Source organism: Entelurus aequoreus, linkage group LG12 (genome assembly GCF_033978785.1).
Source record: "Entelurus aequoreus isolate RoL-2023_Sb linkage group LG12, RoL_Eaeq_v1.1, whole genome shotgun sequence".
Classification (NCBI taxonomy): Eukaryota; Metazoa; Chordata; class Actinopteri; order Syngnathiformes; family Syngnathidae; genus Entelurus; species Entelurus aequoreus.
The window spans coordinates 45,721,590-45,785,200 of NC_084742.1; the positions used below are offsets into that span (position 1 = coordinate 45,721,590).

The 63,611-nt window shown below is 40.0% G+C and overlaps 1 protein-coding gene across 1 annotated transcript; it reads right to left on the minus strand.

The window, feature by feature from the left end:
* Positions 1–32,949: 32,949 nt before the first annotated feature.
* Positions 32,950–48,135, minus strand: LOC133661286 (death domain-containing protein 1-like). The gene is made up of 9 exons (XM_062064422.1): positions 48,107–48,135; positions 47,207–47,519; positions 46,949–47,128; positions 46,577–46,833; positions 46,226–46,384; positions 38,134–38,423; positions 33,458–33,708; positions 33,313–33,370; positions 32,950–33,251 (listed from the first exon to the last, which is right to left on the minus strand). Exons 1-9 carry the CDS (start codon positions 48,133–48,135, stop codon positions 32,950–32,952), a joined length of 1,839 nt encoding a protein of 612 aa, XP_061920406.1.
* Positions 48,136–63,611: the final 15,476 nt, after the last annotated feature.

The window sequence follows — 63,611 nt, forward strand, 5'->3', positions numbered from 1 at the left end:
TTTCAACAAGGACGGAATAAACAACCTCTGGATTCATGGAACTTCTCTGTACACAAATATATTAATTGGAATATTCAATACATTTCTCATAAATATATTAAATATCCTTTTTTTTTTTCTCAAAAAAGGTTCCCTATGCCTTATTATTTATATACTTTTCAATGCTTCTTGTAGTCAGACAATAGATATTGTTTGTCTAAAATTATAGTTTAAGTTAATGTGTTAATATTTACACCTAGCCCCTAACCTAAATACAATAATCATAAGACAAACAAATTGTGTATCACAAGCGTTTGGGACAAGTTTGGGGAGATTTTGACAAAGTGTGTGTGGTGGTGGGGGCTGGATGACATTACTAGTCAGAACATAAAATAACTTAAAAACATCAACCGTAGAAACATAAATGTTCACAGCACAAACGTATTGCGGTGTTATTCTGATATTTGCAATAATAAAGTGGGCAACTTCATACAGGTCTGTATAACAGGTTCCTTATTTATTTATTTTTTACAAAACGTTTAAACAAAATGTTAATTTGCAGAATACACTGCACAAGTGAAGAAAACATTTTAACAAACCTTATTATTCCAATGTTGTCCACTGAATAAAGTGCAGAATTGAAGTGAAAATGTCTATTCCATAGTTGCCATCATTTTCAAGTGGGTTCACTTGTTGAAAAATGTTCATTGTTGTCTCATTAATGTTTACATCTATGTCTGGAATTACACACCGACAAGTATTGAAAGGATATGAATAATGAGACATAAGGAACCTTTCTGAGCCAAAAAAGGTTGTTTTCAACACACTGTTGAAAATAATATTCACAATGTTTCTATGTGAAATGTATTGAATATTCCAATTAATATATTTGTGTGCAAAGAAGTTCCATGAATCCAGAGGTTGTTTATTCCGTCCTTGTTGAAATGGTCATGCAGCTGTGTGGTGACTCTGGAATAAGAATGTAACAATCAGATCACATGAAAACAGCTAAGACAATATAAGTCATACAGGGAAATGCATTTGTAGACAATATGATTTGCCTGAGCGGCTAGGGAACACCAAAAAATTGATTAGATTAGAAAAGACAGATTGAAAATAATAATACAAAAAAATTGTTTTTCCCAGCGGGCCGGATGTTGGACTTTGGAGGGCCGTAACCGGCCCGCGGGCCGTAGTTTGGGGACCCCTTATATAGTCAATGATAACCGCTAAATAAATGCAATCCATTATCATTAGTATATGATTAGCTACTGACGTAACACGACGTGACTCACATTTCGACATGTTACCATTGTAGCTCACTACAATGCCATGTTGTCTTACATTTCGTGTGATTCAACAAATCATTTAGAAATAAATAATGTCTAATGACCTTTTCCTCCTTTTGCCCCGATGTCCATGAACTGAAACGTTGCATGTGTGCGGTGCAAACTCGCAATGGAACGAGTGCTCCAGGCTGCGGCTGTCGGGAGGAGAAAGGCACCGCTGTGTGGCCGCTCAGGTGCCGCGTCCTGCGGGGGAGACCCATGGCGGCAGTCCGACCCTTGTTGCATTGAAAGTGTTATTATATTCTCCGCTGAAGCCCTCAAATTATGAAGTGGAGCTCCCGCCTCGGTTAAGCTGCTTGTCGGCAGACATTTTGTCCACAACTCGGCTTTAAAAAAAATAAAAATAAACTTGTCTGAAAATTGCGGGGACTAACCGGAACCGGAATGCAACATCGCTCACACACACTAGTTACACATAGTGGTAAAATGCTCGTATACACAATGGTAAGATGCATACACATAACTGAAATCTTTGCACACATACTACTGAAATTGTTGTCTCTCACATGCACGTGTAAAAAGCACACACACACACAGGTGAAATCCGTTTATACATACTAGTGAAAAATAATTCCAGGTGTGTGTGTGTGCGTGCGTGAGACAAAAACATTTCAGTAGTGTTTATAAGAGTGTTCCAGTAGTGTATGTAAGAGTGTTCCAGCAGTGTTTATAAGAGTGTTCCAGCAGTGTATGTAAGAGTGTTCCAGCAGTGTTTATAAGAGTGTTTCAGTAGTGTTTATAAGAGTGTTTCAGTAGTGTTTATAAGAGTGTTTCAGTAGTGTATGTAAGAGTATTTCAGTAGTGTTTATAAGAGTGTTTCAGTAGTGTATGTAAGAGTGTTTCAGTAGTGTATGTAAGAGTGTTTCAGTAGTGTATGTAAGAGTATTACAGTAGTGTTTATAAGAGTGTTTCAGTAGTGTTTATAAGAGTGTTTCAGTAGTGTATGTAAGAGTATTTCAGTAGTGTTTATAAGAGTGTTTCAGTAGTGTTTATAAGAGTGTTTCAGTAGTGTATGTAAGAGTATTTCAGTAGTGTTTATAAGAGTGTTTCAGTAGTGTTTATAAGAGTGTTTCAGTAGTGTATGTAAGAGTATTACAGTAGTGTTTATAAGAGTGTTTCAGTAGTGTTTATAAGAGTGTTTCAGTAGTGTATGTAAGAGTATTTCAGTAGTGTTTATAAGAGTGTTTCAGTAGTGTTTATAAGAGTGTTTCAGTAGTGTATGTAAGAGTATTTCAGTAGTGTTTATAAGAGTGTTTCAGTAGTGTATGTAAGAGTATTTCAGTAGTGTTTATAAGAGTGTGTCAGTAGTGTTTATAAGAGTGTTTCAGTAGTGTATGTAAGATTATTTCAGTAGTGTATGTAAGAGTATTTCAGTAGTGTTTATAAGAGTGTTTCAGTAGTGTTTATAAGAGTGTTTCAGTAGTGTATGTAAGAGTATTTCAGTAGTGTTTATAAGAGTGTTTCAGTAGTGTTTATAAGAGTGTTTCAGTAGTGTATGTAAGATTATTTCAGTAGTGTTTATAAGAGTGTTTCAGTAGTGTTTATAAGAGTGTTTCAGTAGTGTATGTAAGAGCATTTCAGTAGTGTTTATAAGAGTGTTTCAGTAGTGTGTATAAAAGAAAAAGATTTCAGTTGTTTATGTGAGAGCATTTCAGTAGTGTATGTAAGAGGTAATTCTGAATAATGTCCCTAACGGCCCCTCATAAATTTAGTCCTGCTTTCAACAAGATTGTTTAGGAGCTCTGGTTTCTTCCGTAATTGTCTCTTGGGGCCTTTATTAGTTTTGACTTTACCATTAATGGCGTTGCGCTAGGCATCATTAAGTTGTCAATAGAGCCCACATAATTTGGGAATGGCGCCATTACCGACGGCAGTAGGCCAGAGAGAGTCATAGTTGTAGCAGCATTAGTGTTACAGCTGCTAAAGCATTGGTTATTAAAAATTTGTTGACAATGGGTCCCAAGCTTCAAATTTTGTGAGGGCGTGATCAAACAACACTTTGGCCTACAGAAGCACTATACCTTTAGAGGCGGTGATACTCCTGACCAGAACTAAATCTCGATGCGTAGGTTCATAAATTAATTTGTAAGACCACAACTGTCGATTATGGTTTGATGCGCCACGCTTGGAGGGTCTTTAACTGGATATTAAAATCACCAATTATAAGTATATTATCCGCATAAGTCACTAGGTCAGTTGATAAAGTCTGAATAAGGCCCAGGGGGGCGGTAAATAACAGCCAGGTGGAGCGGTAAAGGTGCAACCAACCTCATAGTAAGAACCTTAAATGATTTATATGTATTAGTAGGTTAAGGTTTACATCAGAGATTAGTGCGACCCCTACACCCCTTTTAAAGGCCTACTGAAATGATTTTTTTTAATGTAAACAGGTATAGCAGATCCAGTCTATGTGTCATACTTGATCATTTCGCGATATTGCCATATTTTTGCTGAAAGGATTTAGTAGAGAACATTGACGATAAAGTTCGCAACTTTTGGTCGCTGATAAAAAAAGCCTTGCCTGTACCGGAAGTAGCGTGACGTCACAAGTTGAAAGGCTCCTCACATTTCCCCATTGTTTACACCATCAGCGAGAGCGATTCGGACAGAGAAAGCGACGATTACCCCATTAATTTGAGCCAGGATGAAAGATTTGTGGATGAGGAACGTGAGAGTGAAGGACTACAGTGCAGTGCAGGACGCATCTTTTTTCGCTCCGACCGTAACTTAGGTACAAGCTGGCTCATTGGATTACACACTCTCTCCTTTTTCTATTGTGGATCACGGATTTGTATTTCAAACCACCTCGGATACTATATCCTCTTGAACATGAGAGTCGAGAACGCGAAATGGACATTCACAGTGACTTTTATCTCCACGACAATACATCGGCGAAGCACTTTAGCTACGGAGCTAATGTGATAGCATCGTGCTTAAATGCAGATAGAAACAAAAGAAATAAACCCCTGACTGGAAGGATAGACAGAAAATCAACAATACTATTAAACCATGGACCGTAAATACACGGTTAATGCTTTCCAGCTTGGCGAAGCTTAACAGTGCTGTTGCTAATGACGCCATTGAAGCTAACTTAGCAACGGGACCTCACAGAGCTATGATAAAAACATTAGCGCTCCACCTACGCCAGCCAGCCCTCATCTGCTCATCAACACCCGTGCTCACCTGCGTTCCAGCGATCGACGGAAGGACGAAGGACTTCACCCAATCATCCGTGCGGTCGGCGGCTAGCGTCGGATAGAGCGTCTGCTATCCAAGTCAAAGTCCTCCTGGTTGTGTTGCTGCAGCCAGCCACTAATACACCGATCCCACCTACAGCTTTCTTCTTTGCAGTCTTCATTGTTCATTAAACAAATTGCAAAAGATTCACCAACACAGATGTCCAGAATACTGTGGAATTTTGAGATGAAAACAGAGCTTTTTTGTATTGGATTCAATGGTGTCCGAATACTTCCGTTTAACTATTGACGTCACGCGCAAACGTCATCATACATAGACGTTTTCAACCGGAAGTTTAGCGGGAAATTTGAAATTGCACTTTATAAGTTAACCCGGCCGTATTGGCATGTGTTGCAATGTTAATATTTCATCATTGATATATAAACTATCAGACTGCGTGGTCGGTAGTAGTGGGTTTCAGTAGGCCTTTAAGAGGACAAGCTACATATGAACTCGTATATTTAGGATTAGATGCCTCGTTAAGCGGAAAAAAATAATCTGGTTTTAACAATGTAATGTTGAGACCCATGACGATAAGGTTGTTGTCTCTAATGACCTCATTAACTAATAATGCTTTGGAAGACAATGATCTGATATTTAAAAAGCCCATATTATAGGTACTGGGCTGTTTGGAGACATTTGTATTAATAGTATCCGTAGTAGTAATACTAATGAGATTATGTCTCAAATAACTTCGAGTACATCTAGGAATTGATACAGTTGGAATCTGAAAAACTACTTGCTAGGTGCTGTGGTTGATTTGTTACGACATAATTTGCCACTTTAGTAGATTGGATCTTCACCTCTTGCACAGGCTCTGGAGAAAAAAAAAACATTATGTTGGGTATGCATTATTCTATGACAAATGCTATGTTTGCAGTTATTTGTCAGCCTGGCGGTGGTTAGTTCTAACTTAACTGACTCTTCACCCGGGTGTCACACCGCGGTGAGGGATGTCTTGTCTTGGTTTTTTCTGTCTTGTGATTTGCATGTTTTAGTTTGAAAAGTAACTCTCCTCTCGTTTCAGGTCACTTGCTCTTCCTTTTGTGTCATCAGTCTGACGTCATCCCTGTTCCCTGATTGTTTCCACCTGTTCCCTATTACCCTCATGTGTCTTATAAGCCCACTCCTCCCTTTGTTCTGTGCCAGATTGTCTCGTTTATTCGTACTATGTAGCGTCCATGCCCATGTCCATGCCTTGCCTTGTCTCCTGCTTATGTTCCTTGATCTTGAATCCCTTCGTGGCTATTTTGAGTTTTCCTTTCTTCCTCCTCAGCAGAGTGATTTTTTGTTATTGAGTTTATTCAGCCGAAGTGGTAAGTTATCAGTTATTTTTCATTTTTGCCTCAAATTTTTGAGTGACTATTTTTGTTAAACTTTATTAGATTAGATAGTGTAGAATTTTTCATAGCTGTTGTTTCTTCCTCCTGTTGGAGCGTTTTTTGTTAATACATTTTATAGCATATACTGCGCCAATTATAGTTCGTCTTTGCTTTTGTGTTTTCCTCCGTTCGGAGTGATTTTCGGTTGGTCCTATTTTTTGGAACCTTTTTCGCCGATTAGTTTTTTGGTTAAATATAGATTTTGTATTCCTTGACTTTGGAGGTGAAAGGAAGCTGCCAAAATAAAAGCCTGTCAAAGTTCGCTACTCAGCATCTGAGTCCAATCCTTTTTACCAAGCCCTGACACCGGGCTAACAGGCTCTCTAGTTGCCTGTGTCCGAACCTGTTCTAGTGTGGGTAGTTAAGTTAGGCCCAAACACACACACACATTTATATATATACACACATACAGTATATATATATATATATATATATATATATATATATATATATATATATATATATATATATATATATATATATATATATATATATATATATATACACACATACATACATATATATGTATATGCACACACATACAGGCACACACACACACATTTACATATACATATGTATATATATTTATATACAAAACACAAAACCAGTGAAGTTGGCACGTTGTGTAAATCGTAAATAAAAACAGAATACAATAAGTTGCAAATCCTTTTCAACCTATATTTAATTGAATAGACTGCAAAGACAAGATACTTAACGCTCGAACTAGTAAACTTTGTTTTTTTTTGCAAATATTAGCTCATTTGGAGTTTGATGCCTGCAACATGTTTCAAAAAAGCTGGCACAAGTGGCAAAAAAGACTGAGAACATTGAAGAATGCTCATCAAACACTTATTTGGAACATCCCACAGGTGAACAAGCTAATTGGAACAGGTGGGTGCCATGATTGGGTATAAAAGCAGCTTCCATGAAATGCTCAGTCATTCACAAACAAGGATGGGGCGAGTGTCACCACTTTGTGAACAAATGCCTGAGCAAATTGTTGAACAGTTTAAGAACAACATTTCTCAACAAGCTATTTAAAGAAATTTAGGGATTTCACTATCTACGGTCCGTAATATCATCAAAAGGTCCAGAGAATCTGGAGAAAGGCCGAAAACCAACATTGAATGCGCGTGAGCTTCGATCCCTCAGGCGGTACTGCATCAAAAAGCGACATCAGTGTGTAAAGGATATCACCACATGGGCTCAGGAACACTTCAGAAAACCACTGTCAGTAACTACAGTTTGTCGCTACATCAGTAAGTGCAAGTTAAAACTCTACTGTGCAAAGCCAAAGTCATTTATCAACAACACTCTTCAATTTTCAAACAATTGATATGGTTTATTAAATGTTTGTTCTATTATTAATTAATTAATTCTACAGGTGTAGTGGAAAGTCCAGGTTGTCAATGAGAACCAAAGTAGATTTAACACAAGAGTTTTATTTTACTCATAATCAAATGGTACAATAGTTGGGTTGAGTTGTCTAGCACACAGAAAGTTTCCCCCCCGGGCGCGCCCGTCACCATGGAGAAGATGGTGCTCAAAACACTCTCTTCGTTTGGCTTTATCCCTTTCTTATCTCTCTTGTTAGTGCGTCAATGTCTTGTTTTGTTTTCCCTATCTGTTCCATAACAACTCGAATCTTTCAGACAGTCAACACATTCAGTTAGACAGGTTGGCACGACTTAAAGTTCACTTTTGTCCCACAGAAGAGGAAGAGAAATCAAAATGAGCATACATTTTTGACAGACATGAACTATAGGTCAAAGGTCAGAAATTCTACTACATACCCGCCTTCCAGGGTCTTAAGACCCTGGACCAAAACAATTTCTGATATAGACCACTAAATTAAATCTCTACCGCAGATAGAGGCAAAAACCTCAATGTTTTTATACGAGGCAAAAATTCCGTCTATGACCCTCCTTCAGAGCGATCGCTGTTACCAGCCTGCAGTAAAACCATCTCACAGAACACAATTAGTGGCCTACCCTTTGAGTTAGTAACGTAATACCAAAATACTTTGATCATGAACATAATTAGATGAATATATATATGCTTATTCAAGATGTATTTTCACATTAATAATGAATCAAACAAGATCTGGTTTAGAATTAATATAGACTTATGACTGTAAGCTGTTGCATTATTATTTTTCCCGGCATTTGCAATGAATGTAGTTACCAATTGATTTTGTACACACAACTGAATTTCGTATGAGTCCATGTTCGATTAGTGCTCGTATGGATGGCTCGGTGGTGCCTCAGGCTGGTGGCCTGCCGACACCTCGTTGGGCTTTTGGCTGCCTTGGTGAAGAAAGAGATCCACTCAAACAGTCTGTCTCTGTCTCTTTTTGGGGTGTGGTTCAGTCCATTGGGCAGACTGTTCAGTGGCATGTCCGTGCTGGCCAAAATTGGGGAAAAGTATGGGGCTTTGGGGAAGGCGGGGCAAAGTATGGGGCGTTGGGGCTTTGGTCCAGGCCCTCGGCTTGCTTCAGGCCTCCTCGCTGCTTCGGCACTCCCGACACTTCTTTCCACAGCTGCTGGAGTCCCGGTGGACACATTGGCTGGCAACGTTAGTTGTTCTCGTCATCGCTGGCAAGGTGTTGTCTCTCCTCTTGGTTCCTTCCAGTCAGGTATCGGGTGTTGGTCCTGGATCGGCTTTGACCGTGCCCCTCTTAGCGAGTGCAAGGGAATCTGGAGTGGCTGCTTTCATCCTCAAATCTGCACAGAGGAACTGGCACACAAATTCTACATTTTGCAAACTTACCATTTTGGTCTCATGGTCTTTCCACCTTCCTAGGAAGCTGCTGGTCCTGAGAAGTGCTGATCTTGTGACTGAAGATGATAACCTGTTTTCTTAAAATAGGTGCCGTTGTTTGACCTAATCTTTTTGGGGAAACCATGTCGGGATATTAGATCATTCACAAAACATTTAATTACTGAATTGGCACCCTCCTTTGAGGTTGGGGTTGCTTTCGCCAACCACTGCAATTGTCAATCTAAATCATTACGTTCCTTTATCCTTGTACCGGATTGATCATATCGATTAAATAAAACCTCAACACGCTCAAACTTGACCCAATCCAAACTCACCTCCCCCCTCTGTCCCTGAAACAGGGACAGTGTTAGTCGCAGTAATAGTAATAGTAGTAGTAGTAGTAGTATTAGTAGTTTCAGAAACATCCAAGAAAAAGAAAAGGCAGCTGATAGTCAAGCGCAGCAAGAACAGAGGCGGAGGACAGGTCATGTTTGAGGTCACTGTTCGCTTTTGCAATATTACTTTGATATTTCACAACACCTAGTGAATTATTGTGGCCTCAATAATTCACTAAATAGTTGTATTTAATTTAGTCTATCTATGATGGGACAATGCACAGAAACATTAAGTTCAGAAACAGATATGTTCTGTACTAGATTATATCTAAATATCTACTTTCCATCTGTAGTCCCTGGCTACCTAAATTAAGGGGATCCACAAATCAAGCAATAAAATTATGACACTAATTAATCATAATAAATATATACATTCATAATAATCAATAATTAATCAAAAATAATCATACTGTAGCATGTATTCAATTATAAGAAAAGTCACCAAATGCCCCTTCATGGACACATACTTACCATACAATACAACCACACCTTATTTACATCATCACACAAAGACAATACATGCTCTTGTTCACATCTGTCATCATTCGTAAAAACAACCAAGATTTTAACAGCCATACCTCACAATTTACAACAAAAATGCTCTCATAGATAAATATAATACTCATTAATTTGATGTGTCAACATAATGCCCCTCTTAGTGACCGTCTGAGCAGCCTTGATTGCTCCAAAGCCACTTTTTTTTTTTATTTCAAATGTTCTATTCCTTTTGTTATAACGTGGAGAAGGCTAATTGGTCTGTACATGTTCTGGTCTTCTTTATTTCCTGCTTTATGGATTTAATTATACTAGCAGTTTCTCCACGTGGTAGGGAAAGTGTAGTGGAAAGTGTTTTCCGTTATTGATTTATTTATCAATCGTTGTTATACGAGCAATAATACAATCCTTATATGTTTTAAGGAAGATAGTGTCCAACCCATATATATATCTCTAGATCGTGAGTCTGATAATGCAGCGAAGATTTTGTTTAACTTTGTTTCATTTGTTACTTCTAAAATGAGTCCATCCTGAATAAATGACAATTATTTGCACTGATTTTGAGGGATTTTTATTCAGGGTTTGTACAGACTGATGAAATGTTCATTAAAATTATTACTTATGTCCAGACTGTCTGCGATTGTAGCGCCATTAATATTTAATGTTATAGTGTTGTTTCTTGTTTGCTCTCTTTCCGTAAGTTTGTATCTGGTTTTCCATAACTTTCTAATGTTCTCTTTTGCAGCTTTAATTAATTCTAAGTGAAAGTCAGCCTTAGACTTCCGCATAAACATTGTAACTTTTGTTCCTCCAAACTTTTAAATCATACGATCTGTATTTAGACCTGTTTTTTAATTGCTCTTATGAGAGCTGAGTCCCGATGTCTTTATTAGAATCCAAATTGTTTTATTAATCCAAGGTATTTTTATTTTAGCACTCTTCTTTCTGGTTTTGTATTCGTGTATTTACAGATGTTCTCTTTAATTTTTGTCATCCAATTGTAATTCTAGTAGAGCTGCTTATCATTTGTATCATATAGAAGCCGTTTATAATATCCTTAAGTTTCTTTCTACGCGTCTTATTTAACCAGTCCAGATTAACGTCCTCCATGACGTTACTTCTTTCATACTATGCTGTTTGAGGATGTCTGAAAATGAATCAAGAAAAATGTCTTTAGCTTAGGTCGGTCTGTATACTACAATTACCTTGAAATACATTTCTGAGGAAAATGTGATTTTAATTTCAACATACTCAAATTGATCTACTTTTAATGTTTTCCCTTTCATAAATCATAATTCCTCCCCCCTTTGTCACTCTTTGTAGCCTACAGCAGAAATGTCCAAATTGCAACCAATAGCTATGTTTTTAACAGACAACCGAGATAATTGATTTGCGTATCGGTTCAATCAGCGGCAGCTACGCCCTGTTTTATCATTTGACCTAAAAAATTTTTGTTTCGTAGGCAGGACAGAGGGAACAATGTGGGTCATTAGTTGTCCATCTTATACCATTCTAATTGTTTTAAGGATAGTTCACATGAGCGGCCATACCTTGAGTCCCACCATATATAAGAGTCAAAAGGCTCCTATTATGAGTCGTCTAATTGGTGATCATACACTTTGGCGGTTTGGGTGGCAGGACACACGGACGCACCTCCGTCAGCCAGCGCTAGGACAGTTGGAGCAGTCCCCGTCTTCCACTCATTCCTGGGAGGCGTCCCCAGTAGTTGTCAGCTGATGTCGTGCTGTCAGGCAACATCAGGAAGTTCCTTCTGTGCGGTATTGAATTGTCAGGGCACAGTTCGTAAGCAGGTCATTTCAAGGTGTGTGCAGGTTGACCACAAAGGAATGCTTCAAAGATTGTGTTGAACATTGTCCGTTGACACTTATGTCCAGCAGAGGTCTGTTTGTATCCTGCTGTTCGTCCTGCTGTCACACCTGTATTTTTTGTGAGCATGTTCTGGCTACAACTTTGGAGCTTGTCTTGTTCAGAGAAGTTGGCAGTCCCCCGGCTGCACATCCTTTCCACCCTCGCTTGACCTAGCACAACCGTGGCTATCACCCAAGTCCGTCTGTATGGTTTTACGTTTTGTTGAGGTTTTTTCCTCCAGAATTTGGACTCAAAACATGTACACCCATCGTTTTCATATCCTCTCGGTTAGTTCAATTTTGCATATCACGTTTTAAAATTACAGTCTTAACTATCCCATTAATTGCTAATCAAAAACCTTAATTCAAAGATTATACGTACTACTTCATGTGTATTTAAGTACCCTTTTAATTCACTTAAAGATTATGTATAAGTTAATTTAACCTATCATTTGTCTATCAGTAGGCGCGAGCAAGCTGTCATGCTTGCACTCTGACCTCCTGCTGTGCGTGATACTCTCCAAAACAAAGGAATGTTTTTATTCACGTTTCTCCTTATCTTTCAGCTAAATCTTTTAATCTTTTAACTTTTAACGTCCGTACTGTGTTTATTTTTATTGTCTGCATTTTAAAATATTTAAAATCTCAGGTACCCCTTGGCATACCTTCAAGTACCTCCCTTTTTTGTCCGGGCGGAAACACCATACCCTCATTTGAGAACTACTGGTTTAGCCTATGAAAAATCCTTTGTCTCATACATCATTACACTGTACAACTCCTCTTTGGGGGGCTAGGATGACAGGGAATGCAAAACAATAACAGTGCAATACTTTTTTTTTATATCATGGTCGTTAATGCCTAGTTTCTCTTTTAATAGAATCTATTTTGTTTCCATTTATACCCTTATTAGTTACTGTTTACTTTTTAGTTCTTCTTCCAAAGGGAACTCTCCTGAAGGAATCAATAACGTGTTATCTGTCTATCTATCTATCTATTACTAACCCGAGCACAATTCATGACGTCATGCTCATCTTGCAGACAGTTGTTTCCATTTAGTTTTATTCTCTATTTGTAATTCTACATGCACCAATGTCACATAGAAATTTGCTTTCTTTGTTATTTATTTACATTATTATTTCTGGTTTACTTGCTGTCTGTTTACTTAAGTTCTCATATTTTGGTCTGTCTTCCTTCTGATTAGAATTTGTTTAACGCTTCTCTGTTTTGTTTTGACAATGGCGCTGAGTGGCTCTTATCTGTACTTCTTCAGACTCTATGTTTCACAGATGCCCTTAGATGTATTAGAATATAAATTTAACTTTTATTTTATTGTGTGTTTATTCCTGAAAAAATTAAAATGTCAATGTATGATCAATTTATCTTTATCAAATTTAAATTCAATATTATTTATTTATTTGTTGTATAACTATTAATTCAAAGTTACAATGTGTTCTAATCTATGATGTTTGTGCGTGTGTGTTTGTCTCAACTTCCACACAGAAACTGGATGGATCAGATAAGCAACAAGGCTGTACCAAAAAAAATATACTAGACATATAAATGAATGATGAATTAAGCAATGTTTCAATGTCCCACAATCCGTATTTATTTATTGATATTTAAACGTGTAATTTTCCATATATCTATTATTTTACTGGACTTAGCAAGCACCTACTACTAGCACACTCTACAGACTGAGAATAACTGTTCAACCACACTTAGTAATGCCAAGCTAGATGCTAACCTAGCCTTACTATGCCTCAGTAAGCAAACTTTTGCTAACTCAGCCCAATGCTATGCTAACATAATGCTAACCTAGCTCAATGCTATGCTAACACAATGCTAACCTAGCTCAATGCTATGCCAACACAATGCTAACCTAGCTCAATGCTATGTATCACTCCTCTTCGAACTAATGCCTCACGCAGCTGTCATTCACACAGCCTCGTCACACGCACACACTCTTATCTCAAAATGTCTCCCAGCTCTTTTTTTTTTTTTATATGCGTCACACAGTCACTCACACACAGAGAATTTACCAGCGAGCAAGAGCTGGTAAATTAAAACAACTGTAATATCGCACAGTCACAATCACCAGTATAGTTAAAAACAAATTCAAATGACTGGAATTAGCTCGCCGCGCCCACGAGGGGGAGCCTCCCTGCTTAGGCTGCTGCCTCCGCGATCCAACCTCTTGATAAGCGAAAGAAAATAATTATATGGATGGATCATTCACTCATGTGTTTTCTGTACATAACTTTGTCTATTTTCTCACACGCACACACATAACCAACAATTTCCCAGCTCTTGCAGATCAGCGTGGGTGCGAAAAAAGCGTTAGGGAACTCTCACAAAAGCATGAGGGAGAATTAAAACAGATAAGAAACCAGGTGCTACACAAAAGTTATTAAAATACGCAGATATATATATATATAAATTTAAAAACACACATTTTTATCCCACAAAACACTCCCCCCTGGTCCGGACCAATATAAACAACTAATGCACGCGTGCTTTTGTGGAATCGGCCGTCTCATAACACACACACGCAGGTCATTTTTACTCATATAATGGCGATTAACCCATTCAGCGGAGCAAATCCTGCTTTTCCTTCCTGACCAACACGGATAACAGCCTAAGGCGCTGTAGAACTTCCAGGAATCACCTTTCAATTTCTACAGTACATCGTGTCTGGTCAGTCCATATAGTTTCACCAAGGCTCTACCATATGGAGCCCTTACTCTATCCATCTATACTGCAGCAAATTTCCAAATTCGTGACAACTTGGCTCAGTTGATCTCCTCTACCGGAGTCACTGAACGATCACCTTATATCAGGCTTTTTACCCGGCTGCAGCTTCCACATAGACAGATACGTAGGACCTTCATAGACGTCATAAATTTGTGTGGGCCAAATGTCACATCAGTTTAGCCAACCTTGCCTTAAATTTCGCTGTGTCCAACTCCGGCTAACCATGTACTTGCAAAGAAATTTTTCGTCTCACATCGTCTATGCTTCTGCACTCCAAACCACCAAAATTCTATCAACAATCCCCATTTGTTAAAAACAAGAGATTACAAGTTTTCAACAACACACACAGACAAATGATCACATATAATACAACTCAAACCAACCAACACATGCCTCAGTCTAGGTTGTTTTTGGAGAACTATCTTTTATGAAAAAAAATTTCAGTTTTTATCTTACCGATCCCGTTTCTCTTCAGACAGACAACTTTTACACAATAAGCAAAATAGCTTACCTTTTATTAGATGCGCGCGTGCAAGCGTTGTCTGCCTGAGAGAGAAGCCGGATCGGATGTTGACTTGCAGAGTTCTGGACCATCCTGTTCGTGACGCCAATTTGTAGTGGAAAGTCCAGGTTGTCAATGAGAACCAAAGTAGATTTAACACAAGAGTTTTATTTTACTCATAATCAAATGGTACAATAGTTGGGTTGAGTTGTCTAGCACACAGAAAGTTTCCCCCCCGGGCGCGCCCGTCACCATGGAGAAGATGGTGCTCAAAACACTGTCTTCGTTTGGCTTTATCCCTTTCTTATCTCTCTTGTTAGTGCGTCAATGTCTTGTTTTGTTTTCCCTATCTGTTCCATAACAACTCGAATCTTTCAGACAGTCAACACATTCAGTTAGACAGGTTGGCACGACTTAAAGTTCACTTTTGTCCCACAGAAGAGGAAGAGAAATCAAAATGAGCATACATTTTTGACAGACATGAACTATAGGTCAAAGGTCAGAAATTCTACTACACAGGTATTTAAAAGCTTTCAGCTTTTAAATTCAGCTTCAGCAATGTTTGGGGCATTCACACGCCTACCGGAATTGCATAAACTCTAGTTATTTTTAAATTTACTGCACATATGAGGTGGCGACTTGTAGACTCTGTCTAGTTGTGTTCCTACAGCGCCACTCGGCACCTTTTAATTATATTCCGTTGCTAAGTTTATGCACCTGCATTTACTTTGTGATTAGTGTTCTCACCTTAGTATCGTTTCTCACCACGCCCCTTTAAATACCTGTGTCGCCGTTTACTCGGTGCTGGTTTTTCATTCGCTATATCCGACTGTTTGGTGGTATGTTATACCTGAAGTGAATTAATTACCTCATATCATGTTTTGCTTATGGTAAAGATTTATATCCAGATTGGAGAAGGCGAACCACCAAGTTTAATTAAATAGTGGTATTTCAGTTTAAGCACATAATAAGATAAAGCCCCTTAGTTTGATGTTCGCAGGTGGATTGGATCACTTCTCCTAGGAAAAGAGGCTCTAATTGGGACTTCGGAATGCAAAAGTTATAGCCCTATCCTTAAGAGAAGACTACCTGTTTAGCTCAAAGCCAACATTTGAGTTAGGATTTAAATCAGTTGTTTTTCAGTCATTACACACGAACATCTCCTTACATGGTCAGGTTGTGCTGTCCTGACTTAGCACACACCCAAACAGAGAAAGAAGGAATATAAAACTGATGGTTTGGCTTCTCCAGGTTAGGAGTGCTTCATTTTTATCTGACCTTGATCTGTTTAATGACGCTTGCTTGTAATAAAGCAACTTTTTGTTCAGCAAAGCGTCTCCGACGTCTCTTTTGATCCAGACGCACTTCTGCCTGGGAGAAGGTGGCAAGACCAGAAACACACTTCACTACTGATCTACTTTTCTTGTAATTTGGTCACGCTATGCTAAGTTAGCCTCGAGCTACGCTCGTGGTTCACGCCATGCTAGTATTGCACTAGGTTTTTATTTTGCCCTGCATCTTGGAATTTAATCATTATCTTAACTAGAAGCGACCTGAAGTCCTCCGCACCTTTGGAAACGCAAACAATACACCATGCCGAAATATAACACCTTCCCAGTGCAGCTGGGATAGGCTCCAGCCCCGCGACACCAAAAGGGACATGCAGTAGAAAATACAAACCCGTTTCCATATGAGTTGAGAAAATGTGTTAGACGTAAATACAAACCCTGTTTCCATATGAGTTGGGAAATTGTGTTAGATGTAAATATTAATGGAATACAATGATTTGCAAATAATTTTCAACCCATATTCAGTTGAATATGCTACAAAGACAACATATTTGATGTTCAAACTGATAAACTTTTTTTTTTTTGCAAATAATCATTAACTTAGAATTTCATGGCTGCAACACGTGCCAAAGTAGTTGGGAAAGGGCATGTTCACCACTGTGTTACATGGCCTTTCCTTTTAACAACACTCAGTAAACGTTTGGGAACTGAGGAGACACATTTTTTAAGCTTCTCAGGTGGAATTCTTTCCCATTCTTGCTTGATGTACAGCTTAAGTTGTTCAACAGCATTAATGGGGCCTTCACAGATGTGTAAGTTACCCATGTCTTGGGCACTAATACACCCCCATACTATCACAGATGCTGGCTTTTCAACTTTGCGCCTATAACAATCCGGATGGTTCTTTTCCTCTTTGGTCCGGAGGACACGACGTCCACAGTTTCCAAAAACAATTTGAAATGTGGACTCGTCAGACCACAGAACACTTTTCCACTTTGTATCAGTAGGGATGATGTTTGATAAGAAATTATCGAGTTTGAGTCTATTATCGAATCCTCTTATCGAACCGATTCCTTATCGATTCTCTTATCGAGTCCAGATAGGTTGTTGTCTATGGAAAAAAAAACACAATATTTGGTTTAACAAAAGCTCACTTTTATTATATAAGAAAAAAATAAAATATAATATATAAATAAATATTGACTGTTACCCCCCTAAAAAAATAAAATAAAATAAACAAATATTGACTGTTACCCAAAGTATATTAAGTGGGATTTTTCAGAAAAACAAATATATACAGTAACACAAAAACAACCTGTCTCTGTGATCACTATAGGTGTATCAATAATAATAGAGTGTTAAATAAAATCAGTCCCTTGGGCACAAAACTGAAAATAATACAGCTCTCCAAAAAGTGCACTTCTGCTGCTATTTGACATAACTGTTTGTTATGATGCTTTGACATTTTTGCACTTTATTTCTTTATTGAAAGAAAATTATATGAAGAGAAAAGTTGTTTGCAAATGTGGTTACAATGCTAAAAAATGAAAAGTTAAAGCTAAAAAAAGAAATACACTTTATTGAGTTAACATTATTTCTTTATAGGGGGAAAGATGTTATGAGCTAGGGAATATAATAACTACACTACCCAGTATGCAACGGGAGTGACGAGCATGCGCGGTAGCCCCGAAAAGTGTTGTTGCATGTCTCACTCGGCAGCTAAGGATGAGGTTATGAGCACGCTGTGAAAGTGAACGTGAAGAACTCAGCCAACACGCCTCGTCTGCATTATTTATAATTAGACAGACAACACATATACAGTGTGATTTTGTTTTGTTTACAAGGAAAGAAAAACAAAAGTTAAAAAAGGGAGATGTCATATATGTTGTATATATATGTATGTGCTGCGGTTGCTTTAAGAACGTTGCGACAGCTGCCGTAAAGGAGGTGCGTTGCTAGCCTGGTTGCTATGTTTCCGGTTGGTCGTAAAAGTGTTCGTCATGTGTTTGTACCCTGCTCAAATCTCTCAGTAAAGTTATTCATTGGATTATACCTTTTGTTTTGAACTTTATTACACCTTGAAGCGCTTTTTCCGGTGCATTGTTTTTCCTGCTTTCCCTGTCTGCGCCTAATGACTGAGCTACGTGACGTAATTTCTTGTGATGTCTCACGGGGCATTTCTGGTCGGGACGGGATTCGTTCCCAGGGATTCGAATAAAGAACCAACTCTTTTTCTTTACTATAGTGGTCTCGATAACGGGTACCGGTTCTCAAAAAGGGATTTGAGTCCGAGGACTCTGTTCTTTTCTTATCGAACAACCGGGAAAACCGGTTTCGAGTATCATCCCTATGTATCAGTCCATCTTAGATGAGCTCAGGCCCAGCAAAGCCGACGGCGTTTCTGGGTGTTGTTGATAAACGGTTTTCGCCTTGCATAGGAGAGTTTTAACTTGCACTTACAGATGTAGCGACCAACTGTAGTTACTGACAGTGGGTTTCTGAAGTGTTCCTGAGCCCATGTGGTGATATCCTTTACACACTGATGTCGATTGTTGATGCAGTACAGCCTGAGGGATCGAAGGTCACGGGCTTAGCTGCTTACGTGCAGTGATTTCTCCAGATTCTCTGAACCCTTTGATGATATTACGAACCGTAGATGGTGAAATCCCTAAATTCCTTGCAATAGCTGGTTGAGAAAGGCTTTTCTTAAACTGTTCAACAATTTGCTCACCCATTTGTTGACAAAGTGGTAACCCTCGCCCCATCCTTGTTTGTGAATGACTGAGCATTTCATGTAATCTACTTTTATACCCAATCATGGCACCCACCTGTTCCCAATTTGCCTGTTCACCTGTGGGATGTTCCAAATAAGTGTTTGATGAGCATTCCTCAACTTTATCAGTATTTATTGCCACCTTTCCCAACTTCTTTGTCACGTGTTGCTGGCATCAAATTCTAAAGTTAATGATTATTTTCAACAACAAAAAAATGTTTATCAGTTTGAACATCAAATATGTTGTCTTTGTAGCATATTCAACTGAATATGGGTTGAAAATGATTTGCAAATCATTTTATTCCGTTTATATTTACGGGTAACACAATTTCCCAACTCATATGGAAACGGGGTTTGTAGATGGATGGATACTAAAAGTGCAAATTCAATGTTGATGATGTGAATTTGTTCAAATAAATTGTTCATTTTTTACTATTTTCCCTAAACTAGGCATTGAAGCTATAGATGTCGAGGAAACTAATCGACAGCTTACTTGACTACTAAAATAATCAATAGCTGCAGCCGTGTGTGTGTGTGTGCGTGAGTGAGAAGCTTGGCTGTCACAGAGCGTCAGCGTTGGCGAAAAGCCAGTGGCCGCTCTTGATAACGACTGCGTGTCAAGGGTGTGAAATGAGGTCACATCTCATCAGAGAAGCCTGCTTTCGTGAATCACCTATCTCCTTTTGGTGGAGCCGTGTCACGCGTTAACCACGCCACAATTTGTAGTGTGTGCCAATTGCATGGTGCAATCCGTCAAATAATTGTTTTTAATGCATTCACTTTGCTCTCCGATGCTTTACTTTACCGCCTGGATGTTAAGACAACAATATGCATGTTCAGACTCATTATCAGCATGGAATGATTTCAGTGTTAAAATGGAACCAGAGGAGGATGTTGCAACAGTGTTCTCTTGTGGATTAAAGGAAGATTGCAAGATGCTTCAATGGTTGGCACACATTATTAAAAAGGCTCCGTCTTACTCATTACAGGGGTATTTAAAATTATATTGTATCCCTCTCTGGAACAATAGTATGTTTATTTTAATAAAATACTCCATAAATCTCAAGGAGTGTACAGGGTAAATCTGCATTCTTCTCTTCATGTTCAGATGCTGCAACCTCCTCCCCAACCACACCTACTCTATTGCCGCCACTAATAACTAATTATTTAACAACTAATATTGAGACTCATTTTTTGAATAGTTGACTCATCCAAACAACTTATTTTACTGTGCAGAAAACAGGCAGCTTGGCACGTACAGTCGCGATCAAAAGTTTACATACACTTGTATCAATCAATGTTTATTTATATAGCCCTAAACCACAAGTGTCTCAAAGGGCTGCACAAGCCACAACGACATATTCGGTTCAGATGTTCAGATAAGGGCAAGGAAAAACTCACAACCCAGTGGGATGTCAATGAGAATGACTATGAGAAACCTTGGAGAGGACCGTAGATGTGGGTGACCACTCCTCTTGACAAAATTGGTGCAGTTCAGCTAAATTTGTTGGTTTTCTGACATGGACTTGTTTCTTCAGCATTGTCCACATGTTTAAGTCAGGACTTTGGGAAGGCCATTCTAAAACCTTAATTCTAGCCTGATTTAGCCATTCCTTTACCCACTTTGAATGTTTGTTTGGGGTCATTGTCCTGTTGGAACACCCAACTGCGCCCAAGACCCAACCTCCGGCCTGATGATTTTAGGTTGTCCTGAAGAATTTGGAGGTAATCCTCCTTTTTCATTGTCCCATTTACTCTCTGTAAAGCACCAGTTCCATTGGCAGCAAAACAGGCCCAGAGCATAATACTACCACCACCATGCTTGACAGTAGGAATGGTGTTTTCCTGGGATTAAAGGCCACACCCTTTCTCCTCCAAACATATTGCTGGGTATTGTGGCCAAACAGCTCAATTTTTGTTTCATCTGACATCACATTGACAAAGATGAGACCTTCTGGAGGAAAGTTCTGTGGTCAGATGGAACAAAAATTGAGCTGTTTGGCCACAATACCCTGCAATATGTTTGGAGGAGAAAAGGTGAGGCCTTTAATCCCAGGAACACCATTCCAACCATCAAGCATGGTGGTAGTAGTATTATGCTCTGGGCCTGTTTTGCTGCCAATGGAATCAAGTTTTCCGGTTCGAACGTTAAGTATTTTGTCTTTGCAGTCTATTCAATTGAATATAGGTTGGAAATAATTAGCAAATCATAGTATTTTGTTTTTATTTATGATTTACACAACGTGCCAACTTCACTGCTTTTGTTTTTTTTATATATATACTTATAATAGAACCATTTTAAAACAGGTCTCCGGTTGCAAAGGCTCCTCCTTTGACTGCTGATGTATACTATAGCGCAGGCCTGGGCAATTATTTTGACTTGGGGGCCAAAGATAGAGAAAAAAATGTGTCTGGGGGCCGGTATATCTATTTTTAGGAAAACTACCGTATTTTCGGAGTATAAGTCGCTCCGGAGTATAAGTCGCACCGGCCGAAAATGCATAATAAAGAAGGAAAAAACATATATAAGTCGCACTGGAGTATAAGTCGCATTTTTGGGGGAAATTCATTTGATAAACACGCATAAATAACCAACTGAGAACGTGCCTGGTACGTTAACGTAACATATTATGGTAAGAGTCATTCAAATAACTATAACATATAAAAACATGCTATACGTTTACCAAACAATCTGTCGCTCCTAATTGCTAAATCCCATGAAATCTTATACGTCTAGTCTCTTACGTGAATGAGCTAAATAATATTATTTGATATTTTACGGTAATGTGTTAATAATTTCACACATAAGTCGCTCCTGAGTATAAAACTATGAAAAAAACTGAGACTTGTAGTCCGAAAAATACGGTAATACAAAACCTCACACTAAAGTCTGATTTAATGCTAAAAATGTTGTGACAGACCGCCTTAAAAACGGAATGGAATTTAAATTTTTTCTATGAATGATAAAACCCTGAATATTGGGAACATATGAACGTCACACCCCCTCTCAATCGACATGTATATCACAATCAAGCCAAATGCAACAAAAATGCAACAAACACAGGGAAATATGAACGTGAAGGGTAAAAAAACAAAAAACATCTACAATCTGATACGTCTGATACCACTAAACTTTAGAACTTTCTTGTAAAAAATTTCCTTCCACGTCTGTCCCTGACACCCGCATTTCAGGCTGGCCGCTCTGGAAACACTCTGTGGAAACGCTCCCCACCCACACTGCTTGGTGCCTCGTCTGAGCTGTTGTGACGTAGATTACCATAGTAACTAGTAGGGTTGTACGGTATACGGGTATTAGTATAGTACCGCGATACTAATGAATCATATTCGGTACCATACCGCCTCTGAAAAGTACCGGTCCGCCACACCCTAAGATTTTTTGTTAAAATAAAGCCAATAATGCAATTTTTCTGGTCCCCTTTATTTAGAAAAGTATCGAAAAGTACCGAAAAGTATCAAAATAATATTGGTATCAGGACAACACTAGTCACTAAAATATCATGCAAAAGCGCAGATTCCAACCATTGAAATATGTTTTATAGTTCAATACTTATGGTCATTTGAAAACATCACTGCACATCATAGTGGCAGCAACAGTTTACATCTTAAAGGTCTAAAAAACAATATTTGGGAATGTCTGGCGGGCCAGATTGAAAAGCTTAACGGGGCGCATGTGGCCCCCGGGCCTTAATTTGCCCAGGTCTGCTATAGCGTAATGTGTTATTTCTGGTTTTCAGATGTGATCGCTCAGACTATATTTGTTTTATTTTCTTGCTACACTTTTATTCACCTACTTGACAATTTTGTGTTCATAACTAGTTACTCTTCGCTGTAACGCAGTTCCAGTTGTACTTTTTTTTAAAGTGTACAAAGCACATTTTTCACTACTTTTCATTATTCCTTGGTAGGCCTGGCCCTAACCAATCTGGCGCCCTAGGCAAGATTTTAGGTGGCGCCCCCCACATCGGCAGTGAAGTGTATATACTCACAAGAAACCGAATAGCTTTGTCTTTGACCTTTTTTTTTACTTAAAGAAAGCAAATTAACATATTATATGAGAATGTTATGTTATGATTATCTTTACCCGAATCACAGTAGTGCTCAAAATAAAAAACAGCATTCCCTCTCATGTGATATTGCTTAATTAACATTAATGATGTGCACTTTAACAACTAGGCTTACAACTATACCTAATATATAAAGGGGTGGAAAAGTGACTATTACCTGCAGGGCAAACATTAGCTAACCAGAAGGCAATAACAATGTAAACAAAAAACACCTGCTTAAAAGATCTAATACAAATGTCCCTGAGGAATGTAAGGTGGGAGTACTGTAATTACCTAACGTTACATTATTATTTTCCATAACCATTTAGCCCCCTCCACAATATTAACCCGACATTAAAACAGAACTAGCTATTTATTGATTAGCAATTGCCGAATCATGTAACATTAGCTTAATGCTAAAAAGCCAGGTTACTATCACATTCTGTAACAGACAAATAATTTCATGTAGGCTAACGTTACCTACCTGCTACCTCTGTCTTTTTCTCGTTTCTCCTCCTCTTCTTTTCTATTTTTTCTTCCCTGGGCACCTGACAGTTTTGGCCGTTTTGACATCTTGTGTTGATTTTTTGATGTGGTAAGAGTCATGATACGGGAAGGGAGGGGGTGCACCGTGCGGGGGGATGGAAGGGTGTAATGTTGTAACAAATAATATTTCTATTAAATAGGCTTTACTTTGCATTTTAATTAACGTGGGATTATTTCTTGTATTTAGAAATAATAGTACCAACTTTTTTTTTTTTCCAACATTTGTGGCACTGGCGTGGCCCCCCCTGATGGACGGCGCCCTTAGCATTTGCCTATACGGCCTATGCCACGGGCCGGCCCTGTTCCTTGTCCTCCGGTGATAATGTCAGAAATTTAGTTGATTTGCCACCTTGATTAAATATGTGTCAAGGCTCAGCGGTGGATAGAAGACTGAAAGGCAGAGCAGATTCAGGTCGGTTGAATCCAAACCCAGGCAGACGTAACAACGACAGAAGGCAAGGTTGAGTAACAAATGGTTCAATGTACATGGGACAAGGACATGACATAAAGGCAACAAACTGAATAACAGGGAAGTATATATAGGCCAGGTATTGAATGAGCTGTGATGGAAAGCACCTGGGTGGACATGGACAGACACTGATTGGGAACACCTGAGCAGGCAAGAGGCAGGACTGACAATATTAGTAACTTTTTTTAGCGACATTTAGCTGCATTAGACTAATTTTCATGGTTAATTGCAATGACTTGGTGGACTAACTCCAGCAGCTCTGGCTTGCTCTGTTGCAATTGGTCAAAGGGTGGCAACGGTTGACTCCAAACCGTGCAACCTGGAAGTACATTGAGATGCACAACACCTTGATTAACCAATTACATGCTCCTGCTATTCAACTAAATTGCCTTGGAAGCCACAGGGGCCACATTACTATTAAGTCAAAGGACCGGCGGGGCATAACGGTTGAGATAATTTGGTTTTCTCATTTACCATGCTTTGGTTGATGAATAAACAAAGAACTACACGGAGAAGAAGCCGCCATCCATGACTCTTGTCCCTTGTGAATTTTTTGAAGGTACCGCATTTTCCGGACCATAGTGCGCACCGGATTATAAGGCGTACTGTACTGCCTATGGTCTATTTCCGATCTTTTTTCATATATAAGGCACACCATAGGGCGCATTAAAGGGGTCATATTATTATTTTATTTTTTTCTAAATCTAAAACACTTCCTTGTGGTCTACACAACGTGTAATGGTGGTTCTTTGGTCAAAATGTTGCATAGATTATGATTTACAGATCATCTTCAGGCCGCTTTCTGACAGTCGCTTCCGGATGCGCCATTTTGTGGGCGGTTTTATTTACGTGGCTCACCTTCGGCAGCGTCTTTTCTCCCCGTTATCTTTGTTGTAGCGGTGTAGCGTGCAAGGACGGGAGTGGAAGAAGTGTCAAAAGATGGAGCTAACTGGTTTAATGACATTCAGACTTTACTTAAATCAATAACGGAGCAGCATCTCCTCATCCGGAAACAACAACACCGGAAATGTGTCCCGTGAATAAACGTCCGACCGGAACTCTCTAACAACTATGTAAATGTAAACTCACTAGACCGGTATGTTTTAGCACTTTCATGGCGAGTTTACTGACAGATATAAGTAAGAACTTTACACTACTTTATATTAGAAATGGCAACAGCGGAGGGTGAATGTCCCATAACAAGAAGGCTATGCTGTCGCCATGTACTACAAAGGCGGACGTGCGCAATTTTTTTTTAGGATTTATGCAGATCCCAAATACAGATCAGCAGGTACCAGAAGGTAAGAAAAGTTGCTTTTGCATAAAGTTGCAAAACAAAATGCCAGATATTATGTCTTACCTTATACACACACCATAATAAGACTCGTATGTAGAAGCATAGTACAATCCAACAAGCGGTGCGGCTTCATAGCTTACCAAAGTCGTACTAAAACATTTTGATAGACAGTGCTAAAAAGTAGCGCAAGGGGGTGTATTGGGACAGGTTCTTCTTTTGCATATTCATGAGAACCAGCGTTCTCTGCAGTGGACATTTGATGTCCGAGTTACGAATTTTGAAGAAAAAAAAGCAATTTCTATTAGGTCTGGAACGGTTCTCAAAATCCACGGTTTAGATCTTATTACAGTTGGTGGTCACGGTTTTCACTTAGGTTTGGTATACCTTGTAGTTTTTCAACACCCAGTGTGTCATATATCCCAATAATCCTTACCATTTATCAGCGGTTCTTACAAAAATACCTTGTGAAATAAAACTTAAAAATGGCTCAGAAAGCTCTTACTGTGATGATCCATTGCCCGTATCATGTTTTGGTTTAGTTTAAGACTCCTTTAGTTCTGTTTCAGCACCCGTGGTTTGTGTTTCTTGGTTGTCATGGGTGCTGATTATTTTTACCTGCCTCTGATTAGTGTTCGGGACGCTCACCTGCTCCCGGGCACTAATCAGAGAGCTATTTATTCCTGCCTTTCGCCACACTCGGTCTGGCTGTCTTGTTTGCTGTCAGCAACAAGTTACGTGTGTGTATACCTTCCTTCTGGTGCCTATGCCTGTTTATTTTTTTATTCCTGTGCTAAGTTTCGCCTTAGCTCCCGCGTGTTTGTATTTTTGAATGATTTATAAGAATAAATCATTGTCTTACCTGCATTTTGCCTCCGGAGTTCCTGCTGCATCTTGGGAGAATGATCCGCGCATCACCATGAGACCCAGACGTAACACTTACCCTTGTATTAAAAATTAAAAATCTTCGCATTTATTGATACATCACTGGACAGTTTTGCCCAGTATTTCAAGTCAAAGCATAACAATGTAACATACCAATTTATCATTAACTGCTTTAGGTTTATATGCCTTAACGTGAAAGAAAGCACACACAAGGTTGTATCAGCTATTATTTCAACACTGGAGGCCAAACGATAGTAGTAGAAGCAGTAATCATTTTATATCATAATTAGCAATGAATATGTTTAAAATGCTGCAATCTCCAGCATCATCGCTGGTCGCGTCAACAACAGAAAGCTGGCTAGCATTAGCATTAGCACTGTGTTTTTCTGTGGTTTTCACACGGATGTTAATCATAAAACTGTTTTTCTTTTTAAAAAAAAAGCATATCACCTGACAGGTAAAAATAATTTCGCAAACTTGTTTTTGAGGTCGTTCCAGAGGCAGAATACTTGCGAGAGAAAGTGGGAGGGTGGCCGGTTAAAGTGCTGGCATGGCTCCATAGAAGTGAGTGAAAAGTAAAGTTTTGGTGGGACCAGTTTTTTGTTTATGAGGCGGCGCACAAAATACAAGATACTTTATTTGACAATGCACTTAAAGGCCTACTGAAATTAAATTTTATAAATAAATAAATAAATAATTTAAAAATGTTCTTATTTAAACGGGGATAGCAGGTCCATTCTATGTGTCATACTTGATCATTTCGCGATATTGCTATATTTTTGCTGAAAGGATTTAGTAGAGAACATTGACGATAAAATTTGCAACTTTTGGTCGCTGATAAAAAAGCCTTGCCTGTACCGGAAGTAGCGTAACGTCACAGGTTGAAAGCCTCCTCACATCTGCACATTGTTTACACCAGCAGCGAGAGCGATTCGGACCGAGAAAGTGACGATTACCCCATTAATTTGAGTGCGGATGAAAGATTCGTGGATGAGGAAAGTGAGAGTGAAGGATTAGAGTGCAGTGCAGGACGCCAGGGTGTATCTTTTTTCGCTCTGACCGTAACTTAGGTACAAGGGCTCATTGGATTCCATACTTTCTCCTTTTTCTATTGTTGATCACGGATTTGTATTTCAAACCACCTCAGATACTATATCCTCTTGAAAATGAGAGTCGCGAACGCGAAATGGACATTCACAGTGACTTTTATCTCCACGACAATACATCGGCGAAACACTTTAGCTTCAGAGCTAACGTGATAGCATCGTGCTTAACTGCGGATAGAAACAGAAGAAACATGCCCCTGACTGGAAGGATAGACAGAAGATCAACAATACTACTATTACTTCTACTGTCAGGAGACACCGAACCAAACCCTGGACCTGTAACCACACGGTTAATGCTGTCCAGCCTGGCGAAGCCGAGCAATGCTGTTGCTAATGACGCCATTGAAGCTAACTTAGCTACGGGACCTCGACAGAGCTATGCTAAAAACATTAGCTCTCCACCTACGCCAGCCCTCATCTGCTCATCACGACCCGTGCTCACCTGCGTTCCAACGATCGACGGCGCGACGAAGGACTTCACCCGATCATCGGTGCGGTCGGCGGCTAGCGTCAGATAGCGCGTCTGCTATCCAACTCAAAGTCCTCCTGGTTGTGCTGCTGTAGCCAGCCGCTAATACACCGATCCCACCTACAGCTTTCTTCTTTGCTGTCTCCATTGTTCATTAAAGGCCTACTGAAATGAATTTCTTTTATTTAAACGGGGATAGCAGATCTATTCTATGTGTCATACTTGATCATTTCGTGATATTGCCATATTTTTGCTGAAAGGATTTAGTATAGAACAACGACGATAAAGATTGCAACTTTTGGTATCTGATAAAAAAAAAAGGCTTGCCCCTACCGGAAGTAGCGTGACGTAGTTAATTGAACATATACGCAAAGTTCCCTATTGTTTAAAATGATGGCCGCATGAAGTGAGAGAGATTCGGACCGAGAAAGCGACAATTTCCCCATTAATTTGAGCGAGGATGAAAGATTTGTGGATGAGTAAAGTGCAAGTGAAGGACTAGTGGGGAGTTGAAGCTATTCAGATAGGGAAGATGCTGTGAGAGCCGGGGGTGACCTGATATTCAGCTGGGAATGACTACAACAGTAAATAAACACAAGACATATATCTACTCTATTAGCCACAACACAACCAGGCTTATATTTAATATGCCACAAATTAATCCTGCATAAAAACACCTACGTGTTTGTTATGCTAGCTCCTATGCTAGCTCCTAGCTCCATAGAACACGCCAATACAATTCAAACACCTGATCAACACACACAATCACTCAGCCCAAAAGACCGTTCACCTAACCCAAGGTTCATAAAGCTCATATATTTTTAAAAAGTTACGTACGTGACGCGCACATACGGTCAAGCTATCAAATGTTTAGCAGCCAAGGCTGCATACTCACGGTACCTGATATTCAGCTGGGAATGACTACAACAGTAAATAAACACAAGACATATATATACTCTATTAGCCACAACACAACCAGGCTTATATTTAATATGATACAAATTAATCCTGCATAAAAACACCTACGTCTTTGTTATGCTAACTCCTAGCTCCTATGCTAGCTCCTAGCTCCATAGAACACGCCAATACAATTCAAACACCTGATCAACACACACAATCACTCAGCCCAAAAGACCGTTCACCTAACCCAAGGTTCATAAAGCTTATATATTTTAAAAAAGTTACGTACATACGCAAAAAAAAGTTGCGCACATACGGTCAAGCGATCAAATGTTTAGAAGCCAAAGCTGCATACTCACAGTAGCACGTCTGCGTCTTTGTCATCCAAATCAAAGTAATCCTGGTAAGAGTCTGTGTTGTCCCAGTTCTCTACAGGCGTCTGTGTATCGAAGTCAAAAGTCCTCCTGGTTAGAGTCTCTGTTATCCGAGTTCTTCCATCTTGACTGCATCTTTCGGGAATGTAAACAAAGAAGCGCCGGCTGTGTACTGTTGTTGCTGACTTCGTTCGAAAAATACGTCCATTTCGCACCGACAACTTTCTTCTTTGCTTGCTCAGCTTCTTTCTCCATAATGCAATGAACATGATTGCAACAGATCCACGAACACAGATGTCCAGAATACTGTGGAATTATGAAATGAAAACAGAGCTTTTTCGTATTGGCTTCAATGTGGAAGGCATACCCGTGTTCCCCGGGCTACGTCACGCGCATACGTCATCCTCAGAGGCGTTTCGAACCGGAAGTTTAGCGGAAAATTTAAAATGTCACTTTATAAGTTAACCCGGCCGTATTGGCATGTGTTATAATGTTAAGATTTCATCATTGATATATAAACTATCAGACTACGTGGTCGGTAGTAGTGGGTTTCAGTAGGCCTTTAAACAAATTGCAAAAGATTCACCAACACAGATGTCCAGAATACTGTGGAATTTTTCGATGAAAACAGACACTGTTTGTATTGGGACACAATGGTGTCCCAATACTTCCGTTCAATCCGTGACGTCACGCGCAAACGTCATCATACCGAGACGTTTTCAGACGGATATTTCCCGGGAAATTTAAAATTGCACTTTATAAGTTAACCCGACATGTGTTGCAATGTTAAGATTTCATCATTGATATATAAACTATCAGACTGCGTAGTCGGTAGTAGTGGGTTTCAGTAGGCCTTTAAAAAGTTCAACAAAGTTTGTTTACAGTCAACCTGTCCAAGAAACAGAAGTAAAATATGACAGGGGGTAACATGACATGGGTCACTACATTGGCGGTGCTCCGTCAAAAGATAGGAAAAAGAAAACATGAGGGGCGGGGGAGAAAAAAATCCATGCCCAAACTATGCTTCTGTAGAGGGCGCAGTGTGGGACTGGAACAAAACCTCAGCAAACATAAGCACATATGAACACACATTCTGACATATATCTCAAGACTTGCAACAGGAGGGGGTTGTTTTTTCTCTCAAATGACTTATATACTTTTCAAAAGGGGGTTGGGTTGTCTGTCACATCTAACTACGGTTTTCATGGTAACGGCTCCTTTGCTGGCTTATCTTGATGATTAATACCTCACACCCTCATGTCGGGGCTCTATTGTGTGTCCCTTCATTTGTGAGGTATTTTAAAACTAACCATTTAGTAATAATTGGATGATAGTTAGCATGCAGAAATATGATGTGAAGATCGATATACTCATTTCTATAGGTGTACGTGTATGCTAGCAATATATGTAGTTAGCATTAAACATATTCACATCCTTCACTTTGGAAAACAGTGCAGAGAGAGGCTCCAAAAAAAGTTGGGACGAGACTAAAGAAGCAAAAGCAGGTGAAATAAATGGGAGAGGGAAGGTAAGCGCCCGTCTTTATTTAAAGCAAGCAGAAAAATCCAAAACACAACTTCCCTAGACGTGCAGTACATATGTTCCTTCTCCTCCCAAGGATCGCATTTCAGTCACACTACGTCAATTTCCTTGACATTCCGCGTTTAATAGTAGATTCGGTTTTTATTGGTCAACTCTGTGATTCCATCCGCCATTACAGTAACGCGGAATCAGAAGGCCCTATGATCCGGTTTTATATACTGTTCCATCCATGCTACAACAGAAGCATGCCGCTGTTTTTAAGGACTAACTACAAAGAGATAGTCAAAGATAATCTTCATGACACCTGTCTAGGGTTTTTGGAATCTGCTGCAAAAATATTGGTGTCTTCCAAGTTTTTTTTAACTGAATTCCTTTTTTGATAGCTGTGTGCTAATGGTTATCAGCAAACAGTAAAGAAGAATTGGATAAAATATATAATTGGATGAGGTATGTCGTTATCTCCACTGAAAACAAAAAAATCTTCCCATCGCTGCCTGTTTAGATACATGCTTCTTACATTTGAATAAACACTTTCTGGCTGCCATTTTCAAGTTAAAGTACTGAGCAGCAGACGCCGATTAAGGCTGAACACCCAGCAGGTTGTCATCCATGGACTTCCTGATGCTCTGATGTGATACATTCAAAAGATCTCATGGATATCTTGTGAAGTTCTCCTATCTGACTATTCTCAAGATTTAGCAATGCCATAAAAACGAAACCTGCTGGGATCATTTAAAAACACACCAACCCCATGATAAGGCACTTCCACGTCATGTAGAACAAAAGTACCTCCAACTTATACAAACCCCAAAACCAGTGAAGTTGACATGTTGTGTAAATCATAAATAAAAACAGAATACAATGATTTGCAAATCCTTTTCAACCTATATTCAATTGAACACACTGCAATGACAAGATATTTAACGTTCGAACTGGAAAACTATGTTATTTCTTGCAAATATTAGCTCATTTGGAATTTAATGCCTGCAACTTGTTTGAAAAAAGCTGGCACGAGTGGCAAAAAAAAGACTGAGAAAGTAGGGGAATGTTCATCAAACACTTATTTGGAACATCCCACAGGTGAACAGGCTAATTGGGAACAGGTGGGTACCATGATTGGGTATAAAAGCAGCTTCCATGAAATGCTCAGTCATTCACAAACAAGGATTGGGCGAACAAATGCGTGAGCAAATTGTTGAACAGTTTAGAACAACATTTCTCAACAAGCTATTGCAACTAATTTAGGGATTTCACCATCTACGGTCCGTAATATCATCAAAAGGTTTAGATAATCTGGAGTAATCACTGCACGTAACATTGAATGGCCGTGACCTTGGATTCCCTCAGGCGTTACTACATCAAAAAGCAACATCAGTGTGTAAAGGATATCACCACATGGGCTCAGGAACACTTCAGAAACCCACTGTCAGTAACTACAGTTGGTCGCTACATCTGTAAGTGCAAGTTAAAACTGTACTATTCAAAGCGAAAGCCATTTATCCACAACACCCAGAAACGCAGCCGGCTTCGCTGGGCCCAGGCTCATCTATGATGGACTGATGCAAAGTGGAAAAGTGTTCTGTGGTCTGACGAGTCCACATTTCAAATTGTTTTCAGAAACTGTGGACGTCGTGTCCTCTGGAACAAAGAGGAATAGAACCATCCGGATTGTTCTAGGCGCAAAGTTCAAAAGCCAGCATCTGTGATGGTATGGGGGTGTATTAGTTCCCAAGGTATGGGTAACTTACACATCTGTGAAGGCACCATTAATGCTGAAAGGTACATACAGGTTTTGGAACAACATATGATACCATCCAAGCAACGTTATCACGGACGCCCCTGCTTATTACAGCGAGACAATGCCAAGCCACGTGTTGCAACAGCGGTACAAGACTGGCCTGCCTGAAGTCCAGACCTGTTTCCTATTGAAAATGTGTGGCGCATTATGAAACCTAAAATACCACAACGGAGACCCCGGATTGTTGAACAATTTAAGCTGAAACAGAATTGAAGAATTCCACCTGAAAAAGCTTCAAAAATTGGTCTCCTCAGTTCCCAAACGTTTACTCTGTGTTGTTAAAAGGAAAGGCCATGTAACGCAGTGGTAAAAATGCCCCTGTTCCAACTTGTTTGCAATGTGTTGCTGCCATTAAATTCTAAGTTAATGATTATTTGCAAAAAAAAATGTGTTTCTTAGTTTGAACATTAAATATCTTGTCTTTGTAAATGTGAGTGTGAATGTTGTCTGTCCATCTGTGTTGGCCCTGTGATGAGGTGGCGATTTGTCCAGAGTGTACCCCGCCTTCCGCCCGAATGCAGCTGATATAGGCTCCAGCACACCTCGCGACCCCGAATGGGACAAGCAGTAGAAAATGGATGGATGGATGGATGCAGTCTATTCAATTGAATATAGGTTGAAAAGGATTTGCAAATCATTGTATTGTTTTTATTTACAAATTACACAACGTGCCAACTTCACTGGTATTGGGTGTAAAGTAAGCCTTTTAAGGAGCAGCGTCTTTATTTCAGATTGCCTGAGGTCGCTGCCTGGCGTAACAGCAGCTCTGCAGCAAGGTCAGGCCTGCCGCTCCTGGCCAAGCAGCGTGCCAGATGGGAGGCCTTGGGCCGTAGCAAGGAAGCAGGCAGTTCCCTCCTCCACATGGTCAACATGCGGAAGGCCTCGCCGGGAAGGTTGTCCCCGGCCCGGAGCTTCACCAGCTGGGCGGAGCTACGGCGAATGCGCAGAGAATGCGCCAGGGGGCCTAATTCTTCTTCTGAAAGCTCCTCGGACAGCCAGAGGAGGAGCGAGTCTGGGAGGGAGTCTGGTGGGAAAGAAGTGAAAGTTAGGGTCAGACTATGCTTTGTTGGTCAAATAAGTCTCACCTGTCCTGTCACAGAGCGAAATCCTCGGCGTGACGGGCCGTCTGATGCTTCGGACTCGCTAAAATTAAACAGCAAGGGAAACTAAACAAGCGCACTCTAAAGGCGCGGATTACTTACTCTTTCATGAATCATTTGGAAAAAGTACCTTAGGCAGACTCAGAGGCAGCGTGCACACAGGCTCTCCCAGGTTCTCCACGTCCACCCTGACCGCCTTGTCCCCTCGCCACTCCGCCTGACCTCTGGTGGCCTTGTAGAAGACGGCCGCGCCCTTGTAGTGAGGTGAGCTGTAGTTACCGAAGGGGTCCACCTCAGTCAGGGGCACCAGCAGCTCGTTCCTGCGCTGACTGTGGAAGGTGATGCGCTCTTCTAGAAGCCCACACTTGCTCGCCCGAGGTCCTGCGGCAACATATAACATGTGGATAGGTCATCAAACAAACAACATCTAGCATTTCCTCACCACGTGACAAAGGGAGCGCCACCATACAGTAGATTTCACGTGTGTACAAACTGGCTGCACCTGCATGCTCATCATTAATCTAATATAATTTGAGACAACCGCTTATGCAAGCAGCTGTGTTAGCAAAGTGCTGCTTGCAACCTTTACAGCAACCTTTCTTTGCACGTTGTGTCTAACCTTTTACCATCAGGTCGCTGTTGAGCACGATTAAAGCTTTGTTTAGTACACATTGTTGCGTCAGACCAGTCTTCCTCTCAGGGAATAAAAGTCACTGGTCAATCCCAACTTCTTTCGGATGACATATATGTTGAGTAAGAAGGACCATCAAGACAGAATAGGAATATTACCAAGTTTTACTAAAGCTTTAGGAGACCAGCCTATGCGTTAATAGAGGCATCTGGAAGCGGTCTAAAAATCAAACGGAAAGAGTCAGCTTATTTAGTACGAAAACAGACCCCTCCCGGCCAGAAAGATACACAGCCTTATTGTTCTAAACTGATAAGGTAAAAAGGGAGTATATCATACTCCCAAAACACATTCCAGCGCCTTCAAGGTGAAACACAAGAGTTTACTAGCGGACATAAGATAAAGACCCAAAGTGTTCACACGGGAAAATATTGCTGCTTTAAACATGACTATGAATAAAGAAAGAACTCTTGAAAATATCTAATTCTCACAACATTTAAAGGCCTACTGAAACCCACTACTACCGACCACGCAGTCTGATAGTTTATATATCAATGATGAAATCTTAACATTGCAACACATGCCAATACGGCCGGGTTAACTTATAAAGTGCAATTTTAAATTTCCCGCGAAATATTCTGCTGAAAACGTCTCGTATGATGACGTTTGCGCCATCATACGTGTTGTTGAATCTTTTGCAATTTGTTTAATGAACAATGAAGACAGCAAAGAAGAAAGCTGTAGGTGGGAAGCGGTGTATTAGTGGCTGGCTGCAGCAACACAACCAGGAGGACTTTGAGTTGGATAGCAGATGCGCTACCGTGAGTACGCAGCTTTGGCTTCCAAACATTTGATCGCTTGCCCGTACGTGCGTGCCGTTATGTGCATGTCACGTACGTAACTTTGCTGTATGAACTTTACGGAGGTGAACGGTACTTTGGGCTGTGGGATTGAGTGTGTTGTGCGGGTGTTTGAGTTGAATTGGTGGGTTATATGGACGGGAGGGGGGAGGTGTTTGTTATGCGGATTAATTTGTGGCATATTAAATATAAGCCTGGTTGTGTTGTGGCTAATAGAGTATATATATGTCTTGTGTTTATTTACTGTTTTAGTCATTCCCAGCTGAATATCAGGTCCCACCCGCCTCTCACAGCATTTTCCCTATCTGAATCGCTTCCACTGCCCTCTAATCCTTCACTCTCACTTTCCTCATCCACAAATCTTTCATCCTCGCTCAAATTAATGGGGTAATCGTCGCTTTCTCGGTCCAAATCGCTCTTGCTGCTGGTGGCCATGATTGTAAACAATGTGCAGATGTGAGGAGCTCCACAACCTGTGACGTCACGCTACTTCCGGTACAGGCAAGGCTTTTTTGTCAGCGACCAAAAGTTGCGAACTTTATCGTCGATGTTCTCTACTAAATCCTTTCAGCAAAAATATGGCAATATCGCGAAATGATCAAGTATGACACATAGAATGGACCTGCTATCCCCGTTTAAATAAGAACATTTAATTTCAGTAGGCCTTTAAGCCATTTTGGTTGTGTTGAATGAATAATGGTGGTCTATTGGTTTTTGAAACATGTTAGAACCCTTATAGGCTGATTGGCAACACTAAATTGGCCTTAGTGTGTGAATGTGAGTGTGAATGGTTGTCTATTTCAGAATCAGAATCAGAAATACTTTAATAATCCCCTGAGGAGAAATTAAGATTTTTAGCACAATCCCATTCAAGAGCAGACAAACATTACAAGGAGACAGAACAGGATCGCTGACGGGTCTGCCAACTTCCGGCGCCCCTTACAAAAAAAGGTGAGAAACAGGTAAAACGCTGGGGGTGGGGCGTGAGAAAAAAAAGTCACTCTAAACCTGGGCCCCTGGAGAAGGGGTCCAGACTGAGGCCACGGGAAAAATAACTCATAGCCATAGCACACATGAGCATGTGTGTAAGAAGGAAACAAACATCAAAGAACAGAAAGGATATTAAAGACATTAAAAGAGCAGAGTTGATGCAACCAGACATTTCTACATAGTCACAAAAGTAAAACAAAACAAAACAAAAAACATATACACTGTGGTGGCCTCTGCGGTGTTCCACGCCATCGTCTGCTGGGGTGGGGGAGCATGGCCAGAGACAGGAGCAGACCCAACAAAGCAACCAAGAGACCTGACTCCACCCTCGGCCGCCCACTAACACTGAATTTGTGTGGCGACTTGTCCAGGGTGTATATGCCTTCAACCCGAGTGCAACTGGCATAGCTTCCAGCCCCTCCGCGCTACCCCAAAAGGGACAAATATGAATAGAAAAATGGATGAATGGATATCTTTACTTAATTTACTATGGACTAAAAGGAAAAGGTGACGCAAAAAGAGTCCCACTTCTTCCTCTGGACAAATTATTGACTTGTCTGAATACATTAGAAATGTCATTTTCGATGCCACATTTATTTTAAAGGGGAACTGCACTTTTCTTTGGAATTTCCCAATTATTATGAAAGACACGATGACAGATTGGTCATTGGTTAATGATTATTTGCAAAACAAAATTAAGTTTCCCAGTTCGAACATTAAATATCTTGTTTTTGCAGTCTATTCAATTGAATATAGGTTGAAAAGGATTTGCTAAATCATTGTATTCTGTTTTTATTTACCATTTACACAATGTGCCAACTTCACTGATTTGGTATTTTTACAGCAGTTTTGGGGTAGCTGGTGTTTTTTGGTCCCTAAGAAAAAATGCGTGCGTAGTGATGATTAAAGTTTCCACTTAGACCACACCTGGGCATTCTGCGGCCCGCGGGCCACATCCGGCCCTTTGTGCGTCCCTGTCCGGCCCGCATGAGGCCAATCATAAATTACAAAATACATTTTAAAAAGTATCTATGTCGAGTGTGCAATACAACGGTGCTGCTTTTGTTTTGAAAAGCGTTATTTGTATTACTTCCGTGTGGACGTATGCGCGTGCGTGATTGTGAATGAATGTGAACAGCTGCAATCACAAATTACAAAATAAAGTTGAAAAAACATATATGTCGTGCGCGCAATACAACTGTGCTGCTTTTATTTTGAAAAATGTTATTTATGGGCGTATGTCCGTGTGTAACCTGTGAGTGAAGGTGCACAGCGACAAGTGATGCACGGTTTACACCCGAGACGCTAAAAAGAGAAAAGTTGATGACGAATGCCGTGTTTTCAACAAGACATGGACTGCCAAGCAACGTTCCCTCTAAGGTGCGTGCCTGCGCAATTGCGCACTGCTCAAGCGTCCTCTGCGCACAGCAAATATATGCCGCGCACCAAATCAAATCCCATCTGAATTCTAAACAAAATAAACACATTTATTCTGTGTAATTTTGCAATGCAACTTTGAGTGACAGTGACAACAAGCAGCCCTAACGGTGTTCGTCAACACCGTTCAATTGAACACCGTTCAATTATTGTAACGTCTATTGAGATGCTCCGAGGACAGGAATTATATCGATCACTTTATTGAGCAAAACTGTTTATATTCGGCCATAACCACACCAAAAACATGAGTAAAACACTTCTATCTCGAAAAACTAGTCATTTTCTGCCGTACAAACCAGGCCAAAACCAACTTGTCATCTGTCACCAACACGTATACCACTAAACCACTGGTGCGTTTATGGCCACACAAAAAGTCGGACAACTCAAACACCACACAAAGTTACACTATGACTCCTCAGTCATATGTGTGCTTATTTGACTGTCATTTATTATTAATGTTAATTTATTTATTTTAATCATGGAATGCTGTTACTAGATAAAGTTACAGGAATGCACACTTCATCCTATGCTTACATTTCATTGTGCAACATGAGGATGTTTAAGGGGAACTAAATGTGATCACTGAAAGGGGTACAAATGATTTCCAAAGCAGTGCTTTTGGTATAAAGTTAAGTTAGGTTAAATGAAAGTATTATTATTATTATTAATTATTATTATTATTATTATTTTTATTATTATTATTATAATTATCATTTATCTTACAGTATATATCAAAAATAATATTGAGCAAAATTTAATTTAAATATTGTCGATGTGGCCCTCCAGCAGTGCTCGGGTTGCTCATGCGGCCCCCGGTAAAAATTAATTGCCCACCCCTGACTTAGACATTACACTCAAGTTACCGGGAATGATTCTCTGTTCATGTCTAACCTGCACAGGTGACATTCCCGCAAAGGCGTAGGACAAGCTGATCCCCCTCCCGCATGCAGATCTCCGGTGACGTCTGCGGGGCTGCACTGTCACCCCCTGCCTGCAGCCTGGACATTTCCCAACTGAGCTCCCTGCTCGGCAAGGCGGACACCAGGACGGCACGGGGCTCACCCTGGCGGTGCTGGATGACCACTCTGACCAGGTGGCCACACACTGAGTCCACCAGGTCCTCTGCCAGGGATGTGAGCTGGCAAGGCTGCAGCGGGGAGAGGAAGCGGACCACCAGCAGTCTGCAGGAGGACGGAACAAATAGGCCTTTATTCTTGCTGTACACGCAAGACTTTTATTTGCATACGTGTGTTCACATTAAGAAGTACGGCAAAATTCAGTGCACTGTCAGTACTCAGATGTTGAATTCAAAATGAACACTTCACCCTCGATTGCTTGGTTTTAAATGATGTCACGTCCCGCTCATTAAATATGCGTGGTGGTCAAGCTAGCGTCTGTTCTCAATGGGTACGATGCGCCATTTAGCCTTTCTCGAAGTAAAATGCCCCGCGTGTGTGTTGTTTTCGGCTGTACAAACCGTTCAAATCGCCAAAAGGATGACATTTTCTTCAAAGTTCCTCGAGAGGTTGATGTGTATTTCTGGTCTTGTCACCCCCTCTAGGGCAGAAGGGCAACACGGCAGTGCGGCTGGATCAAAAGAGACATCGGAGACGCTTTGCTGAACAAAAAAGTTCCTTTATTACAAGCGAGCGTCATTAAACAAGTCTGCAGTACCTGGAGGAGCTCAGGTCAAAAATTAAGGACTCTTAATTTGGAGGAGCCGAACCACTTTCTTGTATTCCTTCTTTCTCTGTCTGGGTGTGTTAATTCAGAAGGGTACAACCTGACCATGTAAGGATATGTTCATGTGTAAGTGACCGGAAAACAACCTCTGTATGTTGTAACTTACAAACCCCGTTTCCATATGAGTTGGGAAATTGTGTTAGATGTAAATATAAACGGAATACAATGATTTGAAAATTATTTTCAACCCATATTCAGTTGAATATGCTACAAAGACAACATATTTGATGTTCAAACTGATAAACTTTTTTTTTTTTTGCAAATAATCATTAACTTTGGAATTTGATGCCAGCAACACGTGACAAAGAAGTTGGGAAAGGTGGCAATAAATGGAGGAATGTTCATCAAACACTTATTTGGAACATCCCACAGGTGAACAGGCAAATTGGGAACAGGTGGGTGCCATGATTGGGTATAAAAGTAGATTCCATGAAATGCTCAGTCATTCACAAACAAGGATGGGGCGAGGGTCACCACTTTGTCAACAAATGCGTGAGCAAATTGTTGAACAGTTTAAGAAAAACCTTTCTCAACCAGCTATTGCAAGGAATTTAGGGATTTCACCATCTACGGGTTCAGAGAATCTGGAGAAATCACTGCACGTAAGCAGCTAAGCCCGTGACCTTCAATCCCTCAGGCTGTACTGCATCAACAAGCGACATCAGTGTGTAAAGGATATCACCACATGGGCCCAGGAACACTTCAGAAACCCACTGTCAGTAACTACAGTTGGTCGCTACATCTGTAAGTGCAAGTTAAAACTCTCCTATGCAAGGCGAAAACCGTTCATCAACAACACCCAGAAACGCTGTCGGCTTCGCTGGGCCTGAGCTCATCTAAGATGGACTGATACAAAGTGGAAAAGTGTTCTGCGGTCTGACGAGTCCACATTTCAAAATGTTTTTGGAAACCGTTGACGTCGTGTCCTCCGGACCAAAGAGGAAAAGAACCATCCGGATTGTTATAGGCGCAAAGTTGAAAAGCCAGCATCTGTGTTGGTATAGGGGTGTATTAGTGCCCAAGACATGGGTAACTTACACATCTGTGAAGGCGCCATTAATGCTGAAAGGTACATACAGGTTTTGGAGCAACATATGTTGCCATCCAAGCAACGTACCATGGACGCCCCTGCTTATTTCAGCAAGACAATGCCAAGCCACGTGTTACATCAACGTGGCTTCATAGTAAAAGAGTGCGGGTACTAGACTGGCCTGCCTGTAGTCCAGACCTGCCTCCCATTGAAAATGTGTGGCGCATTATGAAGCCTAAAATACCACAACGGAGACCCCCGGACTGTTGAACAACTTAAGCTGTACATCAAGCAAGAATGGGAAAGAATTCCACCTGAGAAGCTTAAAAATGTGTCTCCTCAGTTCCAAAACATTTACTGAGTGTTGTTAAAAGGAAAGGCCATGTAACACAGTGGTGAACATGCCCTTTCCCAACTACTTTGGCACGTGTTGCAGACCTGAAATTCTAAGTTAATTATTATTTGCAAAAAAAAATCAAGTTTATGAGTTTAAACATCAAATATGTTGTCTTTGTATTGCATTCAATTGAATTTGGGTTGAAAAGGATTTGCAAATCATTGTATTCCGTTTATATTTACATCTAACACAAATTCCCAACTCATATGGAAACGGGGTTTGTAGAAGTTGACGTGAAGATAAACATGGAGTCTCTCCTCCAGGATGGAGCTATCACTTTTGCAATCCGAAGTCTGAATATATTGCCTCTTCTCGTGAGAGAGTTACCCCAGTCCATATGCGAATGTCCAACTAAGACGTCTTGATTTATTAAGGACTCAACCATTATTTACTTAAACCTGGTGGTTCGCTTTCTTGATGATGTTCTACAGACCATTTTCAAGCCGCTCTCTGGCCGTCTCTTCAAAATACGCCATTTTGTGAACGGTCTTATTTATGTGGTTTCCATATGGAGTCTACTGACAGATATAAGTTAGAACTATACGCTACGCTACTTTGTGTTAGAAATGGCAACAGCGGAGGATGCATGTGCATGTACGAGCCAGTCTGCCCCACAACAAGAGGATAGAGAAAAAGAAGGAACTTATTGACTACAGTATCGAATTACAATGGCGGACAAGCGCAAAGCACTTTGGGTAAATTCCTCCCGTTTATAGCGATATCCGCTGATGTCACAACTGGGAACAACGTCACAAATTGGGCAAATACAACACGGCTCGTTTGGAGGAAGTATGAAGGAAGGCAAGATTGTTTTATAAATATCTCCGCCATGTCTCCATGGTTTGTGTTCAAATTTTTGGGGGCTCTGCAGATCCCAAATACACAAAAACAGGCACCAATAGGTAAGAAAATTTGGTTTTACACAATAGATCCTGTTTAAGCTGACATCAACATACATGGTCGACCACTTCTGGATAAATCAGTCAATTAATGTTGACATGTAGTATTGTTAAAACGGAACTGCACTTTTTTTTTTTTTTTTTGCCTGTCGTTTACAATTATTATGAAAGACATGACGAGGGATGGATTTTTTTTTTTTATGCATTCTAAATACTTAATTAAAGTAAATAAAAGTCAGCTTCCTGCGGAACCAATGGCATATTTCTGATTCTGCCGATAAAATCCAATAAATAACCATTAAAAAACCACCAACAATACTCCATTTACATTTCATGACTTCAATATTAACCTAATATTATTGATATTGTTGTTATAAGCGCTAACGCAGACAAACTATTTATCGCGGCGACATTATCACTTCCGTGTGTCCCTATGTTTACATCATCGAGTGGTCTGCCGCTTTCTCGCTTTATTCTGGATCATAAATCATGCCTCTCACCTGGACAGAAAAAGTCTGAGAAGGTGTTCCGACAAGTTGGTACACTTTGACTGCCATTTAGGACCCGAAACTGGCGAGGAAGACACAAAATGACGCTTGGTCTCCCCAGCCCCCACCACTCAAAATAGCCACACTTTGTTCTGATTACTTTTTAAGTTAAGTTAAAGTTAAAGTACCAATGATTGTCACACAAACACTAGGTGTGGTGAAATTTGTCCTCTGCATTTGACCCATGCCCTTGGGGAGCAGTGGGCAGCAGCGGCGCCGCGCCCGGGAATCATTTTGGTGATTCGCACACTCTTGGCATTCTCTCGATGAGCTTTAAGAGGTAGTCACCTGAAATGGTTTTCACTTCATAGGTGTGCTTGAAGCTCATCGAGAGAATGCCAATAGTGTGAGAAAACAGTAATCAGAGCAAAGAGTGGCTATTTTGAAGAAAATAGAATATAAAACATGTTTTCAGTTATTTCACCTTTTTTTGTTAAGTACATAACTCCGCATGTGTTCGTTCATAGTTTTGATGCCTTCAGTGACAATCTACAATGTAAATAGTCATGAAAATAAAGAAAACACATTGAATGAGGTGTGTCCAAACTTTTTGCCCGTACTGTATATTTAATATTTACTAGGGCTGTGAATCTTTGGGTGTGCCACGATTCGATTCAAAATCGATCCTAGGGGTCACGATTCGATTCAAAATCGATTTTTTTTTTTAATTCAACACGATTCTCGATTCAAAAACGATTTTTTTTATTGTTTTATTTTATTTCTTTTTTTTTTTTTTTTAATGAAAACAATACACAACAATACCATAATAATGCAATACAATTTAATTTTGGAGTTCTGAACTTGTAATTTCTTGCAGTGTTTATTAAGTGGTAATATGTCACATTTGTCCCAATTAACTTTATACCCTGATAAACAGCCATATTCAGTGATGACATTATTGATATAAAGAAGAGAGGAGTTAACATGTGACAGGTAAAAAAATTATGTCGTCACAATACATCGATAGCCTATTATACTGAGAGTCAATTTTTATACCGGAATATTATTTTCACTTCTTATTTTTGCAGCTAAGGGTTCAATAACCAATTTAAATAATAATCCAGATGCAGGACATCCCTGTTTTACTCCTCTTTTTAACAAAAAAATTTCTGAAATATGATTATTGGTTTTGACTGATGCCATGGGCCTTGTAAAAAGCATCTTAATCCATTGTATAAAATTATCTCCAAATCCAAATTTACGTAATGTGCAAAACATAAATGAGCAGTTTATGCGGTGGAATGCCTTCTCCGCATCAACAGTACATACTGCTGTGGGATAAGGGGGACTTCTAGCATAGTAAATAACATTAAACAATTTCCTTATATTGTCTGAAGATTGTCGACCTTCCATGAAGCCAGTTTGGTCGGTATGAATTAATTTTCCTATTACATTTGATAATCGTGTGGCTAAGATTTTTGCCAAGATTCAAAAAGATTCTCTATTCATTCAATACATAGGATTTCAGCAGGATCTACCCCAGTCTGCTGACATGCAAGCAGAGTAGTAGATTTTTGTAAAAAGCTTTTATAATTGTAAAGGACAATGTTTTATCAACTGATTGCAATAATGTAAATTTGTTTTAACTATTAAATGAACCAAAAATATGACTTATTTTATCTTTGTGAAAATATTGGACACAGTGTGTTGTCAAGTTTATGAGATGCGATGCAAGTGTAAGCCACTCTGACACTATTGTTCTTTTTATTTTTTTATTTTAATAAATGTCTAATGATAATGTCAATGAGGGATTTTTAATCACTGCTATGTTGAAATTGTAACTAATATTGATACTGTTGTTGATGATATTCATTTTTGTTTCACTACTTTTGGTTTGTTCTGTGTCGTGTTTGTGTCTCCTCTCAATTGCTCTGTTTATTGCAGTTGCTGGGTTGGGTTTGGTTTTGGAATTGGATTGCATTGTTATGGTATTGCTGTGTATTGTTTTGTTGGATTGATTAATTTAAAAAAAATAAAAATAAATAAATACAATTAAAAATTTAAAAAAATTTATAAATTTTTTTTTTTTAAATCGATTTTTTTTAAATGAGAATCTACAAGGTTAATGTAGGTTGCTTCTCTTTCTTCCCCTCCATTTTTCTGCATTCTTTCGTATCTCAAGTTATCATTACGTATATGTATTGTTGCATTTGAACAACTGTATTGTTGATAATAAAGATAAAGTATTGGTATTTTTTATTATCAATAGCACTATTTCTATTGGTATTCATATTGCTCCATTTTTAGTGTAATAATGCTCATTGTCATTTCTGTATTATTTTTTTATTTTCGCTAACTGCTTATTTGCTATTACTTTTACCATCATATTTGTACATGTCGTATTTGCTGATGTTGCTCTGTTGTTGTTGTTGTTGTTGTGTTTGCTGTTGTTGTTTTTGTCTCTCTGTCTAATCCCCCTCTTGTCCCCACAATTCCCCCCTCTGTCTTCCTTTTTCTCTCTTTCTATCCCCTCCTGCTCCGGCCCGGCTGCACCAAATGATTATATAAATACATTTAATAAAGTCAAAATACAAGTAAGGCAACAAGAGAAGTATCCTACACTTCTCTTTTGTAAAGTAAAACTGAACAGCCGATATGGGCATCTGCATCTGCTATATGATTTGCCCGAGAAGCTGGGCAGGACATTATAAAAAAAAAAAATAATTAAAAATAAATAAATAAATAAAAATAAAAATAAAAAATAAAAATGAGAATCAATTCTGAATCGCACAACGTGAGAATCGCTATTCGAATTCGAATCGATTTTTTCCCACACCCCTAATATTTACGTATATTGATTATTGATCATTGATCATTAATTTCAAAAACGCATGACAACCATGCAGAATTCATGAGAGCCAACAAACATAATAAAACATTACTTGTGTGTGTCCAAACTTTTGGCCTGTACTGTATATATAAATGTGCTCGTTACTAAATTACATGTATACATACATAATGTATATAAAACCTCAATGGAGGTGTTTGGAAAACATTTTAAGGGCTTTAAAGGCAGAATTGCGTGGCTCCCACAGGCTCCACTGTAAGCAAACTTTTGATCGCATTTTCATCCATCATCATGTCTCTCATAATGGTTGTGAACAATAAGCAAAATTCCCAAAAAAGTGCAGTTCCGCTTTAACTTCATCATTAATACTCGTATGCAAACGTCAAAATGGATTAAAAACATACGAATTAGGGTGGGCGAGGCAAAGGAAGTGATAGGTACTTCAAAAGCTTCAGTATAGACATTCATTTGGATTAGGGATGTCCGATAATGGCTTGTAGGGACGGCGTGGCGTAGTGGGTAGAGCAACCGTGCCAGAAACCTGAGGGTTGCAGGTTCGCTCCCCGCCTCTTACCATCCAAAAATCGCTGCCGTTGTGTCCTTGGGCAGGACACTTCACCCTTTGCCCCCGGTGCCGCTCACACCGGTGAAATGAATGATGACTGAATGGTAGGTGGTGGTCGGAGGGGCCGTAGGCGCAAACTGGCAGCCTCGCTTCCGTCAGTCTACCCCAGGGCAGCTGTGGCTACAAATGTAGCTTACCACCACCAGGTGTGAATGAATGATGGGTTCCCACTTCTCTGTGAGCGCTTTGAGTATCTAACAATAGAAAAGCGCGATATAAATCGAATCCATTATTATTATTATTGTTGCCGATATTCCGATATTGTCCAACTCTTTAATGACAGATACCGATATCAACCGATACCGATATATACAGTCTTGGAATTAACACATTATTATGCCTAATTTGGACAACCAGGTTTGGTGAAGATAAGGTCCTTTTTAAAAAAATAAAAAATAAAATAAGATAAATAAATTAAACATTTTCTTGAATAAAAAAGAAAGTAAAACAATATAAAAACAGTTACATAGAAACTAGTAATTAATGAAAATGAGTAAAATTAACTGTTAAAGTTTAGTAGTATTAGTGGACCAGCAGCACGCACAATCATGTGTGCTTACGGACTGTATCCCTTGCAGACTGTATTGATATATATTGATATATAATGTAGGAACCAGAATATTAATAACAGAAAGAAACAACCCTTTTGTGTGAATGAGTGTGAATGGGGGGGGGAGGTTTTTTGGGTTGGTGCACTAATTGTAAGTGTATCTTGTGTTTTTTATGTTGATTTAATTTAAAAAACGATACAGATAATAAAAAAAACGATACCGATAATTTCCGATATTAAATTTTAAAGCATTTATCGGCCGATAAATGCTTTAAAATTAGACATAAATGCTTTGAAATTAGACATCTGTAATTTGCATACTTCTGATTTGGCAGTTTGTATCGTCATCTGTTTGGCCTGGAAGCAGCCAGGACAAATACTGACAGACAAACACAGTCCAAACCTGTCAAAGTTCTCCGTCAGTTCAAAAGACACAATGCCATTCTGATGGCTCTGGATGACAATTCCTTCCGCGACGCTCCATTGATGGTCTTTGCAGCACAGCACGCTCAGAAGCTCAGCAGGGTTCTCTTTAGAGGACTGAATAGAGGAGCCCAGCATCCTAACACGAAAAGTATTTTTTTATGCTAAACTGGATGAAAAGGCAATTAACTGTGAAGTCATCACATTAAATGTTGCTCAGGGGACACACTATTTAATGAGCAATCAAGAAATGCATCCATATATGTCACAATAAGTAGATTATTCTAACAAAATTATATGTATTATTTTCAACAATTGGTTCTTCTTTTACCTCCTCTGCTGGGAAGATGATACTGCAGGGCCAGCTGCAGGCAGAGTGAGTAAACGCTTCACAAGGTCCACCTGCCCTCTCATGTCTTTCCACTTGTCAGGATTTGGCGGACAGGGAAGTGTCACCGTGAGGGGTCTGAGCAGGGGCTGAGAGGACGGATGGGCAAGGCAGAGGAGCGGGCTGGTGGACACCACCCTGCGGTAGGCTTCACTTTTGGACTTGATGGTGGCCAGAAGGACGGCGTCAAGTGGCTGGATCTGAGGTTTGGGACAAAGGTGGTTTTGCCAAACTCATCCAAGCACGGGCACAGAAATCATCATCAAAGTGTAGAAATGCTTCCTGTCATATATCATGTCTTAAAACGACTCTTACCGTGTACTGCACCATGACAGAAGCCGTGAAGGATCCCGGGAGGTAGTAGAGGCAGATGCGAGGGTCCACAAGAGGTTTGTGAGACACGCCCCGTCTAGGAACTGTGAAGTGTTCTCGCTTAAGACAGGAAACCACGGCAAACAGGCCCAGTGAGTACACCTTCACTTCTGCAAAAGAGCCCTGAGGCCACAATGTCACAGGTCATTTGGACTGTGATGTCATCCCATGAATTATTTGACAATGTAATTGTTGCTTTACCCTCTGTCCACCGTGTGAGCTCTCTGTTGTCACAGGAGTGAGGTAGCTGGCCCTCCTCTCGCGGTCCACCAGCTTGACAGCGATGGTCCTGTAGGTGCCGCGGTGACGCACACAGAAGGGAATTGCCACAGTCAGAGGGTAGCGGATGGCACCACAGCCTTCAACTCTGACCCTGATCACTCTGCTGACCAGCTTCTCTGCATCGCTCACCATCAGGCAGCTAAGGGTGTCGGCCACTTCACAGCGCAGGACTTCAGCCACACCCAAAGGTGCTTGTATGAAGCATGCACCCAGTATATCCGAGTTCTCGAGTCTAAAAACCAAAACAGTGGTCAATACATGCATATAGAGCATGGTATGTGGGTGGTCAATACATGCATATAGAGCATGGTATGTGGGTGGTCAATACATGCATATAGAGCATGGTATGTGGGTGGTCAATACATGCATATAGAGCATGGTATGTGGGTGGTCAATACATGCATATAGAGCATGGTATGTGGGAAAAAGAGACAAAAGGTTTATCCCAGCATGCCTGTTTTGTGGTGTGGTAAATTATACCGTGTACAATTGTCTTATATGATTATGAACTATAGCATGTATTTAGATTTGGTCACAGAATCTTTTAGGGGATTATTCTATTAAGGAAATATGCCCTTAGATAGCTTTGGGTGCAGATGTCCATCACAGCTCATCCAGAGAGTGGTGGCCCTTGTCCCCAGGACAATTGGAATCCTAAAGGGATGCAGGCTTGGATTTTAGGAGTGATTATAAACACATTAGCGACGTCTGGTATGAGCCCCCACAGGTAGGAGTAGAGTTCAGGGGTCGGAGGACACCAGTCTTAAACTGAGCAGAGGAATAAGGTCAGGAAATAGATTGACTGGCGAAACAACAAACTGGGCTTCGTCCAGACTGGCCGGCTCCATGGCTAGAATTACAAAGAGTAAGGGTCTTTGTGTAAAAGGTATTTAAGGACAGTGGTCCGAGAGGACATCAGAAGAGTAATCAGGCCCCCGAAGCTGCAGTTCCAGTCTGACGCTCACTGAAACAAATAAAGCTTTTTGTTAGACGATTCCTTGTTGGCGTCTTCTTGGCTCATCACCCATCACACAGTCACTCTGTCCTGGGAGAGTGACACGATCAACAAATATACAAGAGTGGTTACCCACTCATCAGGGGATTTAATGAGAATGTGCTTTACCATCGCTCTTAAAAAGAGTGGTTTACATCATGCAAATGGCCTAATCTAAATTATGTACTGCGAACTTTGACAACAGTCTGAGTGTTGCACGAACGGGCTTTGTTCTGGTGGCGGTGTGAAGACACAAGCTCATTATATTTGTTGAGCGTGAAAAGTTCCAGTCAGCAGATAATCAATCATTTCTTTCTGAGACATAGTTGCATCTTTTGGTGGAATTTTCTGTACGGTGGTTCCAGATGTGCTTGCTGATGAATTTGTGTGGCTAACGTGGCAGAATGAGGCGCTGTGGTTCCTACCCCTTCTTTTTCCGAGTCATTTTCCGTTAGTCTAATGTACGTGTCCATCTTGTCCTTGTCTTTGCGCGTGACTGTGGCTTGGTAAAAGATGGTAGATGATTGGAGGCAGTTTCCATCAAGTGGGAAGGCGTTCCTTTGTCGGCAGTTACATGTGGCGCCGGTTGTGGTATAATTTGCTTGTGGAGGTGTTAGTATACATTTGTTATGGTTATTGATTATCTGTTTGGTGTTGTTACGCAGCTTTAACTAATTTTGATGGTGTTGCTGTTGAATATTTTGCAAAGTCTGTGATACTTTGGGAAGTGCTTTTCTACAAAACACAAAACCAGTCAAGATTTCAAAATCTATGGTCCGTAATACCATCAAAAGGCTCAGAGAATCTGGAGAAATCACTGCACGTAAGCGATGATATTACGGATCTTAGATTCCTCAGGCGGTACTGCATCAAAAACCGACATCAGTGTGTAAAAGATATCACCGCATGGGCTTAGGAACACTTCAGAAAACCACTGTCAGCAACTACAGTTGGTCGCTACATCTGTAAGTGCAAATTAAAACTCTACTATGCAAACCGAAAGCCATTTATCAACAACACCCAGAAACGCAGCCGGCTTCGCTGGGCCCGAGCTCATCTCAGATGGGCTGATGCAAAGTGGAAAAGTGTTCTGTGGTCTTACGAGTCCACATTTCAAATTGTTTTGGGAAACTGTGGACGTCGTGTCCTCTGGAACAAAGAGGAAAAGAACCATCCGGATTGTTCCAGGCGCAAAGTTCAAAAGCCAGCATCTGTGATGGTATGGGGGTGTATTAGTGTCCAAGACATGGGGGACTTATGCATCTGTGAAGGCACCATTAATGCTGAAAGGTACATAGAGGTTTTGGAGCAACATATGTTGCCATCCAAGCAACGTTATCATGGACGCCCCTGCTTATTACAGCAAGACAATGCCAAGCCATGTGTTACAACAGCGTGGCTTCATAGTGAAAGAGTGCGGGGTACTAGACTGGCCTGTCTGTAGTCCAGACCTGTCTCCCATTGAAAATGTGTGGCGCATTATGAAGCCTAAAATACCACAACGGAGACCCCCGGACTGTTGAACAACTTAAGCTGTACATCAAGCAACAATGGGAAATAATTCCACTTGAAAAGCTTCAAAAATTGGTCTCGTCAGTTCCCAAACGTTTACTGAGTGTTGTTAAAAGGAAAGGCCATGTAACATAGTGGTAAAAATGCCCCTGTGCCAACTTTTTTGCAACATTTTGCTGCCATGAAATTCTAAGTAAATGATTATTTGCTAAGTTTCTCAGTTCAAACATTAAGTATTTTGTCTTTGCAGTCTATTCAATTTAATATAAGTTGAAAAAGATTTGCAAATCATTGTATTCTGTTTTTATTTAAAATTTACACAACGTGCCAACTTCACTGGTTTTGGATTTTGTACTAGTGTGTGGAATTTGTGTCCGATGTTGGTGCTGACTTTCTTGCTGAAGGGGGGGGTTATACCAGAGGATGTTGTTATGTCGTCGGTTTTTCCGTTTGTTAGCTGTGATTGTTGTGTATTGTATGGTGTAGTTGTATCTGCTTTCGTCGAGTGCTTTCTGTTATGGAGATATGGCGCAGTGAAAGGATGCTTTGTCGGATGAGAGTGAGAAAAGGTGTTTGTTGATGATTGTTGAGTTAGTGTTTGTTGTGGTGTGTGAGTAGTTACTTTCGCGGAACCACACCGCCTTATTCCGCCAACTGCGCAAGCACATCTGGAACCTGAAGGACAACAACATTGAACACTCATCACACTCGCCGTACAGCAGTTCCAGCAAAAGATGCAACCTTTGTCTCAAAGAGAAGTTATTGATTATCTGCCGACCAGAACTTTCCACGCTCAACACGTGTAATGAGCTTGTATCTTCATGCCGCCACAGGAACATAGCCCTTTTGTGCAACACTTAAAGGCCTACTGAAATGAAATGTTTTTATTTAAATGGGCATAGCAGATCCATTCTATGTGTAATACTTGATAATTTCGCGATATTGCCATATTTTTGCTGAAAGGATTTAGTAGAGAACAACGACGATAAAGTTTGCAACTTTTGGTCGCTGATAAAAAAAAAGCCTTGCCTATACCGGAAGTAGCGTGTTTACAATGCAGCGAGAGAGATTCGGACCGAGAAAGCGACGATTACCCTATTAATTTGAGCGAGGATGAAAGATTTGTGGATGAGGAACATTAGAGTGAAGGATTACAGTGCAGTGCAGGACGTATCTTTTTTCGCTCTGACCGTAACTTAGGTACAAGGGTTCATTGGATTCCACACTTTCTCCTTTTTCTATTGTGGATCACGGATTTGTATTTTAAACCACCTCGGATACTATATCCTCTTGAAAATGAAAGTCGAGAACGTGAAATGGACATTCACAGTGACTTTTATCTCCACGACAATACATCGGTGAAGCACTTTAGCTACTGAGCTAACGTGATAGCATCGGGTTTAACTGCATATAGAAACAAAACAAATAAGCCCCTGACTGGAAGGATAGACAGAAGATCAACAATATTACCAAACTCTGGACATGTAACTACACGGTTAATGCTTTCCAGCTTGGCGAAGCTTAGCAATGCTGTTGCTAACGACGCCATTGAAGCTAACTTAGCTACGGAACCTCGACAGAGCTATGCTAAAAACATTAGCTCTGCACCTATGCCAGCTCTCATCTGCTCATCACGACCCGTGCTCACCTGCGTTCCAGCGATCGACGGTACGACGAAGGACTTCACCCGATCCCCGATGCGGTCGGCGGCCCGGAGACGGAGGAAGTCAAGGTGAGGTCGGCGGCTAGCGCGTCTGCTATCCATCTCAAAGTCCTCCTGGTTGTGTTGCTGTAGTCCGCCGCTAATACACCGATCCCACCTACAACTTTCTTCTTTGCAGTCTCCATTGTTCATTAAACAAATTGCAAAAGATTCACCAACACAGATGTCCAGAATACTGTGGAATTTTGAGATGAAAACAGAGCTTTTTGGATTCAATGGGCTCCGAATACTTCCGTTTCAACCATTGACGTCATCATACATAAATGTTTTCAACCGGAAGTTTAGCGGGAAATTTAAAATTGCACTTTATAAGTTAACCCGGCCGTATTGGCATGTGTTGCAATGTTAAGATTTCATCAGTGATATATAAACTATCAGACTGTGTGGTCGGTAGTAGTGGGTTTCAGTAGGCCTTTAAACTGTTGTTAAAGTCCGCACTGCATAAACTAGATTCGGCAACCATGAAACAGGCATGTTGGGATAAACCGGTAGTCCATTTGTGTCTTTCTCATGTTATTAGAGAGAGAGAGAGAGAGAGAGAGAGAGAGAGAGAGAGAGAGAGAGAGAGAGAGAGAGAGAGAGAGAGAGAGAGAGAGAGAGAGAGAGAGAGAGAGAGAGAGAGAAAGAAAATATGGAGTGATTGTTGGCATATTTTGCTTTGTACATTCTTGTAATATTACCTGCTATCTTGTGTTGATTTATGTGGGATTTCCAATTCATTTTATCATTTATTACAGTGTTTTTCAACCTTTTTCGAGCCAAGGCACATTTTTTGCGTTGAAAATATCACGAGGCACACCACCAGCAGAAATCTTTTAAAAAACGTAACTCAGTTGACAGTAAAAAGTCGTTGTCGCAATTGTTGGATATGACTTTAAACCATACCCAACTATGTATCAATATAGCTCTTGTCTCCAAGTAGGTATTTTGGTGGCTTTTTCTCTTTTTTTGATAATTTCCTGTAGCAGTTTCATGTCTTCCTTTGAGCGATATTTCCCGCATCTACTATGTTTTAGCAATCAAGAATATTTCAGTTGTTTCTATCCTTCTATGTGGGGACATTGTTGACTGTCATGTCATGTTTGGATGTACATTGTGGACGCCTTCTCTGCTCCACAGTAAGTCTTTGCTGTCGTCCAGCATTCTGTTTTTGTTTACTTTGTAGCCAGTTCAGTTTTACTTTCGTTCTGCATAGCCTTCCCTAAGCTTCAATGCCTTTTCTTAGGGGCACTCACCTTTTGTTTATTTTTGGTTTAAGCAATAGACACATTTTTACCTGCACGCTGTCTCCCACTGTTTCCGACATCTACAAAGCAATTAGCTACCGGCTGCCACCTACTGATATGGAAGAGTATTACACGGTTACTCTGCCGAGCTCTAGACAGCACCGACACTCACCAACAACACATAATTTGCAGACTATAATTACTGGTCTGCAAAAAATATTTTTAACCCAAATAGGTGAAATTACATAATCTTCCACGGCACACCAGACTGTATCTCACGGCACACTAGTGTGCCGCAGCACAGTGGTTGAAAATCACTGATCTATTAGACATGCAAACATTTGATCTATTTTACTCTTATAATGCCTACACCGTCTATTTGAATTTGTGTTTGACTTTCTCTTTTGCTGATACCAAATAGCATTATTTTAGTTTTACTGAGATTCAGAGATAATCTGTATTTGTCAAACAATCCTTTAAATTTGTTAATTTCTTCGGTTATTATTTGTATCGGTTTGTGTGTGGTCTCGTTTGAACAAAACACAGTTGTGTCGTCTGCAAATAACAACAAATGTAAGTATTTTTGTAACTTTACAAATGTCGTTCATAGAGATTAATCAACTTTGGTCCCTGAGGTACGCCATAAAATATATTTAGAGTTGCATACGTAGTTTCACGTACTGTTTCCTGTTGGTTAACTAGCTGCTTATCCAATTTGAGACCAGCCCTTTGAGACCGTTCTAATTTGTTGATTACGATATAATGATTAGTTGTGTCGAATGCTTTTGTTAGATCCATAAACACTGCCGCTGCACACTGTTTACCATCTATTGCATTGGTAATCTCCTCCGTTAGGTTGAGTAATGCCATTGATATTGACATTTTCACTGTGTATCCGTATTAGTTATCAACAAGTGTAGCCCTTTTTTTATTAATTTGTCCAGTCCGCTGTAAAATAATGTTTTAATAATTCTGGAAAAAAATATGGAAGTAGGGAAACAGGTCTATAGGTTGTAAATTGGTGTTTGTCACCAGTCTTATAATTCAGTACAACTTTTGCAATATTATTTTTTTTATTTGGGAATCTATCTGTTTGTATTAGAAATGGCAACCCCAGATGATGCATGTGCATGTATGAGCCAGTCTGCCCTACAACAAGAGGATACAGGAAAATAAGGAACTTACAAATCAAATCTATTATTATTATTATTATTATTATTATTATTATTATTATTATTATTATTATTATTATTATTATAGACAAAGGCATCGGACTACAATGGCGGACGACCGCAAAGCTCTTTGAGTAAATCTCTACCATATATATTTCCGCTGGAAGGCAAAATTGTTTTTTAAATATCTCCGCCATGGTTTGATTTTATGTTTTTGGGACTTATGCAGATCCTAAACACAGAAAAACAAGTACCAATCAGTAAGGATAGTTGTTTTTGCATAATAGTTCCCCTATAATCGCGCTAATGAGTTTTTAGAAAACAACAGTGCAGCAAGTATATTTAAAGTGCAAGCAGAGGTACATAAAGTTGCTCTTCAGGACATTGCCAATGTTGCTTCAACGATGGCAGACTTGGCGGCTAATTGAATAGAAGTGTCAACTGGAGCGTTTACAGTTTGAGGACGACAAGGTTCCATACCCGACTGCGATCCATTCTTTGCTCGTCTCCTTTTGTATATTCTCAGAGACAGTGTCCAATTTGCTTTTTCTGTCACAACTTTGATCTTTGAAATTCAGTCCTCCTTCTGTGTCGTCATTGTTGGTAAAAGAGGCATGGCCTTGATCTTCTCCATCTTTAGCCTGTTCTTCACACCCTGGCTGGGCCTCTTGAGGTGTCTCTTTACTGTTCGTTTCTATCAAGTCCTTACTTGCAGCTCTTTCTGTACTCACTTGTATTATTTCAGTGTCCAGCTTGTTGAATATAGTGTTAAATTGGTCACGAATGTGCTCTAAATCATCCATAACACTCCAAAAAATGCCACAGTCCAGAAAATGAGTGGATTTGCATTGAATGTCATCTGAAACAAAACACATGCACATGTCACGAGTATTTGTCATAAACTTTTTTAGGTTGCAACCACGTGAATTACAGGTTGTCCTCTTTACTACCGTGCACAAATGGATGGCTACTGTTATAACCTTTATGGGGTTTTTCCTAGAACGTAGGTTAAGTGAAAACTCCAAGTATGTAAACTCTGAGATGCCATGGGAACTTACTCCTTGACCTGGTCGCTGGCAAAAGCCTGACTTTTTTTTGTGTCTCTTTCTTTCTGATAAACCTGAAGCAAACTGTCAGACAGGATGTGTCTGTTCCTTTGTAACCAGTACATGTCCAAACATTCCTGAACATGTTTAGGTTGGGAGAGGATTTTGAGGCCATGATTACTTAAGCATACAGTCATTATATAACATTACTATGAAAAAAATATTTTGATAGTCAATAATACAAATCCTTACATTTTCACTTAACCTGTTTTCTGGAATACCCTCTGATCGACCACTCTTCCTTAGACATGCAAGAAGTAGAGGTACAAAAGTATGGAGACACATTTCTTTATATGGATGTTACATGAATTAAGCATGAAGTCATAGAAGACAATATTGGCCTCATTTGGGCATCTGTATGTCCAGGGGTGCCCAAATTACAGCCCTCGGGCCAAATGCTGCCCGCCAGCTTCCTCAATGTGTCCCGTGAGATGTCATGTGTTCAACAAAGCATCACACCGTGGAGTACCCTCAAATTAGTCTGACATACCAGGTGGGTTTCTAAATTGCAACATAGTTGCTGCCATCTAGTGGGAAATGTGAGTAAATCAGATCAATACTTGAAAGTACTTGGAAGCAATAGCACAACATGTACTTGTATGACACAATCCAAACAACCTGCCCTAGTCATGGTGCTCACAATGTGAGTAAATCAGATCAATACTTGGAAGTACTTGGAAGCAATAGCACAGCATTTACTTGTAAGACACAATCCAAACAACCTGCCCTAGTCATGGTGCAAAAAAAAAAATGCAACCGTCATAAAGGTCAACGCATATGGTTACACATAATACAACCTGCTCACTGAACATTGTGGGTATTAAGAAAAACGTCCAAACACCGCAAAAAAAATTCATAAATTACACCCATTTCAATCCATGATGGGTAAAATGTAAAACACTCTCTCCAGACTTATTCATGTTTGGCGCATTTTAGCTGCTTGATACTTCTGATTACAAAACTTTAAGAAGGTCGCCACAGAAGTAAATAAGGTAGGAGTAAAACTTTCACAAACTCTAAATATCCACTTTAATTGATTGTATATCCATTATATTAATTATATATCCATCATACTAATATAAAATGTACACACACACACACACACACACACACACACACACACTGTTTGTGTATATATATATATATATATATATATATATATATATATATATATATATATATATATATATATATATATATATATATATATATATATATATATGGGAATGTCCGGCGGGCCAGATAGAAAAAGCTTCACGGACCGCAAGCGACCCCCGGGCCTTAATTTTCCCAGATCTGTCATGTGGCGTCACCAGGGGCTGTGTGGTGGAGGGACGCTACCGTGGGCAACTAGTTCTAGCCGCTAGATAAAGGACTACAGCACCCAGAATGCAACCCAGCCAAGAAGCTGACACCTAAGGCTGCTTTGGGCCATCCAAGGCTGGCCAAAGCCCATCACAAAGAAATAGGTGAGCTCTTTCCTGGGACTTGCCAATTAATATCGACAATTTATTCCACACTTTGCTGCAATAGGCTCTCCGCTCACTCACCTGACTTCGAAAAAACAATCCAGGATTGTGCAGTGGAACCCAGCTCCGAACAAAGCGTTTCAGAATTTATAGCAAGCACTCTGCACACATCCAGTTCTATCAGCTCCAGATTTTGACAGAAACTTTGTGGTCCAAGGTGATGCATCTGAGGTGGGTCTAGGGGCCGTGTTACCCCAACTCCATAAAGGTGAGGAGCATCGGTCTGAGCTGGAAGTTGCTACCCAGAGAGAAGAACTACTCAACTGTGGAGAAGGAAGGTTTATCACCAGAGACCCTGAAATTCTATCTTTAGGGAAGAAAATGCACCCTTGTGACTGACCACTCACCTTTGCAGTGGATGGCTAAGAATAAAGAAACCAATGGCTGGATTGCCAGATGGTTCTTTAGTCTCCAACCTTATCAGTTTTCTGTTGTTCATAGGCCTGGACAAAGCCACGGGAATGCCGATGTCTTATACTGAATGGACACCTTTTGCTCATGGTTCCCCCTGCCGAGGGCGTCAGGGCCGAGAGGTGAGATGTGTGGCGTCACCAGAGGATGTGTGGTGGAGGGACGCTACATTGCTTTCGCAGTGGGAAACCAGTTCCAAAATGGCCGGTAGATAAAGGACTACAGCTCACAGAATGCAACCCAGCCAAGATGCAGACATCCTTGAGGCTGCATTGGGCTAATTAAGGAGTGACAAAAGACTCCTGAAGGAAGAGCAAGAAAATGAGCAGAGCTTAGGGGCTGGAAAGACCAGGAGCAGACGAATAAGGATTGCATTTATGGCCTTTGACAAGAGTTAAAGTTAAAGTTAAAGTACCAATGATTGTCACACACACACTAGGTGTGGTGAAATTTGTCCTCTGCATTTGACCCATCCCCTTGATCACCCCCTGGGAGGTGAGGGGAGCAGTGGGCAGCAGCGTGGCCGCGCCCGGGAATCATTTTTGGTGATTTAACCCCCAATTCCAACCCTTGATGCTGAGTGCCAAGCAGGGAGGTAATGGGTCCCATTTTTATAGTCTTTGGTATGACCCGGGCGGGGTTTGAACTCACAACCTACCGATCTCAGGGCGGACACTCTAACCACTAGGCCACTGAGTACAAGAGCACATGAGACCTTTTAAAGAAGACTAATTGAAAACCTGATTTATGTTGAAGAACTGTGTAAGTTGAAGCTGAAGGAACATTTTAATTTCTCATGCTGGATTGAAACTCCTGCTCTTTACTATGAGAGTGAAAATAAAGAAAACAAACAGTTACTGGAGAAAACACAACAATATCTTTGAAATAACTTTGACCAAATTTCCTATTGGAACCATTTCCACATGCATGCAAAATTTTCACTCTGCTATGAACTGACTTCTTGTTAGGAATTTGTCCACCATGTGCTTGAGTGCATGGCGTCCAGTCTTAGCAGGCATACCTGGAGAAAGCGCGCCCCCCTGTGGCTCTTTGTCGGGAACGCACCCTCGGAGAGCATCTCTCCAGGCCGTCACTTTGCTTGCATGAAAAACACTCAGCTGCTTCATCGCTCCCAAAGTTCTCCGTCTCCTCTCGTTGTCCCCGCCGTGTCCTCCCGATATTCCCCGGATGGTGTCAACCAGCATGCGGAGGAGTGTGTCGTCCATGCTTTGTCCATGAAAACCCTCACTCATGTTTGTCATGAAATATGAGCTGAAAATGCAGCCAGAACTGGGTCAGAAATGTCAAAATACACTTTCTGACGTCCTTAGGCGGATAATAAAAAAATGTTCTTACTTTCTAACACTTTGCATTACTCTCTGTCTATCCCCTTTTTTGGAAATGGAACAGTGTCCTTAAGGCTTTCGAGGTTTCTTGTGAGCGCTAGTGTACAGGAGTCAATGCTTTAAGGCTGGCAGTTGTAAAACATGTTGCCAAGGTGACCCCTAAAGGCGTGACATGGAGGCACAAAAGAGATGCCACACAGAGGCGAACTCACAAGGAGACAAAGACTGCCTGTCCCTTTACTGTTGCTCATTTTACACACTATTGCAACTTTAGAGGTTTCTTATACTATCACTGTAATAGTCTGCATGGGTTGGTCAACATCTCTGTTTTTGTGTCTATCTGCACTAGATGATGCAGATATCAGCTATAGCCTATTAAGGGTGTACTGAAGATCGCATCATACAGAAGAATCTTCAGGATTCGGACGTTATTTTTATATTCAACATTTTTATGCAGGTGGAAACCAGACCAAATATTCTAAAATGGTATGAATATTGAAAGCAGGGGGGTGAGTTAAAAGCAGTGTCATTTCTACATACAGCTACAAAAGTGTACGTACAACAACAACAAAAATATAAAAATTGACCAATAATGTATATTGCGCGCACACGATTGCACCATGCATACACAAGCAAACCAAACAAAAACACAATTTCAACACCCACATACACTGTGGTGGCCTCTGCGGTGTTCCACGCCATCGTCTGCTGGGGTGGGGGGAGCATGGCCAGAGACAGGAGCAGACCCAACAAAGCAACCAAGACAGTTGACTCCACCCTCAGCCGCCCACTAACTCTCGGCCAGTGCCCAGTCCGCATGGATGAGTGAGGACGTGTCCAAGGAGACCAAGGTATCCGATACCTGCTCATTCAGCCAAGACGCTGTGAATGTTGTCCGTCCCGGCGCTGAGCGCTGGCTTTGCAGCCCCGTCTCTTCATCCGCATCTCCTCCGGTCTCTCCAAACTGACTCTGGTGAGGCAGATCCAGAAGTTCACAAAAAAAGCACCGCAGAAGTCACGAAAGTGCCAACCCTTGTCGCACAGTCCCAAAGGGTCCCAAACCAAAAGGGTGATACAAGAGCACAGAGCTCCTGCCACCAGCAGCCACTACAGCGGCGCCATCTAGGGAAAAAAAAAAACACATACTTGGTATGTTTACATGCCCTTAAAACAAATGATGGCATGGATTTGGTTGAAACCATGCACTTTTCAAAACCGTAATAAGGATTTTTACTTTTTAAATGTGGGATTTACATCTCAAGAACATATCTAGATATCCCCCTTAAATAATGTGTTTCTATTTCAAAATATACATATATATATTTTTCAAATACAAATTCAATATAAAGTGGCCGAAATCTTAATTTAAATAATCATATAACCTGTCATATTCATTTAAATACGATCTGTCAAGTTTTCCTTTACTTAAGAGTGTAAAGAAGAAATTCTTTTTATACACAGGATAATCACCAGTGGAAGATAAGAATCATAATAATACATCAGTAGAGATGTCCGATAAATGCTTTAAAATGTAATATCGGAAATTATCGGTATCGGTTTTTATTATCGGTATCATTTTTATTTTTTTATTTTTGTATTTTTATTAAATCAATATAAAAAACACAAGATACACTTACAATTAGTGCACCAACCCAAAACTTTCCTCCCCCATTTACACTCATTCACACAAAAGGGTTGTTTCTTTCTGTTATTAATATTCTGGTTCCTACATTATATATCAATATATATCAATACAGTCTGCAAGGGATACAGTCCGTAAGCACACATGATTGTGCGTGCTGCTGGTCCACTAATAGTACTAAACTTTAACAGTTAATTTTACTCATTTTCATTAATTACTAGTTTCTATGTAACTGTTTTTATATTGTTTTACTTTCTTTTTTATTCAAGAAAATGTTTAATTTATTTATCTTATTTTATTTTTTATTTTTTTAAAAAGGACCTTATCTTCACCAAACCTGGTTGTCCAAATTAGGCATAATAATGTGTTAATTCCAAGACTGTATATATCGGTATCGGTTGATATCGGTATCGGTAATCAAGAGTTGGACAATATCGGAATATCGGATATCTGCAAAAAGCCATTATCGGACATTCCTATACATCAGTATTATTATTATTATAATTATACTTTTATAATTGCATCCCATGGAAGTTAAGTCTCCCCCGGTCTTTAAAAACAAGTAACGCCTCTGTTTTTAACTTTATTTGAGGGTCTTTAAACGCAACACAGTTATGTGCAATGGGACGCTAAAGTCAAACTTGTACATAACATTCCCCTACGTTGCCATATACAATCCCAAAACAGTAAAGTTGGCACATTGTGTAAATCGTAAATAAAAACAGAATACAATGATTTGCAAATCCTTTTCAACTTATATTCAATTGAATAGACTGCAAAGACAAGATATTTAATGTTCGAACTGAGGTGTTGTTGATAAATGGCTTTGGCTTTGCATAGTAGAGTTTTAACTTGCACTTACAGATGTAGCGACCAACTGTAGTTACTGACAGTGGGTTTCTGAAGTGTTCCTGAGTCCATGTGGTGATATCCTTTACACACCGATGTCGCTTTTTCATGCAGTACTGCCTATGGGATCGAAGGTCCGTAATATCATCGCTTACGTCCAGGGATTTCTCCAGATTCTCTGAACCTTTTGATGGTATTATGGACCGCAGATGGTGAAATCCCTAAATTCTTTGCAATAGCTCGTTGAGAAATTATGTTCTTAAACTGTTCGACATTTTGTTCACGCATTTGTTCACAAAGTGGTGACCCTCGCCCCATCCTTGTTTGTGAATGACTGAGCATTTCATGGAAGCTGCTTTTATACCCAATCATGGCACACACCTGTTTCCAATTAGTCTGTTCACCTGTGGGACGTTCCAAATACGTGTTTGATGAGCATTCCTCAACTTTCTCAGCCTTTTTTGGCACTTCTGCCAGCTTTTTTTTTAATATGTTGCAGGCATCAAATCCAAATGGGCTAATATTTGCAAAAAAATAACTAAGTTTACCAGTTGGAACATTAAATATCTTGTCTTTGCAGTCTATTCAATTGAATATAGGTTGAAAAGGATTTGCAAATGATTGTATTCTGTTTTTATTTACCATTTACACAATGTGCCAACTTCACTGGTTTTGGGTTTGAAGATAGAATTGTTATATTTTACATTTTTCCTATCACAAACTAGTTCGAAAATGCTAGTGCTGTGTGTGAATACTTACACGTGAACTTTGATGACGTCGTTACATCTGTGTAGAGTGAAGTTAAGTGCTAGGTTTGGCGCTATACAGGTGGAACAAATATTTCATATTTTTGATAGGGGGAGTAGGTAGTCCTTAGATATTCTTAATTTGATTCAAGCATATTGAACTACCATGCCTATATTACTTTTATATCAACATTTAGGATCTTTTTTTATCAATTACAAAAATATGTATTTATTCTCACAATTAATTTATTTTCTCTATGTAAAAGAAAGGCTACATTTACAGTAAAAATAAAAATAAACTAAACGTGTAATTCTATAATACTTAAAAATAAATATTAAGTGTAACAGCAGCTTGAGCTCGCCAATATCCTCTCAAGGTCTGCAGAGTTTTTCAAATCTCAACAATTGAACCGTTTTCATTTTTTTCTTTCTCTCCCTGCTGTATCTTTCATGTATAAAACTATATCAGCATAGAAAGTTACTATATCAGCATAGAAACTTACCTTCTCAGTTTGAGAAGGTAAGTTTGGTCAAAAACATTGACTTGTGTCTTATATAGTGGCATTTCAAATTGCCATTTCATATCACTATTTGGCTGCTTTTTAGACAGCAACATGTGTATTTATTTATGACTGAAGTTTTCTTCCTTGTCTCTCTGTCCTGTGTGCTCAGCTGGAAATCACACTCTGATAACTTGTGCAACACACTGCAGCAGAGAGTGTTTTATGAGACAACTATGAGGCTGTAAATTAGATTGTGCTGATTTTCTGCACAGCTATCTTAGAGTAGAGCTTTGATTAGTGTGGTTTTGCAACCTAAAAGTACCACTGGAATGCAGATTGGTTAACATACACAGAATAGCAATGGTAGTAGACAATATGAGTGCATTGATCATTTGTATATCGAGTGAATTATGACGCAAACAACAAAGACATTTTCAAACTCACCTCAACCGCTGTCCTCAGAATAGAAACATCTCCAATCAGAAAGAAGATTCAGTGTACCAAAGTGCAAAACACATTGTTTCAACTGAACAATTTGTAAGAGAGCAATGTGCAATAACACCAGCGCTTTAGCACTTTTACTGGCATATTACATTGTCCAATGTCTCTTATATGTTCCTTTGTAGTCATGTTTAGTCCTTTGAGTAGTTGATGCCTATGTTCTGATCTAATTGTGTATTTTTTACACTGCGAATCCATAATACCCAAGACAAATTTCCCTAATGTTTGCTTTTCACTCGTATCTGTCACTCTTTCTCTGTCACTTGTACGTCTTCTCTGCTGCTCATTTGTCTGTCTCTGCATGGAATGTACCGATAGGGATTGGCTGAGTAGTATCACATAGGATTGGCTTAACCGACATGCAGTTGTTGATCGGTGGATTTAATGATCTGATCACAACCAGTACAGTAAAGGTCGATAAGAGCTGTGCCAATCAAATAGAAGCGCCCTGTCAAAACTTTAAGTCGCCTACTATAATAATTTCTTGAGTATATGACGCGTCCGTATGGGACGGCAACAGCGTCTGGGTTTGGAGTCGGACCGTAGTCCACCAGTTCGTGACCCCTTAAGAAACTCAATGACTTCACTATAAAAGTGGGTGACATTGTTATCACCAGGAAAGATGAGGTCACCTACCTAGGTTCCATTCTAGAGGCTAATCTTTCCTGTGATAAAATGGCAACCAAGGTAATCAAAAAGGTCAACCAACGAACGAGATTTCTCTATAGAATCTCCTTACTGGTCAACAAAAGCCCCATGAGGATTCTGGCGGGAACTCTCGTTCAACCCTTTTTCGATTACGCATGCACCTCCTGGTACCCTAGCACCTCCAAAACCCTCAAATCTAAACTCCAAACATCCCAGAACAAGCTAGTCAAATTACTTCTAGACCTCCACCCCAGATCCCACCTCACTCCTACCCACTTCTCCAAAGTGGCTGGCTCAGGGTGGAGGACAGAGTAAAAACAACTTGTACTGAGTCTAGTCTATAAAATCCGCTAACACCTCCCTGTTACCGAAGTACATGTCAAACTACTTCCTTAACGTAAATGACCGCCATAACC

What these genes read in the sequence shown, in the direction of transcription:
- LOC133661286 (XM_062064422.1), bottom strand. Translation starts at nt 48,135, where the DNA reads ATGGAGCCGGCCAGTCTGGACGAAGCCCA. An exon ending in GCCAGTCTGGACGAAGCCCA is followed by an intron (nt 47,520 to 48,106) that starts GTTTGTTGTTTC and finishes TTTGGTTTTTAG; the next exon opens with ACTCGAGAACTCGGATATAC. An exon ending in GCTCACACGGTGGACAGAGG is followed by an intron (nt 47,129 to 47,206) that starts GTAAAGCAACAA and finishes TTGTGGCCTCAG; the next exon opens with GGCTCTTTTGCAGAAGTGAA.